The 72,089-nt window shown below is 33.6% G+C and overlaps 5 protein-coding genes across 5 annotated transcripts; 1 reads left to right on the top strand and 4 right to left on the bottom strand.

Moving 5' to 3' along the window:
- Positions 1-3,740: 3,740 nt before the first annotated feature.
- On the bottom strand, positions 3,741-5,645 carry LOC107606191 (zinc-finger homeodomain protein 2). Its single transcript, XM_088494184.1, has 2 exons — positions 4,442-5,645; positions 3,741-4,124 (listed from the first exon to the last, which is right to left on the bottom strand). Exons 1-2 carry the CDS (start codon positions 5,247-5,249, stop codon positions 4,066-4,068), a joined length of 867 nt encoding a protein of 288 aa, XP_088350310.1. The 5' UTR covers positions 5,250-5,645; the 3' UTR covers positions 3,741-4,065.
- Positions 5,646-14,285: 8,640 nt separating this feature from the next.
- LOC107606190 (Protein kinase superfamily protein) lies at positions 14,286-16,699 on the bottom strand. The gene has a single exon (XM_016308193.3). It carries the CDS (start codon positions 16,426-16,428, stop codon positions 14,899-14,901), a length of 1,530 nt encoding a protein of 509 aa, XP_016163679.2. The 5' UTR covers positions 16,429-16,699; the 3' UTR covers positions 14,286-14,898.
- Positions 16,700-33,323: 16,624 nt separating this feature from the next.
- ASG2 (transducin family protein / WD-40 repeat family protein) lies at positions 33,324-43,378 on the bottom strand. The gene is made up of 20 exons (XM_016308196.3): positions 43,142-43,378; positions 42,958-43,026; positions 42,270-42,347; positions 41,428-41,562; positions 41,244-41,345; positions 40,987-41,115; positions 40,437-40,552; positions 40,222-40,339; positions 39,142-39,247; positions 38,406-38,551; positions 38,104-38,268; positions 37,437-37,547; positions 36,971-37,082; positions 35,796-36,142; positions 35,563-35,653; positions 35,093-35,188; positions 34,910-34,980; positions 34,611-34,738; positions 34,228-34,339; positions 33,324-33,722 (listed from the first exon to the last, which is right to left on the bottom strand). Exons 1-19 carry the CDS (start codon positions 43,211-43,213, stop codon positions 34,252-34,254), a joined length of 2,280 nt encoding a protein of 759 aa, XP_016163682.1. The 5' UTR covers positions 43,214-43,378; the 3' UTR covers positions 33,324-33,722; positions 34,228-34,251.
- A 14,279-nt stretch (positions 43,379-57,657) lies between these two features.
- LOC107607898 (uncharacterized) lies at positions 57,658-58,356 on the top strand. Its single transcript, XM_016309793.1, has one exon. The coding sequence runs from the start codon at positions 57,658-57,660 to the stop codon at positions 58,354-58,356; it is 699 nt and encodes a 232-aa protein (XP_016165279.1).
- An 8,950-nt stretch (positions 58,357-67,306) lies between these two features.
- LOC107606193 (transcription factor bHLH143) lies at positions 67,307-70,586 on the bottom strand. Its single transcript, XM_016308197.3, has 4 exons — positions 70,461-70,586; positions 69,427-70,093; positions 69,137-69,303; positions 67,307-69,042 (listed from the first exon to the last, which is right to left on the bottom strand). The coding sequence occupies exon 4, from the start codon at positions 69,022-69,024 to the stop codon at positions 67,924-67,926; it is 1,101 nt and encodes a 366-aa protein (XP_016163683.1). The 5' UTR covers positions 69,025-69,042; positions 69,137-69,303; positions 69,427-70,093; positions 70,461-70,586; the 3' UTR covers positions 67,307-67,923.
- Between the last annotated feature and the right edge of the window lie 1,503 nt (positions 70,587-72,089).

Raw genomic sequence — 72,089 nt, forward strand, 5'->3', positions numbered from 1 at the left:
CCTTTAAGAAATGCCCCATCCAGGTATATAAAGGGTTGACATCCACCCAAGAAACCCTTCTTGTAAGCGTTAAGACAAATATATATTCACTTAAAAAGATTACCTAAATCAGGCATCGTTGTTGTCTCAATAATCACAGTTAAACTAGGATTATACCTTAAAATCTCAAATTTATAGTCTCGAAGCAATGAATAATGTTCCTTCTCCGATCCCTCAATCCACTCTCAAGCTTTATACACCGGTAGGTATTTGTTTCATTTATATTTACATCGTACTCTTCTCTGAAGAATTGCTCAGCCTCTTTCATCGTCAACTCTGGTTGAGTTATCCTCCAATTCATCCACTACCTACTTTTCAACAAGTGGTTTGCACTTGTTGTCTCTTGCACAAGTGTGTTGATCAACAAAGGTCTTTACTTGATAACTAAGAGGATGAATTTTTCGTGCATAACAAATCTGCCATGGGCAAATTCTTGTCATAACATGATTTTTTATTGCTTCGGATCAACTATGGGGAAGAAAATGCTCCTTTCAATAAGAATGTTGTACCTTCTTACTACTTTCTTGAATAATGTCATTCTCTCAAACTCCATTCTCACCTCCAAACGCACTTGTTGAACCAGAGCATCTACATTTTCTTATGGTTATGCTGCTGGCTGCTCATCTTCTTCATCACTGCAAATGCTATCGCAACATTTAGACTTATAGCAGCGATATCTAGGATCATTTAATGAATATTCTTCTTTATCAACAGGCAAAAAATGCATAGAGCTTTTGTTGGATCCAGATTTTGAATAAAAGTTTAACTCATAGAATGATAGGAAGGCGAAAACAACTACTTTAGCGGCACGGTTTGCAGGTGACAACAACGACGATTGACCCAGCAACGTCAAGACTCTAGATACGTGAGAGAAATGATCGCGACGACTACACCGGCGATATGGACAAACAATAAACGCTAGTGAAGAGTGAAAAAGTTTGTCGAGTTAGATGAGAATAGAAATCGCTATTGATGGAGAAGCTTTTTCTCTGCGCGCAAAACCCCAAATTTTGTGTTTTAACTTTGGTACCAAGAGAGCAAAAAACTCAGAGTACAATAGTGAATTACTATGTTATTTGTAAATTAAATTAAAATAATAAAAGCCACGTAAAAAGTTAAACTAGTTGCGCATTTTATAAATTAACGTTTGATTAAAAATCTCAAACAGATATAATTTTTTATAATTATAAATTTTATTTTAGTCATAGTCATTATTATCGCGCTTCAATTTTTTATATCGTTCAAAGAATATCTAACATATATGTACATATATATCCATAACACAATTCTTGCTAATTTAGCATAGAACTCAAAATGATAATAAATTATCACTTATTGGCTGGTGATGATTCTCATTAATTTAAAAATGATAGAGGTGACTAAAAATTATGCCAACCGATGCTGGCAATTTAGAACTGTTCCACGTGATTAATTAATTAAGCAGTGAATTTAATTTGTACATAAAATAATATACGTACTAGGATGATATATTATTATTGGTGTATCATTTTGGCAGTGAAAGCACTCATATATAAATTTTTGGTAGAAAATAATTTATCATCCTGCTACGCCATTAACTATTTACAGCTAATCATATCTGCACTTATCTAGTACCTTATTATCCTATTTATATTAAGGGAGATGCACTCAACTACCAAATTCGCTCATCAACATTTTAGACATGTGGGTTAATTAATTAATTAAGCAGACAAATAATTAGAAATTTAATAGTGTATGTGTTTTTTGAAAAGTGATAATATGTGTGGACACAGAAGAAAAACATCAACACTCCTGCTAAGTACGGTCGATTAAACAAGACATTAATTTCAATGAGCTAATCATGTTAGACATGAATTAATATAGTTGATCAGACAAACCAAACCCCAATAAATTGTCTGTAATGTACAATCAACGTCATATCAGTTTATATATACAACACCATCACATTATTAGGTTGCCATATGAAACTTGATTATTGAAGAGTATATGTGAGTAAATTAAACTTAATTGAGGGGTTACAAAACGATTGTTTCCGAGACAAAGGCAATCTCTTAATATAGAAATCCGATAATGTTAGAGAAAAAAAAACAGCTAAATAATCTCTTTATATTAAATAAGACATATTCTGATTATTTTTTATTAATATTTTTTAGTTATCAAATATTTTTGATAGAAATAAACTCAGGTTATAATAATAGAAATGTTTAATAATATATATGCATCATAAAATATAAGTGTTTATATACATATGAGATTGTGCCGTTGAAAGAAAGAAAAAGTGCTAGTGTGTTAACAGTTTTATCTAACTAGTGCATATAGAATTAAATGATCGTAAGTTTACGTGGTTCAAGGGGTCAATCATGTAGTTAAATTAATAAAATATTGGTGAATTTGATTTCATTGTTCTATTTAATATTCTTCTGTTGAGACTTGATGTTCCACCTTATTGTGTTAAGCTTTTTATTTCAAAAAAAAAAAAAAGCAGTTATATTCCATTACACGATATAGTTATGGGGAGTGGTTTAGTTCCATTATTCTACTTGTAATAATTTACTCGTTAAATTAATGAAAACTTCCATTAAAAAAAATTTATTAAAAAATTTTAATTTGTTCAAAATAAACTGTTAATTAATACTATAGTTCTGTCGTCAATTTTAATTATTATTATTATTATTATTATTATTATTATTATTATTATTATTATTATTATTATTATTATTATTATCTAAGAATAAACTAAATATGAGAAAAAAAAAACTTTAAGTTCAAAAGTTAACATTATTTATTATCATTTTCAATATAAACTATTAATGTTCACATGTTATTTGATTTTTTACGGTATTCTTTTTTTTTAAGACTAATTCGTTACAGTACTGAGCTTTATTTAAGAGTTTGCTATGAATTATTGCATACACAAGACAAAATTTAAACTTTCAATACTTATTTAAGCGGACTAGTAAGCTAATCACTAGACCAATTCAACTTGCTTAATATTCATTCACATGTTATTTTTATTAATACCTATCATTACTATTTGTAAAGGCTTAATTAATTAATTACCAAGAAGGAACAGTGGCATATAAACTAAGTAAGGAACAAAATAAAGACGATTATTATTGTAACTCAAAATAAAGACGATTATTCTTAATATATTCTCAACAATAATAAGGAAACTGAAGATATATGGTCCTTCTCGGTGGTACATGCAGAAGCAGTAATAAGTTAATAACCCTAATTAGTAGTTATTAAGCAAAATAAAACCTAACTAGACTCGTTAATTACACTAGTTAGGCAAAGAGAAAGAATCAAAGAACAAAGCAGAAACAGACAAATTAAAGGGGTTAAAAAAAAAGGTTGGAAATGAAGAGGTAGCATTAGCGTGGAGCAGTGTTGATGATCATGATCATGATAATCAGATTAAACAAAAAAAAAAGGTTCTGAAATCTGCACACATCTGAGCTGCAAAAGACTGTGATCTGTGATGATGCTGCTGCACCCACAAACAGTGTACTACACCACGCCGCGTGAATTCACCCACTCATACTCAGTCATTTTCATTTTCCATTTTCTATTTATTATTTTCTGTCATCATTTTGATACGCCAATGGCCGAATCGGATTTTCAAAGCACAATAAAAAAATAAAAAATAAAAAATAAAAAATAAAAAATAAAAAAGAAACAGCGACCTAACATACAGATCGAGAGAAAAGAAGAAAATTAACTGAAAGTGAAGTCCGAGAAGAATTAATAATAATGGTGGACGAGGTACCTCGTCTTCATAACACAATGCAAGTACCTGACTGAAGAAAAGAAAGATAAATAAACGCCAAAACCAACATAAAATAATATTGCATTATTAAATTAAATTAAATTAATAATATTATGGATCAAGGTTTTCTGGAGTGTGAATGTGAAAGTAAGCGAATTCTGGGGTGTGCTTACGTTAATGGGAACGAGAAACTAACTAATCGACATTAATATGAGAGAGAAAGCTTAATGATTGTTGACCCAAGATAAGGAGCAAATTCAGGAGAAGATAACACTGCTTTTCTCTGCATGCCATACACGTTCACCTCCATACTCTTCTTAATGATAACAAAAACAATTCATCATAATCACCATCATGTTTAGTTTCCGATATTATACTAATTTAAGTCCAGAATAATAATTAATTATGAAAATATGAATAATAAACCGGAAAATTAAAAAATCATGAGCAGCCAACAACTGAACTAATTAAAAGTCTCATGACATAAATTAAAAAAAAAAAAGAAGAAATAACTAATAATTAACAAGAACCCTAGCTAGCTAGATCTCTCATCAATTGAAATTTCAGATTACAATGTTTCTCGCACATGCAAACACTATCTTGCATTCAGAGGGGGGAATTAGGGTTTCTTACCGAGAGTGTGCTTATTGTTATGCATCCAAACCTTGAGAACATGTCTCTTAACACCGGTTTCAGCGCAGAAATTCTCAACTGCAGATTCATCATGCTTCTGGATTCTCCACCCTAACTGCTCCGCGAATGCAAGCATCTTATCCTTCTGCTCCTGTGTGAATTTCGTTCTAAACCTCTTCTTTGTTCCGCTTCCGCTACCGCCGCCGCCGCCGCCGCTGCTGCTAGGGTTTGACATGTCTTCTTCCTCTTTGTAGAATCCACCGCCGCCTGATGCGGCTGCTGGAAGAGCTAGAGGCCGGTGCTGCGACACCGGCGGAGTTGACAGGTGGAGGTATCCGCCGGTAGGAGGAGGCGGTGCGCGGTGGTAGTAAGGGGAGAATTGATGGTGTTGGTGGTACTGGTGGTGGTGCAGAGGCGGTTGCGGCGGTTGCTGAGGCCGAGGAGTGTTCTGGTGGTAGGGGCTTGTCTCGCCGTCGATCTCTTTGCGGTGGAAATTGCGGTGGCAGTTGCAGGCAGCGCAGATCACGGCCTCCAGTGTTCCTTCCTCTCCGGCGGCTAGAAACTCGCAGCAACCGTCAACGGCGTGGCCACCGATACTGACCGCGTGATTCTTCTGACATTCTCTGTACCTGACGCCGGTTCCACCTTTCCGACCAGGTGTCACGGCGGCAGCTCCTCCTCCTCCTCCTCCTTCTGATTTGGACCTCGCCGCCGAGTTTCCAAACGAGTCATAACCCTGCGGCGCAGGCGGCGGCTCCGGGATCCCCATTTCCTCTTCCTCTTGGTCTTCGTGCTCGTCAAATTCCATATCGCTCTCTATTTTGTTTTCTTTTAAAAAAAAATTAAAAATAAAAAAGAGGAAAAGAGAAAAGAGATAATAAATTAAAAAATTCTGTTTTTAATTTGTGATTTGGGTTTTATGGTATGTTAGGTTTGTTGCTTGAGATGGGACTATGGGAGAGGATCTACACAATCTACAGTTTTTTTTTCTTTTTTTCTTTCTAACATAGAGAGGTGAAAGCTCAAGGCTGAGTCAATTTCAGTGATAAAAGTGTCAAAAACGCTACTAAGTAAGATTGTGTACGTGTTTATTCATTTATAATGGGGGTTGTAATAATTTATAATAAATAAAATAAATATTAATTGAAGCACTCGGAAAAGAAAGTTGGCATATTAATTTGTTGAGGTTATGGTAATAATAAAATAAAATATATTTGTTTAATGAGTTGAAGATAAGAGAGGAGGAAGAGGATGTGGTCATCAATAACCGGCCTGCACAAAAAGAGGGTGTGTCACTACACAAAGCCTCTCAAATTCTTCCCAATTTTCATTACATTCACATTTACATTTATATTTACATTTACATCCCATTTACATCTGCATCTAACCCCCTCTCTCTCTCTCCCCTCTGATAATGTTTGGGACATTTACTTTTACTTTAACTGGAGAACTCATGTATTCTTTTCTTTTTACCTCTTTTTTTTTTTTTTTTTTTTTACTTTTTGTAAAAAAAGAGTATTATTTATTTACATCCTATAATTGGATTTAGAATTTTTAAAATTTGTGGATAGAAAAATAAAAATGAATAAAATTTTGAATTTTATCAAATAATAACTAATAAACTAGTGATTCAGAAAATATATATACTTTTTTTTTTACAAATATTAACATAATAACTCGAATAATATATTATTAAAGGAGACATCAGCAGCTTGTGAGGTGAATGGTAAAGTTAAGATGATATGGATGCATGGCATATTTGTAATTGAAACGAAGTACACAAGGGAAGTGTAGAACTATTTGAATGAGTTAACTCTAAAACTATGTTTGGATATAGAAAAAAAATGGAAGAAAAGAAAATGAGAAGAAAGAAAATAGAAGAAAAAGTAGAGTTATTTGTATATTGTTTGGATTAAGAGAAAATAGATGGAAAGAGAATAGAGAGAAAAAATTTTTTTGTTTGGATGAAAAAAAAATGAGAAAAAAAAATTGTAATAGTATAAAATTACATTAATACCCTTATATATATATATATATTATATGATCATTATAATTTATTAATGATAAGAGGTAAATGATGTATAATTTTATTCATATTGCCTCTATTTCTTTTCATTTTCTTTTTATTTGTAGAGAAAAAATAATTTAGTGGATCTCATTTTTTTTTTATTTTCTCTTCTCATCCAAACAACAAAAAACTTATTTTTTTATTTATTTTCTTTTCTCCCATTTTCTTTCTCTTCAAAATCTCTCGATCCAAACAATGTGTAAATCAATAATTATCATTTATTCATTTACAATGACGGAACCAGAATTATTATAATGTTAGAGCGCCAAATTCTAATAATTAATTTTAATTCTATAATATTTTTAGTTTAGCTTTTTATTATAATAAACACATTAATATTTATAGAATGATTGTATAAATTTATACTAAAATTATGTTAAATAAAAAACTTAAAAATAAATAACAATTATATATATGAATTAAAAAAAATATTTTTATTTTTTGGTGGGGGGATCATGGTCACGCAGGCCCCTCCTTGGTTTCACCCTGAATCCTGATCATGTACACATTAAAAGGTGATAAGAATAATAATAAAATTAGTATTTACCTTTTGATTGAACAAAAGAATTATTATATTAATTATAAAAATATGTGAATTTAATTTTTATTTAAAATTTTTTATTAATAATAATTTTAAAAATATTTTATATGTATATTTTATTTTTTAATATTAAAATAATTGATAAAGCATAAAAAGAAATGTGAGTAAGTAGCAGTGAGAAGGATGAATGCTGAATAGAAAAGAAAGTTTGAGAAAGAGAAAGCAAAGGGGGGTTGAAGAAAGGAGAGAGAGGGAGGAATGATTTTAGTTAAGATGGGAGACCGACTCTTCATCGGAAAAATTAATCTGTCGGCATTTATGGGAGCCGCTTACGTGCCCTGCTCTTCCGACATGACGTGACGTCACTCAACCCTCACCATTTCATTAGGATTTAAGATTGGGAATTAGGGTGCTGTTAGGTGAGTCCACGTTTCATACAGTTTCACTCAAGCAACGTACCTTTTCCCAAAGCATTATCTTATCAACAAAGCCAAACCACGTGCCACCCCTAACTACTCAATATTTTTAGTGCTTTCTTCTATTTATATTTTTTAATTATATTACTTGTATTTTAAATATAAATAATATTTTTGTACATTTCTTTACTTTATATTGATTTAGTATGTTAAAAAATATTAGAGAATTAGAAAATTTTATTATTTTTAATTTATAATTAATTATTAATATTTAAATATATAAATTAAAAATATATTATTAAATTATTAGACTAAAAAAATTAAATTAATAATTAAAAATATTAATAAAAAATAAATTTTACAGATTCTTAAATTTTTTCAAGTATGCTTGAAAAATAAAAATTAATTATTAAATTAATAATTAATTTATATAAAATATATATTAAAAATATAAAATATAAATTAAAATAATTTAAATAATATATAAATATATAATTATTGTTTTAGTAATTAATTTTTTATTTATACCGTACATAACATTTTTATAAAAAATTTATAATGAAAAAAAAAAGGGGATGACAGTTGGTATCTCTTGAGTTAATTAATTTAATGGGATTATAATGATATTCTTCAATTTATATATCATGCCTATATTCATCCCTTATACTCACGATTACATGTAACAAAATACAAATATATTATGCATAGGATTTAGTTAGAATACATTAAGTATATAAAATTTAGTTATAAAATCATCAATTAAAAATAGAAAAAGCATGAAAAACTAACTTTTAGTTAGCCAATATTAATTAATGTTAGTGTTTAGATATATAATTTAAGATCTAAAATCTAAAATAAATAAAAAATTTTATAAAAATTAACTAATATTTATCTACCATTATTCTTAAAAATAAACAAATAACACATCAGTCATTATTAATTACTTAAATAATTATATAAATGAGAGAATTTAGCCGGATGACAATATAAAAATAATTATTAGCAACGAATGATGAATGTATATAAGATTTAAGGAATGTTAATTGTACATGTGATAACAAATTAGTAAGATGATGAGATTGGAGACTAAATTTTTACAGTAGTTCTTGATATTTAAGACTTTTATTATTTTTAATTTTTATAATTTAAAATTTATTATATTTAAAATTATAAATTTAAAAGACTAAAAAAATAAAAAATCATAAATCTAAAAAATTATTTTTAAAAATTTAATCATGATATAAATATTTAAATAAAAATTTATATGTAGTCAATTTTATGTGAAGTTAATAACTAAGAACCGTTACGAAAAGAAAGTGGGAGGGAGGGGGTGAAAGGCGACACGTGATTGGGTCTCAACATCTTTGATTCCCCAAAGTAACCGTACTTAATTCTGTCACTCTCATGTCAGCTGGCAGGAAACCACCTCTCACATCTCAATTCCCATGTAACGCACTCATCAATTATCAACCAAAATCATCATTCATTTCATTACTTATACTTGAGTAGGTAATCAATCATCATATTTAAACATCTTAAATCACACAAAAACATTTGAGGTTGAGAGTTAAGCGTGTTAAATGAGAATTACACTGAAAATCAAGAGTTTGATTTTGATTTTGATGCTGAAAATACATATATATACATTCTCCTAATCACACTTTGAAGTAACATGGATGAAAATCCCACTCCCACGTGGCGTATCTGCTTTAGTTTGCACTATTCCATTTCCTCCCTCGCTTTTTCTTCCACATTATTTTGCTTAAATTATATTCCTTTTGCTTTCCCTAGCTACATTTATTCACTCTCATTCAAATTCAATCCCCACACTACACCATTGTACCAAAAAAGTAACTGGATTCTAGCTATTAGGTCAATCAGTTCCAACTCCGTGTGCTTCTTCTAACTTTCTACCTAGCCTTGATTCCAAGATACTCATCATCATGTGACTTATATTTAAGATGTTTAGAGTTCTAAGTATACATATACACAAAGATATTTAGGGTTTGAACCAATTCCTCGTACATGTAACTTAATCTCTTATGTTCTTGACCTTTAGATTGAATTAATAGAGAAACAGGAGACGTAATCTCTTATTGTTAGAGATATGTTGCATTTTTTTCGACTTAAATTTTTGGGATGAACAGTTAGAAAAAAAATCTATGTAAAAATATTAGAGATGTTATCATTATTTATATATATATTTTTTTATGAATTTAAATTTTTAAAACGAGTAGTTTTATAATAATACTTATAATGTTTTTTTTTTCTTAACATATACAATACTAATACGTTGACTGAGTTATATTCTTCTGTGCCAAAATCTTCTCTACAAAAAAAAAATTAATTAAGACGAGGGTGATTAAGGGGCTTGTGGCTCTCATTGATCTTAATTATTTCAATTTTTCTTTTACTTTTTCCCTTCCCCATCTCTTTGTCTTTGAAATATGCTTCTTGGTGTGAGTGGGAAAGCAGTAAAAAAAGCAAACAGTAAAAAAAATAAATGGTGGGACATGGACGACGTTGACTAGACGATAAAAGACGTTGAAGATTGTGGGGTATGCAGTAAGGAGTGTCTGTTATTCATTCTCCATTTCCATGCTTTATGGCAGCCTTTTTATTTTGTATTTTGTTATGTTTATTATCATGATGCGTGACATTTAAAAAAAAAAACCCTTGCAATTTCTCTTTTATATATATATATATATATATATATATATATATATATATATATATGAGATATAATTATTAATGGTATCTTTTTCTATCAGTTTAAGTTTTTAGATTGAATAATTTTATGATAATATATTTATATACTGTTATTTATTTTGTATACATATTTTATAATATCGTTTATTAAATTATGAGTTTGATTTAATTGCTCAAGTGCCTTGAAACTTTAAAGGACATTATGTAGGAAAGGTATGAGGAGCCAATGAAATATTTGTACAATGTGTACAATGAAGGTTTATGAAATATTAGAGATATAACTATTAGTATTATATTTTTTCATCAACTGAAACTTTTGAGATAAGTGGTATCATGACATAGTATTAGAGCCTTAGATTTAAAAGGTCAAGAGTTTGATTCTTGGTGAACCCAAAATCAGTTATCCGTTAGCGGGATGCCATTATGTATTATCTTTCTTAGAATCTCAAGTTAGAAGATTTAACAAAAATGAGGTGATCTAAGGTAATGAGTGATTAGAATGTACATTAGTTGTATCAAGTGTTGTTTATGCATAAGAGGTAATAATACTACATATAAGAATCGCAGGAAGTTACAATTACAAATACTTAACCAATATGACAGTTTTGTTGTCCATCTTTGAGCTCCTAATAAAGATTTGAGAAAAGTCCAAATTATTCTATGTACAAAACAAAGTATCATTCATGTCAATATATCGTATTATTCGTCCTTTGATGGGACGCTTTTATAAGATTATGCGGATATTGAGGGATTACACACCACCTTCACCTTGTGATGATGTCCTAGTTTTTGTTTATTTTTTTATTTTTAATAGGATGTCATGTCTTATATGTTATATCTTTTCCATGTTTTGTAAGAAGAGCGGTGAAAAATTACTTAATTGGCAGAACTAACGGTAAATTGTTATATCTACAGTATATAAAAATTGAAAAGAATTCGCTATATAACCTTTTTTTTTTTATCATTTTTCATATATATATATATATATATTCATAATAAATTATTTATTAAAAGAACAACATACTTATTATATTAATCAATATCTTATTTATTATTATTATTGAGTTTTTCATATTCAAATATCCCACTCTTTTTTCCCCAACGTCTAGAATTAATATATAATAGCCCACTAGTCTGCGGCGGATTAGTCCTTCACTTGTCGAATTGGGAGATACCGTAGGAAACAAAAAAAAAAAAAGGGTTTTTGGGTTGAATCATTTGTAATTTTGTTAGATCTAAAAGCAAAAGTAGATGCAGCCAAGGCCTTGGATCAATGGCAGCATCACCTGTTTCTCATTTGGTAGTTCTTAGTCCAACAAGGTGATTTTTTTTTGGAAAGGAACAAGGTGGTTTTTTATTCTTTTTAACATGGGCTTGAATCACTGATGGGCTCATTTTCATGGCCTGCTTAGCTTACTTTTGTTGTTTGTTGGGCCTATGAGAGTTGAATCAAATTTTCATTGTGTTTGGTCTTTAATTGCTTGGAAGATCATTTTTGGTATAAAAGTCCAAACCCTAATATCCTTAAATTGATTAACCACAATACTCAATTTCTAAAAATTTAATAATAATATTGCATCATAAAAAATTAATAATAGTTAACCACAGTACTGTAGTGTATTCAGTCAGTGAGAACTGAGACCCATAAAAATAATTTCTGTAGTGAGGCCCAAATTGTTTTTGGTCGAAGTAGGTGTATCAGTAAAAAATACCAAAAGAAAATGCCTACCTCATTATCTTTCTTTGATTTCCACAAAGAAAAAGGCCGAAACAAATCATTTTCTTTGATGAGTTTGTACTGAAAAATTAGAGTAACTTTTACCCAAAAAAAAAAAAAAAGAAAAATTAGAGTAACAATATTTAGGGCATGTTGAGAAGTTTCAAAAGCCATTTTTTTAAGTCACCAAAAAATTTTTTTTTTTGGATTTTTTATTTATGAAAAATAGTAGTATTAATATTTGGTGTAATTTTTTAAATTAAATTATAGTTTTTTAAGAAAAAAATGACTTCTCTCGTAATAAATTTTTTTTATCACATTTCTTTTAAAAAAACAATTTTAGAACTAAAAAACCAAATACAAAATAACTTATTTATAAGTTACTTTTAATATAAGTATTTATTGTTTAAACTATTTTTTTTTAAAAAATTTAATTAAATTGTTTACCCAAACTAGACTTTACACACAGATTATATTTGATAAAACTAAGTATAATTTTATACGAAAACTTATTTAATAACAGATTACATCTAATTTGATAAAAGAGGAATGTTAACAGTCAATAAATTTTGTGATTTGTAGCCATCACTTATTTATCATTAATATTTTTAATAGTATAAAATTACATCTAATAATATAAAATTATTTATTTTTATTTAAATAATTAAATACTGACCAAATTTTAATAAAAATGGAAACGTCATAGATTTTTTCTTGATTAGATTAATAGTTATTGATTGTAACTAATAGCTGGCAAAGATGCGAATATGGTAAGCAGAAGTTGACCAATAGTTGAGCGAGGGTAATACCGTAATAATGTTAAGAAAAAAAGCTGTAATGTGAGCATGCATGAGGGATTGTCGACAACACACTTTAGAAAAAACAGTGAGAACTTGCCTTATTTAGTATTTATTAATTGTCGTAATAATTAATGAATGCTAAATAAGACAAATTATGGCTATTTTTTATTTTCTTTAGTTACCGAATATTTTCGGATTGCAAATGGATACTTAAGTTGATTATGTATATGTGAACTTCTCAAAGTGTGTACACAAGTTGGAAGACCCAGTAATTTTTAGCTTTTTTATATGAATTTTAGGTTTTGTAAGGAGGTGGCGAATTGGCGATTACCAAAACGGGTGACAGAGATTGGGAATTCGCATAGAAAACGAATGGATTGGATTTACTAAGCACCATTACACCAATAGCTTAGCTGCTATTGCTTGCTTAGTTGCTTCCAATACAATCCAAGTGATGATGCACTCCTCCTTCATGCATATTTCATGACACACAAATCACAAATGCATTCTTAGTAATCAATGTTGTGGGACACTAACAACGATTGCCCTTTCTTCCATTGCCACATGCTGGAGAAGACAAACCTATTTGTAAAATATTTTATAATTATTCGTACGAAAATATTTTTATCTAAAAATTATAATTAAGATAATAATATATATTATGTTAAATAATTTAATTAAAGATGTTAAACTATATAACGATTTAAAGCTATCATCTTTACATAAAATTAAATAATCATGAGATAAAAATATTTTCATCATAAAAAGTATTCATATTGGACTTTGAATAATTTAATTATTTAAATTAATTTTAAAATTAGATATTTTAGTCTTCTAAATTTTAAGATACACAATAATTTTCACACTTATTTTTATTATACAATACAGTTTCTTTCCAATTTAATCGAAAAAGTGAAATATAAAACAATTTTAAAAGAGTTTAAAATTTTTTAAAATAATTTTTAATAAAACAGTCATTTTAATTAAATAGATCAAATAAAAAAGACTATATTATCTAATTAAGATAAATATTAGAAATTATTTTATACATTTTAAAATTTAAAAAATTAAAGTATCCGATATTATCAACGACTGATTTGAGAATTACTCAAATTTAGTAATCATGTTCTACCATGCATGCATACTCTCCGTAGAAACAGTACTGGTGCTGAATGGACCCGTTATGAATAGTGTATTTATATAAATAGTGTTACTTATATTATCGGTATTTCAGTTATTTTAACAGTAGATTTTAATTAATATATATTATATATATTTTTTATAATTTAAATCAACGGTTAAAACAACTTAAATACTAATATTTCCGGTAAATTTAAAACTCTTCCGTAAGTATTATTCAATATAATGTCCATAATAATCCAAAATGCATTAAATGTCTGTTAGATTCAGCCATCACATAACCAAAACGCAGATAACTAATAACAACCAGAAGCTCATCACTCTATATGTCTCTATGCACTTGCTCTCTGTGGCAACCACAACTATTTGCTGAAAAACAAGCTAAGCTATAAATGCTTCATATCTGTATCGTGTGTGTATTCATGCTGCCTCTTGTCATACCACATCTTTAACTTTCTAGTATTGAATTTTGATCTTTTTATTGATAAAATGTGAAGTACTTCTACATAACATAGATTTAAGAGTACAGGATAAGTGTGAATCATTTAATGCCTTTGTTGTCTATTCTCTATCTTCTTTTTTTCTGAAAAAAAAAAAAAAAGTACTACTAGCGAAGCAATAAATGTTCACAAATATTCTATCCATCCCAAAGCTAAGTTGAACCCCTTTTTTTTTCGGGACCTAAAGTTGAAAAAAAAGGATAACAGCATAAATGGCTAAGTTCTTAGGCAAGAACATTAAAGGATTAAGATAGAAAAATTTGTGTAAGTGCTACAAATTTATAGTACAAATATGGTTAAGACTTAAGACAACCCATTTGGACACTTCTTCAAGGCCTAGTCCGAATTGTGTAAAACATTCATCTGCCCCCTCCTCCAAAAACCTTGGATAATACAATAACAATTTCTAATAATATTCAATAAGCCCTTGAATTTTGTTGAAGAGCTTATCACTCTAAAGAATGGTTTATATCCTTGAAGCTCCTAACACATGGAATTCCACATGCTTGCGCTTTGTTGCAATAACGCAACCATTCAAAAACCTTCACTAATTATCCACAGTTAAATTAATTAATTCCAACAGAATTAACTAACGGTTTCTCAAGCAGTTTTTTTTCCAACTTATCCGTAATGACCCACTTAGACGACATTGCCGTTTCTAACGAATGTATTGGATCACTTTCATAATAATGTGATGATAAACGAGAAGAACCTTGCAACACCCCCATGGACCTAGACTTGTTCAGCTTCGACCTTCTCCTCACGAAACCCGACCCGTTTTGTTGCGACCGCGAACTTCCCGAATCCGAATTTACTTTCAGAGAACCCGCACCAATTGACTTTGACCTCACTACATGATTGGATGAGGGTCTACCATAATACTCTGCACCCGTCACATTGGATACCTTCCTGTTCTTCCTTCTACTCGCACCACCCTTCGCCGCTCTCACTACCTCCTCCTCACTCCTATGGTAATAACTGTCACACTCACGTGCTTCCCATTCTAACCGTTTCTCACTCTCCACGCGCCTCACGCGCCACCTCAATCCACTCCATATCGGCGCCGCCCGCATTCTCTTCCTTGCAATCTTCAAGCACTGCACAACCTCCTCCATCGACGGCCTCTTCTCCGCCGTGGACCTCACGCACATGGCCGCCATCACCGCCACCATCCGAACCACCTCTTTATCCGACGGCACTCCGATCCGCCTGTCGCAAATGACGGCGAACTCTCCTCTCTTAATCAACGGCACTGCCCAGTCGACCACCGACGGTGGACTGAAGTTCACGTCGATGGCGTTCCTGCCGCTGAGAATCTCTAACAGCAAGATCCCGAAGCTGAAGACGTCGCTCTTAGCGCTCAGATCCTCGGGCGCAAGATAGCAAGGATCAAGGTACCCTAACGTGCCAGCTGGCGGTGTGCACTTCACGCGCACGTCCTCCACGTGTCCTCTCAGCGCGAGCCCAAAGTCTCCGAGCCTCGCGTTCCACGCTCCGTCGATGAGAACGTTGGAAGATTTAATGTCTCTGTGAATCACCGGAGGGTTTGATGTGTGAAGCGCGTGAACCGCCTTCGCGATTTGAAGTGCGAGCCGGACGCGTGCGGTCCAACCGGGCGGTCGGACCGGCGAGTGGAGGAGGTCGTGGAGGGAGCCGTTCGGCATGTACTCGACGACGATGAGCTTGCCGCCGTTGCTTGGATCGGTGCAGAATCCGATGAGGTTCACTAGCCGGCGGGGGCTAAAGACGCGTGAGAGGATCTCGATCTCGTTCTCCGCCGGGCTGGTGCAGTTGCCGCAACCGGTGCAAGATGCTGCGGCGGTACTTTGGTGACGGCGTGATGATGGTTTGGCGTGCTTGGTTTTCTTGACGGCGGCGATGAGCTTGCCGCCGTCGAGTGTGGCTTTGTAGACGCTGCCGTGGCTGCCTTTGCCGAGGAAGGTATCGGCGGAGAAGGTTTTAGTGGCGGCGAGGATGTCGGAGTAAGGGAAGTGGCGGATTTGAAGGAGGTTGTTGGTTTTACGGTTCTTGAGATGACAGTAGTGAGGGTCACAGGTGGCGATTGCAGAGTCGGCATTGCAAGAGAGATAACCCATTGAGCTGAATTGAATTTTGATTACGAAAAAGAGAAGAGAAAGAGTTAGTAGTTGTGAGAGAGTTTGATGGTGGGAATGGGAAAACAGAGAGCGGCAAAACCCATAACTGCAGAGAAAAGGTACGCTGTGTTCTTCCACTTTAAAAAAACCACTTTAATTTGTTTCTTTTTCTTTTCACGACGATGTGAACCAACCTTACTGTTACTACTACTCCTACTACACTACCTTTTTTCTCTATTAATAATTTATTTAGTGTTTCCTCTGCCTCTGGGTCACTGCTCCCAGCTTACTCAAACATTTGGCTCTATAGTAAATTTTAGTTAATAAATTAGGTTTTAAATTTTTATTTTATTAAATAAATTAATTTTTATATAAGAATTTTAAAAATTTATAAGAATTATTATATTTTTTATTAAATAACGATAGAGATTAATATATCTAATTTTTTTACTAAATTTAACGTATTGATATGTCTAATAAAATTAAAAGTTAAAGATTAATTTAATAATTAAAATTTATTGAAAATTAAATTGTCTGACTAAAATGTTTTTAAAAATTAATTTGGAATATTATTCTAAAATAAATTTGAATATAGAATATGTATCTTATTATTATTTCATGAAAATTAGTAAATTACATCATTGCTTCTAAATGAATTCATAAATTTTGGATTTAACTAACAAATATTCTTATGATACAGAGTGTTAAGTAAAATGTTCTTGTTAGAAGATTGAAACTTGTAAGTTTTTAAAATATGTTGTTTAATGTACAATAAATATTAAAAATTGTCAACATTGATAGCCTAAATAAATATCTTTATATATCTGAAACCAACTTATTTGCTCAGTTTTATGAATAAAACAATCATGCACATTACAGTCGGTTATAAATTAATTATTTATATAAAATATATATTAATTATATAAAATAATATATTTATATATAAATATATAATAAATAATTTAATTATAAGTTTTTTGTATATGTATAATATTTTTTTATAAAAATCTGATTAATCTAATTCAGCCTTTAAAAATTTCAAAATTTCAGAAAGAATTATAGATATCTTAAAAGCTAATTTAAAACACTTAGATCCCAAAATACTTATGAGTTATCACTTTGAGGAATCCAGTGACTATAGATAAAAACTAAATTCCAAACTAATTAAGTTCTACGTTACATTAATGGATCCCCTTTTGCTTTTCCTTCCTTCCTTCATTCGTCCTTATCCTGGCTTTAGTCACTCTCAAATGTATAGTCTCCGAGGGAGAGAAAAGAAAATGCATAAAATGTAAAATGATATGGATTTAGGGTGAGAAAGTGAGACGAAGCTTCTCTAATTAAGGATTAAAATGTAATTAAGCACTTTGAAATAATTAGTAGTGTGGGGGGAACAAGCTGCGTTTAGATGGAATTACTTTGCCTATAGCTTTTCTTGGATACCTAACCCTCTTTGACTATTGGTAGCTGAATTCCCGAATTTGAAAGAAATCAGAAGAATATGATGTCTAATTTTGAATGCACATGTGGGCCGTGGGGACTTAGGTTCTAGGGGCATCTGAATCAAATCAATTAATTTTCATATCATTAGGGATGCGTATTCATCAGGGAAAAATAGGACAAACTCTGGGATTTTTTTATTTTAATAAATAAATTAATTATAATAATTATTGAAATAAATAATTTAAAAAATATTTACTGAAATAAATATTTTGGTCCTTTTTCGTTTATACTGTAAATGATATAATTTTGTATGTATCTCGTTTACACTGAGATATATGTATCTTTTTTTAAAAAAAATTAAAAATAATTAAAAATATTAATATTATCAATAATCTAAACTTTTAGCATGTAATTAGTACATAAAAAAATTGGTAGAAGAGATTAAAATAGATATATTTGATCAATTAATACTCAAAAAGGTTGATGGGATGAGGAGAGACAGTGATCTTTTATGTTATCTCCCACTACCATTTCAATTCTCTCCCATTATTTCATCAATCTCCCCAAACAATTGACAAACGGTTATTTTTATATTTTAAATTTAAATCAATCAAATTGGATCATAATTTAATTTAAATTTTTTTAAAATGGATATGTTTGATCAATTAGTACTAAAAAAGAGTACATAAAAAAGTTTTAGTTTAAAGTATGATCCAATTGGATTGATTTAAATTTGAAAAATAAAAATAACCGTTTGCCAATTGTTAGGAGAGATTGATGGGATAGTGGGATGAGAATTGAAACGGTTACGTGGATAGTGGGACATAACGCCAATTGTTAGAAGAGATTGATGGGATAACGAGGAGGAAATTGAAACATTTATCTCTCACGTGGATAGTGGGACATAACGTGAGAGATAACTGTTTTAATTCTCTGTTGGGAATAAGATACCTGACAAAACACCTTTGACAGAGAAATAAAATAGACACAATCACAACACAAGAATTTAACGTGGAAACTCCAATTACCGGAGAAAAAATTACGGCCGTTGTCAAATGACAACCAGAGAATATCACTATGTGAAAATTGTTACAACACATAGACTTCTTTATCTCACCGGCACCCCAGTACACCCACACTCTCTCAAAGCAAATATTTAACTACACTTCACAACACTCTCTAATAAAGAGTACATAGGAAAAGAAAAAATCAGATACAAGCTTAAAGTGTTTCTGACTGGTGCAAAAACAAATGGAGAACTTAGCCTCATATTTATAGCCTAGGCCACCCACTCCATTTGCTATCCTGAGCAATGTGGGACTAATTCAACCAAATCCTAACAATCTCCACCTTGATTGAAATAGTCACACATCTTCAGCTTCCATTGTCAACACCGACAATTCTTTGCTGCCATTGTCTATACCGACAATCATAGTTCAGAGAGAACTATCATACTCCACCATGAAAGTATACTCACTTGGAATTAGACCACTCCAAGCATTTCGCCTTGGTACAGATCGAAACCTTGCTGAAAATTTATGGTGCAACTTCCAAATTGGCTTTTCCTGGAAGTTCTTCAGCCATCGACCTAACTCCGCCACACACCTTGCATCTCAACGCCAACCAATGCCCGTGTGCAATTGTGGACCCGATTGCCACAACTTATCCTTATCCATGGCAGTGCGGTAATACCATGAGGATACTTCTTGTTTTCTAGAGAACATCATCTTCTCTCATAGAGAGAGCAACCAGAGATCTTCTCCTTCAACGCCTTGTACAAACCTGATTGTATCAACACATCCTTGACTTGTATTTGTCATAAGCCAAAATTGATTTTTCCATCAAATTTCTCTATTTCAAGCTTCACAACACTTGAATATCCTGACATTGTTGCAACCGTGTGACACTGCCTTCCAACAACAACAACAGCAACCAAAGATCAACCTCAAGCCACAGGACAAAATTCTTTTCTGATGTGGAAGGTCAGACTAGGCTGCAACCACAGAGCATACTAAGAATAAATCCCACCAAACCGAAGTTCTGATACCACTTGTTGGGAATAAGATACCATTCCCCCTTGAGAAAACACCTTTGACAGAGAAATAAAATAGATACAATCACAACACAAGAATTTAACGTGGAAATTCCAATTACCGGAGAAAAAACCACGGCCGTTGTCAAATGACAACCAGAGAATATCACTATGTGAAAATTGTTACAACACATAGACTTCTTTCTCTCACCGGCACCCCAGTACACCCACACTCTCTCAAAGCAAATATCTAACTACACCTCACAACACTCTCTAATAAAGAGTACAGAGGAAAAGAAAAAATCAGATACAAGCTTAAAGTGTTTCTGACTAGTGCAAAAACAAATGGAGAACTTAGCCTCATATTTATAGCCTAGGCCACCCACTCCATTTGCTATCCTGAGCAATGTGGGACTAATTCAACCAAATCCTAACACCATCAACCTTATTTAGTAATTGATCAAACATATCCATCTTAATCTCTTCTACCAATCTTTTTATGTACTAATTACATGCTAAAAATTTGGATTATTGATAATATTAATATTTTTTCTTATTTTTAATTTTTTTTAAATACATGTATATCGTTTACACTGTGTAAACGAGATATACACGTTTCGCGTCCACCTATCTTGTCTCGTTTACACTGTAATCTCCCTATACTCAATTAAGAGGTTGCGGGTTTGAGTCTCCTATCTTTGGACCTTTTGCCAATGAGTTATAGCTCAAATGACATAGTCTCCCCATACTCAATTAAGAGGTTGCGGATTCGAGTTTCTTATCTTTCATAAAAAAAATTATTACAATTAATTTATTTATTAAAATAAAAAATCCCAAACTCTCTCATCATTCATAAACCTAACAATTGCCGGACTGCCTTCTCTATTCCAATTTGCATACTCATTCAAAAATTATTTATTCTTTCGTAGAAAAAAAATAAATCATATAATCAATTTATTTTGAATCCAAGTAAGACGAGTTTTTTTTAAATAAATAAATTAATTAAATTTTATATTTATATTATATTTTAAAATTATCTACATTTTTTTATTTTATTATTTATTTTATTATTACGGTAAAATATACATATATCTCGTTTATAATATAATGTAAATATAATATGTGTAAACATAATTTTTTGGGAGGGCTAGTCTTTGTATATCTCATTTGCATTAATATCGAGATAAACAACACAATATAAAAGTAAGAAATTTTTAGAAATTCATATAAATATAAATATAAAATGGGATAAGTATGGTTTTGGTCCCAAAGGTTTTTAGTCAGAATCGAAATCGTCCCTCGTCTAATTTTCGATTTAGAATCATTCTTAACTTTTTTTTCGTATTAAAATCGTTCTTTTTATTTTTTTTGGACAAAAATACCCTCACCACTACCAACACAATTACATCCTTCTCCACTATCACCACCAACACCAACAGCACCGCCACAACCTCTACCAACGCCGCCGCCTTCCCCCTACCCCCACCCCCACCCCGCGTCCCCTCCACCTCCACCTCCACACAGAGAAGCAAAAACAGAAAATCAACAAATTCAAGCACAAATTTAACACGAGCAGAAACAAAAAGCAACAAATCAGCAACAATAATTTTCCACAACAAATTTAACAAAAAATCCAGAAATTTCACAAAAAAATCCAATTCACAGAAGAAGAAGAAGAAACGGGCGGTGGTGCGGTGGCGGGAAGAAGAAGAAGAAGAAGAAGAAGCGGCGGGACGGTGGAAAGAAGCGGCGGGCGGCGGTGCGGCGGCATGACGTCCCCCTTCTTTCCCCCCTCCACCCTCCCCCCCTTTTCTTTCTTTCTCTTCCCACCTACTCCGCTTCTCTGTATCCCCCTTTTTTTATTTTATATTTATTTTATTTTAACATTTTATGTTTTTATTAAATAGGGGTAGTTTAGGAATTAAATTAAAAGTTTTATTTAAAAAGACGATTTTAATACGAAAAAAAACGTTAAGGATGATTCTAAATCGAAAATTAGAATAGGGACGGTTTCGATTCCGGCTGAAAACCTTTGGGACCAAAACCATACTTATCCCATATAAAATTTAATGTATTTATTTGAAAAAATTACAAATAACGACTACTTGTTAAAAAAAATAAAATTATCCTAAATGAAAAAGTTTTTAAGTTAGTTTTCTTAGAATAAATACATCGAAAATTGGAATCTCTTTTGGTACAATTGTACAAAATCACTAAAACCTTTAACTTTTTGTTATGAACATAATTTTCGTATAGAGCTCCTCAACCAGCTATTATATTTACATCTTTGTTACTTTGTTAGTATATCATCCATTGCTAGCGAGCTCGATGAAAATCAAGTTAAGCACAAGCTCTAGAAAATATCATCCATTATTTTCCTACAGCATGCATAGAGATATATAGTGGGATTAACCGTTAATTTATTTATTTTTCATTAGAATAATTTTATAGAAAAAAGAAAAGAAAAGAAATATAGTACAACACTACGTCTGCACAGGCATAGAGTATATGCATAAAAAATCAACAAATTTAGACCAGTAAATATTATTATTTTGACTCAACATTTGATTAATAATAATTTATACTTATATTTATTAAAATTTATTTACATAAATTAATATAATTTGTATCTATATTTTTTAGAATTTATATATATAAATTAATAAAATTTATTTATTAAAAATAATTTAATATTTATATTTGTCAAATGATGGTCAAAATTACTATAAAAACGGTTCCTCCTAAAATTTCTGATACAAAATAAAAACAAACAGAAGATCTAAAATTAATTAAGTTAGAACATGCTGCAGTCAGTGCAGTGTAGAATATATATAATATAATAGCAAGAGTAATTAAAATTCGTTAGATTAGAAGATGGTGGCTGTATAGTATTAATTAGTAGTTTATGGTTGATGATAAATAAGGCATCATTATGACATTATGGGAGAAAAAATATGAAAGTGAAAAGACTAGAAACAAATTAAGGGAGAGATGGAACAAATGATTCTTTAATTTATTAGTGATAGTGGCTGAAGTGTCACAAAGTGGAGTGTGGACAGAAAACACAGCGACGTACGTATGCAGCACCTGTGTGGCTCAAACAATACAAGACACTCAAACGTGGGACGAGAATCTCTTGTTTACTCTTTCTTTTCTTTTTTCAAAGTGTAATTTGGGAAGCAATAAGTGGAGCTTTCTCTCTGCTTTTGACCATTTGCGGTTTGGATCACTCAAAAAATTGGAACTCATTGTCAGTAATGAGTTGGACCTTTGCACACCAATCGCATGCATGATTATAGGGCTGATAATGGGTAGGGTAGCGTAGAATTTGGACTCTACTCTAACTTTACTTACGGATTTAAAATTTTTAAAAAATTTTATCCTATCTTACTCGCGAGTTGAGAATCTCTCAACTCTAACCCTACCCACACCCTAAAGTTCTAAATCCTATTCTACCCGACTCTATCTGTAGAAAAATAAAAAATTTTTAAATAAATATAAAATTCAACCATTCTAAATTTTATACATATTAATAAAATAAAAAATAAAAACTAAGTTTAAATTAAAATTAAAAATAATAAAATCTTAAAAAAATCCAACATAAAATTACAAATAATATGATCATCAACTAGTTTAGTGGTTATTTCAAATTTTTATACGAGAAAGATTGTGAGTTTAATACTAACTTTTTTCACTACATACATAACTTTTATATATATTATATAATATATTAAGGATACGGGTAGGGTAGGGTAGAGTATACCCTAAACCTGTACCCTATCCTACCCGCAGGCAAATTTGTATCCTACCCTACCCTATTCGCAGCGAATATGATAGACAACCCTACCCAAACAAATTGGTCGGAATTGAGTACCTGCAGATAGGATATATATTGTCAGCCATATACACGACCATTCCAAAAATAATAATAATAATAATAATAATAATAGATAAATCATTATATTAGGAAGCTATATGAGTATATCACGACTCAAAAAATAATTATCTATATAGATAACGTGTAATAAAGCTTCATGTCAACTTACATATTATCTTAATATCAATAAATACTTAAATAGTTTATTATAAGCTCAATCCAAATTAAGTATAGAAAACAACGGTTTTTTTTTTAAACAATATAAATAATATGTAAAAAAAAAAGTTAATTTTAATTTTAAAAATTAAATTTAAATTAATTAAATTTAATCATAATTTTGATTTTTTTTTTAATTTTGTCACAACTGTTCTCTTGCAATTCTGTGCTATCGTTGTTGTTGTTGTTGTATCACGACTTCGGTGTCTCTGCAATTGTTATCTTATTACTTGTTTTTCATCAACTAAGTTGGATATTCATTTTACTATGTATGCAGATGGTTCTTTTCGCTAAGATGTGGATATTTATTTGGGTTATACCATTTGGGTGAATGAAGCAAAGCAGCACGCGATATAAGTGGCGAAGACACGACGCATCGGCGTAAAAGTAAGAACAGAGGTGCAGTATTGGAACAGCGGCGGAACAAGGCCTCTGACTCAGCGACAGTACGACGTTATAGAGGAGAGAAGAAGGCGTGCAGTGATAGCCCGCGTAACAGAAGCGAGTATATATCGTATTTGGATAACGAGGAAGCCATCAAGAAGCTTCCTTCCACTGAGAAAGGAGAGAGGTTCCAACGCTATTGCTCCGAAAGAAGTCGTGGCTTGAATTGCTTGGTTCCTACATCCAAAGGATATCGTACCCCAATTCCATGAGAGAAGAAGGTGCAGCAGCGGCGTCAATTGCAGAAAACACAAGGGCCACGTAACATCTGAAAAAAGAAGGTGTAACAGCAATGCGGTGCGTTACTTCTTCAAATAGTGATGGTGACGATAAGATACATTAGTGGTAGCACGATAAAAAAAAGAGAGTAAAACAGCTGCGATAAAAAAAAATAAAAAATAAAAGACTAAAATTATAATAAATAAATAAAATAAAATATTTTTTGTTTTAATAGACTTAAAATATAATCTATTATTCAAACGTTATTTGTATATTTTATTGTTTACCTATCAGAATTCGTATCCAAATAACACAACTGACGCGTATGGGTCTTGGCAAATACATATAGAAAGAGGTTAGGTGCAAGAATTTAAATCAATCTGGCTTGTGACAGTGGGAATAGATTTTTTATTCTAGAAGGAAGAAGCATATCTATGTATCAGCATGTGGGACCTTGATTTATGGTAGAGAAGAGAAAATTACGGAAATGGATATCTTACCCTTTGTGTAAATAAATATGCTTAAATTTGATTAAACCCCGTTCACACTTCACAATATGGGTAATGCATATTCAAATACTGGCTGGTAGACACTTTTGACCTTTTGTTGCTCCATTTTGAAAAGATGCATGCAAGGAAATGCCGGGAAAGGATGTTAATTATACTTTCAAATTATGATGGCATAATAGTAGGCATTTCTTTATCTAAACAAAAAAAAATTAATGATCAATTCGGGTTAAACACGTATTAGTTTTGTTTTTATTTTTTATATTTTATTTTATTTAAATAAAATTTTTTTATTAATATTTATATTTTAAAGTTAATGAATTAAGAAATGTTAATATTCATATTTTGCTAATTAATATTTAAACATATTTTATTGGCTCTACATGCAAAATATGTGTAAAATGTTTGTCACCCGATTATCAATGGCAAAAGCACACAAAATATGCATTTATTTTTGAATTTTTTAGTCGGTGTTAGAAACAAGAGAGTAGTAATATGAAAAAAGTAATTGTGTATTATTTAAAGTATGTGAAATAATATAATATAGAAGGATATTTTTAGGTGCTAAGAAAATCGAAATAATAAAGATGTAATATCTTATAATAAATATTTAGATATACTAAATAATTCTAATATATTCTAACAACTCTCCTCAAACTTGAATTTAAAACTTATTTAAAATAACGAAATAAAGAAAAAAACTACATAAACTGATGAAACGGGTGCAGATGGAAATGGAGGAAAGAAGCCAGACGGAACTACCGCCAAAAGTAAACATAGACGGAAATGACGGAAGAAACCACAGATGTAACTGCCAGAAGGAAAGCGCAAACAAAACAGCCGCAAGAAAAACACAGACGAACTGCCAAAAAGATGGCGAACTGTGCGAAAAGTGACAAACTGGGAAGAGATAGTAAATGCCGGAGAATGATGAAAAATATTTGCTTTCTCTACGAAAATAAGTTAGCAGTAGATGACAGTGGTGTTTGATTCATTAAACTCGGAAAGACACAAGATGGAGAGAATAGGCTAATCGGTGAAATAAAAAAGCATAAAGGAGTGACAAAAAGTAAAGAAAAATGGCATAAAAGAAAAATGCAAAAATTACGATGATTTCACTAGAAGAAAAATAACTTATCCTCTTTAAGGAGGATACTATGACTCTGATATCATGTTAGACAGGTAAGAGAGAACAATAAAAAAAGTATTTGCGTCTATTTAAATGGTGTGAAATGATACAATATAAAAGAATATTTATAGGTATTAAGAAAATTGAAAGAATAAAGACGTAATATTCTATAATAAATATTTAGATATGCTAAATAATTCTTATGAAAGTTAATTGATTCTAATATATTTTAACAGTTGAAATCTGCAAAATAACTATGTTTGTGAAATTATTCGATAATACTTAAAAACGTAAATCTTTAATTTTTAACCCAAATAAAAAATGAAAGATTTTTTTAAGTAAAAAAACCATTATAATAACCTCAATAAGTTAGGATTTTTTTCTAAAATAAAATTTAAAAAAATAATTAATTCTTCAAACAAGATTTTTGAACTTTAATTTTTAGAATACGATTTTTTTTTTTGCACTAAGGGCAAATTCGCCGCACCCCGGCGAACTCTATATAAATTATGGAGTTCACCGCACCCCCGGCGAATTCTAGGTTGAGTTTCCAAAATAAAAGCATGCCTGATGAAGAACGGAGCTCAAAACCACAATTTCATTCTCTACTTTTATCCTCATTCTTAACATTTTTTCTCTACAATGTCAATGAATCCATTGTTATTCATTCATTATGATGGTGAAATAATATATGATGAAGAAGGTTCTATTGTTTTTAGATCTGGGCAACCGATAATTACCTATATGACACCGGAAGTCAACAGTCTAACAGCGTTGAAGAATCTGATATTGCATTCCGTCGGATAACAACAGACAAAAGGGGTGAAAAAAATTTATTACAGATATCCGACCGAAGTAGATGACAGATTGTTTTATAAAAGGTATATCACAGTTTTCTTGGCTCTGTTTATAGTATGTTTATTAGACCACGTTGTGAGAAATATTTCTGTTGTTTTGAATTAGGTATCGGTTATGTGACGACGAGGACGTACGTCTTATAAGGTCGTGGCACAATCGATGGTCAAATGTTCATCTATTAGAATTATTCGTGTTCTTCGTTGAGTAGAGCTGTTAGAGGAAATATTAGAAGGACGATGGTCAATCTAAATATGCCACCTGAATGTAGTCAAGAGGGGTCTAATGTTAAAGTTCGTAATACTGACATAATGGATGATGATGTTGAAAGTCATGAGGGTTCTGCTATCAGGGATCCGATGATGGATGTATGAAGTTAACCCCAATGACGGAGACGATGCTGATGATGAACCAACAGAAATTTCTGATGATGGTGACGAGAAAAAAGAGATGAACTACTATGGTGAAATACAAATCGCTCTGACACAGCCTGCCATCTTTCGACCCTATGACCGGCTGGATCACTTCTTCAAGTTGAATCTCGATGCAATGATTTCGGATTGATCGTTTACCCAAGGAGGCCCTGAAGACGATCCAAGCAATGAGTTCGAGGTTGGACAACAATTTCAAAACAAGAAAGAAGTCATGTTGGCAATTAAGAGGTACAACATTAGTAGAGGCGCGAAGTATAAAATAGTGGAGAGTGACCAGTTGAGGTATAATGTACAGTGTATCCAGTTCGAACCCGATTGTTCTTGGAGTATTCTCATATTATATCACCGAAAGTAAGAAAAATGGGAAGTTAGTAGATACATTGGTCCTCATACTTGCATGCAAACATCGATGGGACAAGACCATCGTATATTAGATTTAAAGGTGATTGTTCAACATATTTTCCCAATGGCTAAAGCGGATCCAACAATCAGCATCAGAGTTCTGCAAGGAGGTGTGGAGAATCACTTCAGTTACAAGGCGTCCTACAGAAAGGTTTGGCTTGCAAAACAGAAAGTCATTGCTATAATATACGGCGATTGGGAGGAGTCTTACAATGAACTTCAGTTACAAGGCGTCCCCGATCAACTGCATGATATACCCTCTCGTGTACCTCAACAGGCGCTCCTCAGTGGCGTCCTGCTCTAGCTCTCTGCATACCGTGTTGTGGAACCATGTGAGCTTCACAGTCCACTTGGTCTGTGACTGTCTGTCATCTGGGCCATGAACAACACCCAATAGCTACTAGCAGAAGTCCTCAATGGACCGTCCCTAATGGTGTTGCTCCCAACCACCTATGCATCCACTAACAGGATCACCGTCGATCCTGAGTCCCAGCTGATAGGCCACGTCTTGCAGGGTGATAGTCATCTCTCCGCATGGTAGATGAAATGTGTGGGACTCAGGCCTCCACCTATCTATAAACGCCGAGGCCAATGGCCAGTCATGCTTGAACTCAACCATATACGCCACATACTCAAACCCGGCTCGTCTGAGATTTGGCCTAATCTACTCCAGCGGCCGTCTCATCAAATTCCATTTAGTGCGCAAGATCCGAGGCGCCTACCACACGGAAATAAAAAATAAAAAAGGACGGTGAACACATAAAATAACAAATTCAATGTTTATTATTTACAGTACAATAAACAACAATAATAAAAATATACCACTTGATCAAGTCTGCCAGCAATGTGCTCAACCTGATTCTATTGTAAAGTGTATACTCGTAGCCCAATAATTGCTGCTCCATCTAACCACACTCTAGTAAAAATAAAATTATACTGATTTCAGTTCCTTTCACATTAACTAAATTCTTAAAAAACATATTTAAACCTACTAATTGTCTACCTTACTTCTTAATCAGTTTATAAACTTACTAATTTTAACCCAACTACATGAGGCCGTCAACTAACACCCTAAACAACCCTAATCAATAACTAATTATTCTACTAATTACCGTGTAATTCACAACTTAAACTAACTATTATGACTAACATGTTATAAATAATATACAGCAATTGTACTTGAAAACAATAACATAAAAAACCTAACATGTTATATACTCTAACTAACATGTAAACAGTGCAGAGTAACTCTAAATAACATTTAGATAGTAACTCTTACTAACACGTAAACAGTAAATCTGTAACTCTAACTAACATATAACCACTAAACAGTAACTTTAACTAACGTGTAAACAGTAACTCTAACTAACCTGAAAACAATAACTCTAACTAACATATTAGGGTTAAGTTCGATTTTGGTCCCTAACGTAGGGGTTGAAAATTTGTTTCGTCCCCAACTTTTTTTTATACAAAATGGTCCCCAAAGTTTCAGTTTGTTTTAAAATCGTCCGTCGGACGAAAATACCCCTCCCTCCCCTCTTCTTCCTCAACACACATCTTCTTCCTCAACATTAACCAGAAGCAGATGCACAAACGCAGAAGAACAACAATGGGTCTAAGCAGTATCAAAATTCCAAATTCAAGCCAAATCAGAAGCAGAAATTCACCTAATCAACATAGCATGACATTGCAGCAACATTAACATATCCAAAACTCATATCATCAATAGACAAACTCAATATTCCACAAGAAAAAAAATTCCACAACAAAAATCAGAATAAGAAATTCCACAACAAAAATCAGATATTCCAAATCAGAATATATTCCACAACAAATTCCACAACAAATTTAGATTATGTAAGACAAATAAGAAATTCAGTTCACAAAGAAGAAGAAGAAGAAGAAGAAGAAGAAGAAGAAGAAGAAGAAGAAGAAGAAGAAGAAGAAGAAGAAGAAGAAGAAGAAGAAGAAGAAGAAGAAGAAGAAGAGAAGAAGAAGAAGAAGAAGAAGAAGAGGATTGTGGAGAGGATGCGGGGAGCAGTGATGAACGGAGAGGAGAGCAGCAAGGAGAGCGGCGAGTAAGGAAGAACAACAGCGAGCAGTGAGGGGAGAGGACCGGCGGCAGTGGAGGACGCAAATCCTTCAGCTCGCGCATCCCTCTCTCCCTTCGAGGTTAGCGACGGTGGCTCAACGGCAGCGACGAACCCAGTACGACGGCGGTTCCCTCCTCTCCCCCCCTCCCCCTTCCCCCTTCCCCCTCGTGATCCCTTCCCCTTTCCTCTTTCATAGGGAAAGCAGGGAGGTTCGCTGGAGGTGGTGAAACAGAGGAGGCTCCACGTTGCTGCGCCATGGTGAAGCAGGAGAGGCTCGCCGGCGGTGAGCTCTGGTTCGAGGAGATCCGAGACAGGGAAGAAGAGAAGGAGGGAAAAGGGTCGCGGTTGATCTGGACAGGAAAGAGGCAGCGGCGACGACGGCGAGACGGCGGGATTGCGGTGGCGGGACGGCGGCTTCCCTTCCCCCTTCTTCCCTTCCCTCCCCCCTCCCTCCCTCCCCGTTTCTCGTGCCCCCACCCCCTTGTTTCTCCCCCCCATTCTCTCTGTATCCCTTTCTTTCTTTCTTTTTTATTTATTTTATATTTATTTTATTTTATATTTTTTTAATGAGGGGTAATTTGGTAATAAAAAAAATAAAATTGGTAAAAAGGACGATTTTAAAATAAACTGAAACTTTGGAGACCATTTTGTAGCAAAAAAGAAGTTGGGGACGAAACAAATTTTCGACCCCTACGTTAGGGACCAAAATCGAACTTAACCCAACATATTATTTACTGACCTAAAACTGACGATGTCGTGGATAATGAACTTTACGAACGTCGAAAGACAGAAAATCTCGTACAGAAGAATCTGACTATCACAATTGAAGGAGAAACAAAGTGAATTTGGATGAGAAATTTGGAAGGAAAGCGACAAATGAGAATGGCCCCACGTTTATATACTCTGTCGAACTCAACCTAGGATTCGCCAGGGGTGCGGCGAACTCCATCATTTATATGGAGTTTGCCGCACCTTAATACAAAAAAAAAAAATCGTATTCTAGAAATCAAAGTTCAAAAATCTTGTTTGGAGAATTAATGATTTTTTTTATTTTATTTTTTAAAAAAATCTCAATAAGTTACGTTGAAATTTTTGATAAAATATGTAGTTAATAATAGTATAATACTAGTAATATAATAATGTCTTTATTAATCATCTTACTATATCTCCGGCAAATCCCTCAAGTTACACGCTAGTAAAGGATATTATTTTAGTGGTATATTAATATTTCTTCCATTGAAAAAGAAAGAAAATTAAAGAAAGAAAGAAAGAAGAAAATCTAAATTCTGTCTTTGAAAATTAAGCGTAGATAATATTATTTAATTAGTACATTTGGAGATAAAAACAATGGAAGCAAAGTAACAATCATTTCAATTTGATATAATGCAAAATCATATTTGATGGGCAAAATTGGTAATGGACTAATGGATTTTGAACAATGATGGAGAGAGAAAAATTTTTAAGCTAACTGAAAATCACACACGAGGGTGAATGATGAAGAAAAATCATGTTGGAACTTCAGGAGAACGAGAGTGCATGGTAGTATTAGATAATAATAAAAGAACCTAACCTAAGCAATTATTGCTATATCTATCGCCATGCATGCATATGTTAAGACATTTTACATCTTTCACGGTACATACCAAACTATTGCTAATATTTTATTGGAAAAATTATCTTAAAAGACTGTTAGGGAGATTTAATTATTAAAAAAGATCTTTAATATTAAAATTATTAACAACGATCAAATTTTTTTATAAAGAGACAAATATATTTTTAATTTTTTATTTATTTTTTATAATTTTTATATTAACAATTTTTATTTTTTCTAAAATTTTATTAATTTTTATTATTTATTTACTTTTCTGATCTTTTGACTTTTTTTTCGTTGGGTAAAAATCACAAAATAAAAAATAAATATATAATTAATAAAAATTACTAAAATTTTAAGAGAAATAAAATTTATCAACATAAAAATTATAAAAAATAAATAAATAAAATAATTAAAGATATATTTGTTTTCTTATAAAGAAAGTTAGTTCTTCTTCTTAAATATTATAAAAAAATTTGGTCCTTTTTAATAATTTTAGTATTAAAGGTCTTTTTTAATAATTAAATCTTCCTAACGGTCATTTAGAACAATTTTCTCTATTTTATAAACTTTTTACAACCCTAGATCAGGTAACTCTAATAAAATTTTCTAATGTTTTTTTTTTCCCTTAAACTATGCACACACATACACTCTATTATGAGTTCCTATATTCCATTTCGTGTGTTAAATCCAGGTTTCAAACCCTGGTGTAACTTAATGGGAAGCCAACAAATTCTCCATTGATGCCAAAACTCAGCTGCAAATTTTCTAGTGTGTCTCTGAATATCTTCTAATGGAATAACTAGACTAAATTTTATTTGTGCTGTGGTTATATATTGTGTGTATTCCTGAATGTGCTGTGGTATTTAACTATTTACAGTATTTTCTTTTTGTTTCGGGTTTCATAAGGTGGATCAACAGTTTTTGTTTTTGGTCTTGGGGTGGATCAACAGTTAAAAAGAATAATGTTGGCCCTAAAGCCGTAGTCCCCAACTGTTTTTTGGCCGAAGCCCACTATAGTGTTGGATGGTCAACAATACATTGGTTAGTCCCTGACCAAAAACACGGCAGATCAATACAACGGTTAGTTAATAATATTTAATTTTATTACGTTGTTAATAAAAAAATTTTCTGCAACTTTCCATAAAACCAAATTCATAATGATAAATGTATTTCAAGCTTTTATTCATTTAATACAATTTTATACCTAAAACTTTTGAAACTTGATCAGTAAATTTTTTATTTTTTTAAGTTATGTTGGATACTAAATCTAACTATGAGAAAAATTCTGCAAGGGATCTAACTTGAGATATAATCAATTATAGCCCATTAGTTAAAAAACATACTAGTTACATTAAAAAATAAAATAAAATAAAACAACTCACTACTATTTTCTGAAATTTCAAAATTAGAAACAAAAAAAAAATTAACTGAATTAATTTATACTATAATTGATTCCCTATATTTTCTCTTTTAAGATTAAGCCTTACATAAAAAATGAAATTGGTCTTCTTCCTTAATCATTAAATAGTAAGACCTCAATACCCGAGGATGGCGAAAAACCTAAAATCATCATGTAGTATTCCTATAGGAATTGAATCGAATCCTCTTAACAATCAAGAAATAAGTCTGGAACATTTACTGTACAAATAAATTTAATAAACCTCAGCATATTTCAATTTAGGTATCACCTTTTACTATACATATTATATTACAAGGAATACTAAAGAAGTAAAGAGCCAACACTTTTAATGGAAGAAAATGAAAAGTTTGACTAATGTTGGCTCAAATGCAAAGCAAATGCAAGAAAGAAATATCAGTCACCTAACATTTCTCTCCGTGAGACGACCACTAAATTTGTACAAAAAAATTCTCAAAAATCACGAAGTCTTGGGAAATAAACCAAGGAGGTAAATGTTGCAACTTATTTCGCTTGTCATTGAAAAGCGTTCCTTGGTCAATTCTACTACCACACGGATAATAGCTTCCCATTATTGTTAATTTCACACATCACTGATTAATCCAAGACTCATGCAACTTCAGGATACGGTACCTGCAATAATACAAACATGAAAAATGCTACATAATTAGTAGTTGGAAGGGCCTTATGTTTTAAAATACTTTGGTATGTACCATTTTTTTTCCATTTAGCAAGACTAAGGATCAGCCACAGTCAAAGCTGTCCATTCTTAGATTCTAACGAGTTGTTTCTTTTGGTTATGTTTTTAGGGCATTTTCAAGATATTGAAAAGGCACGATTTCTAAGTTTCGAATAACATTCAATACATTAAAAACTTCAGGTATACAAGATAAGAAATAGGACATGAAAAACTGTGCAGAATAGAGAAAGTGAACTTACAGAGATCAATACTTTGATAATAAATAATGGTTTCACAAGATAAAAACCCAGAAATGGTTCAATTTGTGGAGAAAATATACCAATCCAGTATGTACTCGGATTAACTTATTTTGTGTTTCAAATAGCTTGCAACAAGGCTTCTACAGAGATTAACTTATGCAATACGTGAACATTGACTTGGGCAAGAGAGAAAATTTACCAGCATGTGAGGATTAGTGTATGTTTAGCTCTGGGCACATTCAAAAGGACGCAGGCGCAGGGATCCTTCGGGAAACTCATGCATTCTAAATGGCTCCAAAAGCTCAAAGGGCCTGCAGAAATCCCGACGATATAATCAAACATATCAAAAACAGTGGATCACTTCCGGAAGCACTAATGGAGATACCTATGTACTTGAATGCCGCAATATAACAAAGAAATACAGGACCCATCCCCCCTTTCATTTTATTTTATTTTTTATTTTTTTGTTGGGGGGTGTTCCTAACAGGTTACAAGCCATTATGCTTCCCAAAACATGACCATTATTCTAGCCGGCATTACCACAAATGATATGTTATGCTATGCTGGGTTCAAGAGCCTTACAGAATGGAATCACGACCACGGGATAACTTTTGTTGATTGCTCTCCATAGCAACCAATACATCAGCAGTCTCTGGTCCCGCTGCACCACCAGCTACGGCAGATGGAACAGGGGCACTTGGAGTCCATAACTGCAAATAATGCATAACCAAATTACCAGAAAGATTCAGAAATATTCTATTCGAACCAAAAGCTTTCATTCTTATTGAAAAGAAAAAAGAAAACAAAAAACGCTACAATATTTCTTAAGGAGGTTTCCATTCTACCAAAACACACCAGCAACATCGAGTCAACCTTCTCACCTTTATTGTGCTATCAATTCCACTTGTTGCCACAACAAAATCAAATGGATGGCATTGTACACAATTTACAACTGCAGAGTAGAAACAAAATCCTCAGGAAACCAGAGAGAGAGAGAGAGAGAGAGAAAAGAAGGGGGGGGGGGGGCTGCTAATACTGGAAACCATGGAGAAAACAATGGTTACCAGATTCATCACCGTTCAGCATTTTTATGAGTCTACCAGTTCGCTTTTCCCAGATAAACCATCTGCCATCATCACTTCCACTAGCAACAAACTCACCTGCAAATGAAGATACAAGAAAATATTGTGCCTATCATGGACTAACTGTTATTTAAGAAAACTAGAATTGATTATGCTGGTATAAATCATTGCTTTCCATTCCTAAAGAATGTATTATCATACGAAGTAAGGGAAACAACTAAAAATAAATATAATTTCATCTCTTTTTAAGGGCGAGCAATATGTTTCTTAACACACATGAACCACTGGTGCTGACTGCTGACATTGTTTGAAGATAATTCTTTCTGGTACATATAGTTTCGTTGGAGATTGACCGAGACTAATAGATGAAAGCGCTTGCTTCTCTACATGTGGTGTTTGTCTCATACGATTCAAAAGTTTATATAAAATCACGAGAACAGAAAGTCATTTACCTCTTTGACCAAGAAAACTGGCCTGTTTTATATCAGTTCCAACATTGCAATGGCCAATAAATCTTTGATTCATGTCAATAGCTGCTTCAGACTGCATCACAACAAAGTGAATGGAAAATAAAAAGGAAACCATTGTCAACACAAAATAGAATTAGAAGAAAGAAAATTATTATCTAAGATACAGATTAACGAGAACGCAATAATATGAATAAAAAAGGCCGACAAATGTAAACCTGATAAGCTTTGTCATTCTGTGATGAGGACGAAGGTGATTCAACGGTGCCATTCGCACCAGTGCTTTCTCTGGAGTCGCCCCTTCGGTGAATTCTAAGGTTTAAACTCCCATGAAGAATATTGGACTCAACATCATGTCCCTCATCACCAGACATTGATGTTTCAAAGTCCAACTCCAACTCCTCATCATAATCAGAGTCATCCCTCTCTGATCTTGGACCATCTTGGGAAGCATCACTGTTAGCCTCCGAACGATAGAGTATGTCACTTAATGACAAAATTCTCCCACCTCGACTATCGAATCTTGATCCTCCATCATTTGTCTTGTTATTTTTCTCTGCCTCGGCTGGTTAAGTAACAAACCATTTAGATAATCATAAAACCATAAAAAGAAACACCATTTAACTCCCTCAACATAAAAAAGATAATTTTTGCGTTGAATCTTAGGGATTTTGGCGATATAGTAACATTAAAAGTCTAACATCAATGGTTTCAATGAGAAAAAGGTGGATTGTTTGTTTCAGTTACTTCCATGGTGCACAAACCTCTTAAGAAAAGGGCCACTCACTGGATTCATTAAAACATTTTTATAATCAAATTTCAATTCACCCTATAGTGATATTATAGTGGCATAGCAGGAGTGGATCACTTGGCAGCCACAATGGCAATATGTCAAGATGCATTTCAAAATAGCAACCATCATGGCCTCATAGATCAACCACTCTGGGCTACCCTCCTCCAAATAACTATAGGCTGCGTTTGTTTACAGGCACAGAACACTGAGACACGGACACAGAGACAAAAAATCGTGTTTGGCAGATGAAACATGAACAGAGACATTGTGTCCAGAGACATTGAATTAATGTATTTTGTGTCATCCTAACAGAAAGGACACAGAAACACTAACAAGAAGTACAACTTATTTTTTATTTTTTTCTTTCATTATTCTTATTACTATTTCATAATTGTAGTTTTTATTATTATATTTTTCTTCCCAAATTTTTTGAATGAAAAAAATGAGAATAAATTGGACTTTTATAATTTGTTCTAGTTTATCACCAAACAAAATACAAGAACTCTAATTTTTATGTGTCTAATTTTTGTGTCTTGTCTTGTTCTGTTCTCAGAACCAAATACAGCCTATGATCCACACATGAAACCAACTTATGCCCACCTGAAGAAATGTCCTTCTTAGCTTTCTCTACTCTTTCTGCAACTTCAGGTATGGATGGGGCCAACAGCTGAGCAGCAACAGCAAAATCCAATGCTTCTTTGTGCCTTCCTAACTGCAACATAACATTAACATATAAATTAATTAATTCATAGATCCAAAAAGATGAGTTCTATCAACAAGAGTTGGCAAATAACTTAGGAGAAAATGTACACTCAAATCTAAAATTTCATTCAACTAAAGCTTATTGTAGCACTAGCACTATATAGTCAATCTTACCAAGCACAGAAATGACCTAATTTTCAGTGCATCAAAATTTTCAGATGCCTAATCTTTGATTACTTGTTTGCTTTTGGATTTCCTTGAAAGCCTTATTAACAGTTCACTTGAGATTGTCTAACTGAACATCAAACTAGCCTGTCAACTGAACTATTATGCTAAAAGTGAAGATTATACAACCCAGAATTACCTGTGACAATGCATCTGACATATAGTAAAGTGCTTTGTAGTCGTAGTTATCAATTTTCCTAGCAGCACAGCAGTCCCTTATGGCCATGTGAGCATCATTTTTCCACTTCCTCTAGATAAGCATCAAAGTTTTAAAACATGATAAAGAAAAAGGGAGAAGAAATTTTTTTTTTATGTTTTGGGGGGGGGGGGGAGAGGGAAAAAAAATATCCTCCTTAATCATAACATCTTGAAGTTAACATCAACCATGGGGAGAAAATTGATATCAGTTTAATATTTAAATTTCTATATCAATTTTATCCTTTTGACAAATAATTACTACTTTGCAGCTTCAAACGTTCTGCCAATTTGCATATCCAAGAGACAAATCAATGGTGATCTGCATTGATGCTTAGGAACTTAGATGGTAAGATTTTTATTCCTAATTCATTTATTTTCAGAATGAGAAGAAACATCCCACCCTTCATTAGTCAAGGCAGAAAAAATAAGCAAGATCAGCTTGGAATAACATAATGGACATTGACGATAATTTGACAGAAAGAATCATAATAAAAAGTGTTAGACTTATCAATTCCAAACTGATGTTAACTTTAAAATATTGGACTAACAAGGATACTAAATGAAAAAAAAAAAAAAATATATATATATATATATATAGTGGGAAGAACCTTAAGCAATAGTGCAGCTCGAATACACAGGCATTCATATTTTAGTGCAGGCCCAATAGTAAGACTGTAGCAATTCAAAACTTCATTACATGCCTCAATTCCATAATAAGGACCATCATTCAAGGTCTTTTCAGCGTATTTTATTAGTTTCCTGCAGTAGTCAATCTATAAAACCCAGTTAGTCAATGCCAAACCAGAGAATTATATCGCTAGATTCACCACAGATCGGCAACAAAAGCATAATAGTTTATAGAATAATATAAAATACAATAAAAAATCGAGAGAGAAAAAAAAGTGCATACCTTTGCAGCAACATTCTTTTTTATTGAAAATCCATTTGGGAAAACACTGGATATAGAAGGTTGCAATTCCATTCCATTAATTGTTGGAGAATATGTCATTAGTTTTGATACATCTCCTGAAGTATATTGCATGTCATTCAATCCAGCTGCATGGTACATGAATGAGTATGACTTCAATAAGTAGTGTAGTTTATATAACATGGTAATAAACAACAAACAGAATAGATGTTATTAACATATTATATCTATATGGTTATGAATAGATCTTGTTGATCAAAAAGGAAGGTTATGAATAGATCTTGTTGACCCAAATAAAAGCTTATGAATAGATCTTTGATAACACCCAAATCCATACCATACCCGCACCTAGACAATAATGTGATTTATTGTTCATCAATGAAGACTTGATACTAAATGATGATTACAACAGTAACAACAAAGCCTTGTCCCACAGTTTTGGACTGCTAAATTATTCAAGCCACAGCATAACATCCCATCATATAGATAAAACTGGATCTTGGTCGTGTTCAAGATGCATATCGAAATATCCAAAATTATAAATCACCATTTAGGATAATGTAATATAAAAAAAGCCTTGGTTACTTATTATTGTTGCTACTATTGATGCAAGTACCCAACAATCCAATCAAACAAAATACGATAAAAATCACATCACAGTAATACTAGTGTGATATAAACAACTAAACAAGACATGGTTCAATTTAAAATGCTTTACCATGATTAACATTCATCAAGTAAACATGCTCTCCACTATAGCTAAGGAGAACCTCATCTCCATCAGGACCAAATGTAACATGAGTTAAGTGCAAGCTTGGATGTCCCTGAAAGAACCAAGACCCAATTTGAGTGCAACAATGGTTGGCTTGAAGTTCCAGTAAGAGTTACATGTGCATAATATCCTAAGGGGAAATTGTTGAGTAATAGAGACCACAGTAAGTCATAACACATGGAATTTGATATGCAGAATTAAAGGTTCACAATACAGATCACCTATTTTTTAGTACGGCACATTAAACACTACTTAGGTTTGATGTAGACATTCTTAGGATATTACTACTACTATCAGAATTTTTTTCCACCGTAGCCATGTCAATGTTGGACATTGCTAGGAATTTTTCCCAAAACCCTCTACAAAATCAACAACACACCATTACCTCTACCATCCCTGCCATTCCACAGTCGGTGCCAAATCTACATGACCACTACCACCATAACCGCATTTGAGACTTTTGTCATGCCCAATTGCTGCCACCTCCCCACAAGATCTAAGCAAGCTCAAAACTGCAGAGGATGTTGGCTTTGCAATGGAATCCAAAGAAGTTATTCAAGAGCATGGACTGCAGTTGGAGGCTTGGTTCAAGTGGCATATCGTATGCCCCCCCAAACAGCCACATCCAGGTTCGAATCTGGCTTTAGCCAGTAATGGAAAAAGGAACCCATGTAGGGTGTGTAAAACGTGGGTGTGTTGTGTTGTAAAGACCCAAAAAAAAAAAAAAACAGAGTATGTACTGCTGCCATCTTGAAATATGATCAGCATGCCAAATGGCAGGAATTCAACATAATAATACAGCCACTACCAATCCCTACAAACAGGAAGACATACCCAATGATGCAGGAATATTGCATTCATTGAACCCTTCAACATCTGAATTTCATATTCCAAACCAAAACATATCTTTGACAGGAACCTTAAAATATATCTATATCCCCATTGAGAATTCATTTTTATGAGGAAAAAGAACTTGCAATAATTGATCAAAAGCAGATATAATAGATCAAAAAACACAGAACTAACACGATCAGAAAGATGCATTGGACAGAAATAATTGACACAAGGTGGTGGTGACATTCTTTTCCGACAGGAGCTCAAAGGTGGTAGCATCCTCCGATCATACAAGCGAGCAAAAGCATCACTGAACAAAATAGAGAATTTAATATCAATATGTAATATGTATTAAAAAAGTTATGAAGGGAAATAAATAACATGTAGCAACATAAAAGAATATTTACCTTCCTCCAACAAGGAGCAGATGTGGTCTAGTTGAGCTGATATCACAAGATTTTAGGGCTAGAACTTGTTTAGGAGGATCAGCAAGTGACCTTTTGGCTCCACTCCGTAAGTCGAGCTGGGGTTCCGTATTAAACATGAAAATAATAAATAAAATATGCCACGGATTCTAGCTTTTGAAAACAACATGGTTTTCCTAACAAACTTCCAGTGAGAAATTCTAATAACTATATCATAGAAAGATTTGACCCTAACTGCTTTTGGTATGCAAGGCATGTAATTTTAAGAATATTAAGATAACCATGTGAGATCATGTCATCAAGTATGCAACTCATAAGCGCCTGCCATAGAGCCATATGTGAATTTCATCCTATTGATCTCCCTTGATATGCCTCAGTAATAAAGGTTTCACATGTGCACTAATGTAGGATTTATTAACAACAATAATTATTGCAACATGCGATGGTTTGAAAAGTACGCAAATATTGCTAGAGAAACACTTGAGTTCAAAACTGACAAGCAGGAGGAATTACAAGAAGTTAAACCACTTACTAGAACACTTCTACACTCTTGGTGCGAAGATCCTGCTGGCGGACAAGATGTTCCCTCTCGAAAATCATGCTGCCTCAAGGTCCCATCTTCACTAGCACTCCATACCATGTTAGGGTTTCCATTTTCAACCTACACAAAATGAATATATAACAATGAAGCCTTACAGATAATAGGATGCAAATAAAATCAGATACTCCCATGTAAATTATGTTGTGAAACTATTTCAATTTAAAATTGTCTTGGTCCACATGACTCACAGCCAACTTCTTGACTCTCCTTGTGTGGCATTGGTAAAGTGCTGATGGAGCAATGGCATTTTCAGCAGATCCATTTAAGTGAGACAAATTAAATAATCGGACCTGCCAAACGGAAAAATATATTATGATAGATGACTAAATTTGCACAAGCCACTTAAAACTATTGAATGAATCATGGAATTACTTCAGCATCTCCAGCTCCCGAGACTACAATCTCATCAGAAGTTTCTGGTATAAACTTTGTACAGAAAATATTTGCAGTATGACCAGTGTCAATCGAATGTAGAAGTTTCCGATCAGCATAGTTCCAAATATTGATCTGGAAATATTACACACAATTCAGTGCCTTTTGCTACTCTAAAAGCCCATATAAAGAAAGAACTGGAATAATTTGCTCTATCACTCTCTTTTCATATATTTTAAGATTGAACTCGTCAAACAAGTCCGGTCTTTAAAATATAAGATGTAAATCGTAACTTTTATGGAATATGAATTTTATATTTTTATTGAAGAGATAAGAGTAGCTAAATATAGATAGAAAGATAAGCTATTGCACGAGAAGAAAGACAATTAGATTATAAAATCCAAGTATTATTCTTAGTACAGTGTCCTCCCTCCCTCCTGATCAACCAGTCTACTTGTTAAGGGAAATGAAAGCATGCACAAGCACAATATGCAGAAGAGATGTTGATCATGTGGAAGGCAAAAAGCCCATTTAGCCAAGGAAGAAGAAATTCCATCTTAATTCCAAATGGAGATGAATTTTCACACGGGAGAAATATATTCGTGGAACAGGCACACGCAATAGTTTCGCGGACTTGAAACCCTTAAGCTTATTTCTCTTATATTATTATAGACATAGATTCCCGCAGCGGGCGGGGGGCAGGGGAGTGGGGGGGCGATTAAAAAGAAGAAGTATCTCCTATATAAGATCTTGCTCAGCATCTTTTTATCTGTTTTTACATCAGAACTACCACTTAGCTGCTAATATAGATTACAGTTTTTTTAAGATTAAAGTTGCCATACCCGTGTATCATCTGATCCAGATATCAATAATGAGCCTCTGGAATTCCAAGCCACAGCATTGACACAGCCAAGGTGGCCCTGCTCAAATCATAGCAAGCGGATACTCAGTAAAAATATAACAATGAATGTGAGGGTACGTCACATGGCAAATGAAGCAAACAGCTAAACGCTGGAAGACAATCTATATTCCAATCATGTGTGAGAAATGGCAGCATTCTTAAGAACCTGATATCTACTTCCTACCTGGTTCAAGAAGATAACATAAAGAACAGATACACAAGAGAACATTCAAATAATTCCCAGGGTCATAATAGGCAAAAAAGGATGAATATGCTAATGCCAGTGTAGTAACAAACTCATGATACAGTACCACAGTATAGCAGTGTTGTTAACTCCAAAAATAAATAAAAGGAGTCACACTGCAATGCGCGAGCAATCACACAATCACTATTTAAAAACCCTATATAGCAATACACTAATTTCTTTTCACTTTCTTTTACCGATATGCACATGTCACAAATTTTCCAGAATACAATAATCCTACAAGAACAGAAGAACAACACAGCTACATACTCCTTACTTTCAAATACTCAAAAAACAAAAGAAAAGAAATACAAAAGTGATCAAACATGAACTTTCTAATTCATCGTATGAAAGTGATAATATGAATATAAAGCATCTTACCAACCTCTAACTCTCTCTCCTGAGTAAGCCTGCGAATCAACGAGGAGTGTGTCTGCAACCTATGATTAACATCCTAATAAAAAACAAGAAAACATTTCGGTAATTATTTCAAGATATTAAAAAAGTAGGAATCGCGAAGTAGTAAACCCTTCGAAAGGAAAATAATAGAAAAAGAAGAAGGATGATACTTGGCGAGAGTGAAGGTATCGGGTTTCGAGAATATGGTGGATGTTGCCATCGTGGAAAGGAACAGAGTCCATTGCAGAAGAAGAAGAAGAGCGAGTCGTCGTCGTTGTCGATCGCCGTGAATTTCATCAACAGCAGCTGAGTCGGTTACACTTGGTCTGTGGTGCAATCCTCTGCACTCACCCCTATGTTATACACACTTCTCTTCTCTTCTCAATTATTCCCTTTTTTTCTGGTGTGTCTTAAAAGTTAAAACTTTCTTTTTTTATTTTAAAATTTTAATTTTGATGTATATAAAGGAAGACTCTTCGTGTAAAGTGGTTAGTTAAGAACTATTAAATGATTTGACATATTTAATAAAATTATTATTTAATAATTTTTATCTAACAACTTCACATGAAAATTTATATTCATCGGCTCATCGTATAAATAGTTATAAAAAAATAGAAGTAATTGTATACGGTATAAAATATTTTTTTAAAATAAAACATAAAAACCAAATACATATTTATATTATTTTTTTATATTAGAAGATAATAAAGGGTTAACTAACCTTGCTCTGCAGAAGCCAATACTAATCCATGGTTTTGTCACGGATTACATAATAGATAATTACATAATAGATAATATAGATTAATTATTAAAATAGTCTTCAAAAAATCGTATTGATAAATTAAATTTATGTCATTTGTTATTATGTAGTAGATAGAAAAATCAACCGACCACAATTGTATACTTTAGAAATCAATTTAAAGTATAATTTTTTTTATAATTAAATAAGTAAATAGTTAAAATAATCTCTAAAAAATCACGCGAATTTTAATTTGATCTCGAAAGATTTTTTTTAAAAATCATTCTCGAAAGAGTTTTAATAAATCACGTTAGTCTTTTCGTCAATTCTCTCGTTAACGCCGTTAACGAAAGTTGACATAGCATGTTAGGATCCATGTCAGCAGACCCCATCCATCCTAGTTGTCTGCCAGCACGACTACTTTATGAAATTTCGTAAAATTAATCCCTAACTAATAACTCTAATCCCATCATAGTGTATATATGTCTCCGTACGTTGAGTGCAGTTGCAGAGGTTCAGAGACCTATATTGGAGCTTGCCGGCATGATGGGTGGTGGAAACAGAGGTCGTCGTGGATGGGTCTCCTGTCACTCAGTTGGTAGCTATGGGTCTAGCTCGTTTATGCGAAGAAAGAGGAAGAATGAAGACCTTATATGTCATTATGGATTGAAGACGATTAAGAAATCTAGAACTTTAGAGAACCCAGATAGATTGTTCCATACATGTCCAAGATAGGAACGAGTTATCCTCATAAATTTCTTTATCTTCAATATTCTTACTAGTTGTGGGGGTTTTCAACCGTAGGATTCCTTAAATTTCTATAGAAGGACAGCCATTGCAACTTCTTCAAGTGGGTTGATGAAGATGAATATGATGGAGAAAATGGAGATACAGAAATTAATGCGAAAGTAGAGAGCAATCATGATGAGTGGAAAGTAAACATTGCATGGAGAATGGGGAGTTTGGAAGCAGAAGTGAGATTTGCAAGAATGCTAATGACCTTTATGTTCATTGGATTGATAATTGTAATTTTAGGGTGTGTTTGGATTACAGTGTACAAACGGGAGTTTGAATAAAATTGATTTTGCAAACTTAATTTTGATGAAAAGTAGGTTTGTGTTAAGATGACTTATGTTTGGCAATCTTTGCATCAAAATGAATTATAGTAAAATAAATGTTGTTTAGATTATACTACTCAAAATTACTTTTAGATAAAAAATTACTAAAATAAACACCAACTTAAATAATTTTTGTATATTATCTTATCATTTTAATTTAGATATTTGAATAGATCTTATTAATTAATTCTATAATAAAATTAATATTTATACACTAAAATAAAAATAATATATAAAAATTGACAAAATATATTTTTAATTAAAACTAACAAAATATAAATTTTAGAGAGTACTAAGAATAATAAAAAAAATTTAATATTTATCTTGGTAGTAATTGAAATAAATCAAAACAATTTTTATGATATTTTTTATATAGTATATTTTTAGTACTCTTAATACTCTTTTTTAATATGCTATAATTTATTATTATTATTATTATTATTATTATTATTATTATTATTATTATTATTATTATTATTATTATTATTATTTACAATTAATTTTTTATTTAATTTACTTTACCTAATAGAATCAATAAATCATATTATAAAAAGATAATAAAAATAATACAAAAAATTACAATTATAAAAGTGTATAATATCAAATAAATAATTAATAAAAAATAAAAATAATAAATAATAGAAAAAAAGAGTTCATGTAAACAAAAATAATAAGAATTCCATAAATAATATAATAACATGTGTACTATACCAATATCCTCGGCCATTAGCAACAACCGAGAATAAGTCAAACGAACAAGCAAATCCAAACCGAGAATCTCGGTAAAACAAATACAAACCGAGAATCTCGGAAAAACAAATACTCGGAACTAACCTGAACTCTCATTCCTCAACTCCAGCTCACTAAAAGCTCAACGGATATTCCCCATGTACTGCCTATAAAAGCAGGACCAAGACCCCATCAAGGGCAAGATACACACATCACATTAATTATTTTTTCAGCATTTATTATTATCGTATTATCTTTATTATCTCTTTTGCTGACTTGGGCGTCGGAATCCTTTTTGCAGGACCCACCCTGACGACCACGTTCCTAAGAAGAAACCTCCGAAGATTGATCGGTTGACATTGACGTTATACCTCGGAAGCGTATCATTGTACGGAACATTTGGCGCCCACCGTGGGGCCCAACTTAGTTGACCTCACATTACTCTTTTGCTTTCTCTTCTTTTCTCCATTTTCAGGTGTACTCATATGGCAGTAAACGGAGCTCCGCAGCCCACCACGGCGGAACTGATGGCCATGATGACCGAGCTTCAGGCCGAGGTTAGAAAAATCGCTGAACAGTCATCCAAGAACCGTGGTGTGGAGAACTCAAAAGGTTCCGGAGAAAACAATACAAATGCCCGTGAAGTGGACGAAGTCATTCCACCAAAGGAGAAATTCACCCTCGACAACCCCTTTTCAGAGGGAATCATAAACTTCCAAATGCCAAAGAACTTCGTGCTGCCCACGGGCCTCAAGCCTTACGAGGGATTTGGCAACCCCCGCGTCCACATAAAAAAGTTTCAGTCTATGATGTTCTTTAACGGTGCCTCTGACCCTGTACTCTGTAGATCTTTCCCGACTTATTTGGATGGAGCTGCTTTACTCTGGTTTTCTAAAATTCCTGCAGGTTCAATTTCTTGCTTCGAGGAGTTAGCTAGATCTTTCATCGACTATTTTGCGGCCTCGCGGATATATGTGTGATGCGTGAGCATCTTGTCTATCTTTTCCTAGTGAATTTGCATCTAAATTGTTGAATTTAATTAAGAATTAATTATATTTTAGCCACTATGGATGCTATTTTGAGTTTTGTACAATACTGTTTATTTTAGGTAGCATTTGGCGGAATTTGATGGAGTTTCTGCAGAGAAAGAGAAGAAGCCAAGGAGATGACCAGCGAATACCGACGCGGACGCATGGCTCACGCGACCGCGTCATTCATGAAGGAAATCGCAATGACGCGATCGCATGCCTGACGCGATCGCGTGGACTGAAATTTGCACAAATGACGCGAACGCGTGGACGACGCGGATGCGTCACATGCGCCACGTGCAGAAAAAGTTGAAAAACGCTGGGGGCGATTTCTGGGCTGTTTTGACCCAGTTCTTAACCCAGAAATCACATATTAGAAGCTGCAGAATGGACAAATCAAGTGGTCCCACCCATCATCTGAAGACTTGTTAATTAATTCGAATTTAAATTCAAATCTTATTTTAGGAAAAGATGTTATTTTAATTTTAGATATTTGATTTTTTAATTATTAGGATTAGTTATAAAAGGGATCCCAATAAGGTGGTTCCAGCACAACATATTACACAACATTATTCCATACAAATTTACATTTCATATTCCATGAGCAACTAATCCTCCATTGTTAAGGTTAGGAGCTCTGTCTATTGTATGGATTGATAATATTATTTTTCAATTTTAATTCATGTTTTAATTTATATTTCAATAATTGTTTTCGTTCTTTATTTTATGAATCTGGGTGGAACGGAAGTATGACCCATGTTCTATTTGAGTTCTTGTAAAACTTAGAAAAGCTCTTTACTTGAACAATAGCTTGAAAACATATTATCCTGAATTTCTAATTGTTTGTATTTAACGGGATATGTGACATATAATCCCTTATATTTGGATAATTAGGATTCTTGTGGCATATAACTAGAATTGAACTTCACCCCCTAATTGGAATTAATTGACCAAGGAATTGGCTGTTGAAGAATTTTAGAGGAGACTAGAAAGGTCTAAGGAATTAGGGTCTAGTCACAATTAGTTTGCTATGAATTAAATATTGCATGATTAAAATAGTTAATAAGAAAAGTCAATGCAGAAAATAGATAACTCTGAAACCTTAACTATCTTCTGCATATTTTTTCCAAAGTACTTACTTGCCTTTCTTCAATATTTTTTATATTGTTTAATGTCTTTTATATTGCATCTCAACACCAATTTTTGTTTGTCTAACTAAACCTATCAAACACTATTGTTGCTTAGTCCATCAATCCTCGTGGGATCGACCCTTACTCACGTAAGGTATTACTTGGTACGACCCGGTGCACTTGCCGGTAAGTAAGTATGGTTGTAAATACCGCACCAAGTTTTTGGCGCCATTGCCAGGGATTGACTGTGATTAACAACTATTCGTTGTTTGATTGCTTAGATTAGATAATTTTTCTTTATTATTATAATTTTTTTTATTTTTTTATTAATTTTTATTTTGCATTTTTTACGTTAATTATTTCTTTTCTTTTACGTTAATTTTTCTTCCTTTACGTTATTAACTTTCTTTTCCTTTTGTTTATATCCCCCCTCCCCTGTTTCGTTTTTTCGTTCTTTCTTTTTATTATAAAAAAAATAATAAAATAAAATAAAATAAAATAAAAATTTTAATAAATAATACTAATAATTTTCTTTAATTTCTGAAATTAAGTTTGGTGTTACTCAGTTGATTCTATCTTAATTTTTCTGTTTAATTTTTCTTTTAAATTTTTGAAATTTTTATTTATTTTTAATTATTATTTTCGAAATTTTATTTATTTATTTATTTAGTATTTTTATTTTATTATTTTACACAGGTTACCTCACAAGGACTTCTCTACACTCTGACGTAGAGAATCCCATTTTTTCTTGTTTTCTGCTTGTGTATGCGCAGAAATAGAGACAAAGAACATCTCTTAGACTTTGATCCTGAACTTGAAAGAACTTTTAGGCGACGTTTACAATAAGCAAGACTTTGCAAGGCTGCAGAATCCACTATGGCAAATAATAATGCTAATGCCAATGTGGTAAATACGAATGGGGATGATCAACAGAGGAGAGTACTTGGCTCTTATTCTGCCCCTACTGCGGATCTTTATGGGAAAAGTATTGTAGTGCCTCCTATAACTGCAAACAACTTTGAGTTGAAGCCACAACTGGTCACCCTGGTGCAGCAAAACTGCCAGTATCATGGACTTCCTCATGAAGATCCAAATCAGTTCATATCTGATTTTCTGCAGATATGTGATACTGTGAAGACAAATAGAGTGAACCCAGAGGTGTACAAACTCATGCTTTTCCCATTTGCTCTGAGGAATAAAGCAAAGATATGGCTAGATTCCCAACCAAAGGAGAGTCTGAATACGTGGGAAAAGGTTGTCACGGAGTTTCTCACTAAATTTTTCCCACCAAAGAAGCTGACTAAGCTGAGGTTGGAGGTTCAGACTTTCAAGCAAAAGGAGGGTGAAACTCTTTATGAAGCATGGGAGAGATACAAGCTACTGACTAGGCAGTGCCCTCCGGACATGTTCTCCAAATGGACTCAGCTGGATATCTTTTATGAAGGATTGGGTGAGATGTCCAAGATGAGCTTAGATACCTCTGCAGGCGGTTCATTGCACAAGAAGAAGACACCAGAGGAGACTATTGAGCTGATTGAATTGGTTGCAAGCAACCAATATTTATACTCATCTAACAGAAATTCTGTGAACTCTGAGACCTCTCAGAAGAGAGGCGTGTTAGAAGTAGAAGCTGTTAATGCTCTTCTTGCTCAGAACAAGCTTATGTCTCAGCAGATAAATCTACTTACTCAACAGATGGGTGGCATGCAAGTCTCAGCTATCAACACTCAAAATCCACCCCAAGATACCTCCTATGACATGACAGGTAACTTTATGCAAAATGATAATTATGATTATGCTCAACCCTCTTCTGAACAGGTGAATTACATGGGAGTGGTCCTAGGAATCCCAACAATGATCCATATTCTAAGACATACAATCAGGGGTGGAGGAATCACCCAAATTTTGGGTGGAGAGATCAACCTCAGAGACCTCAGAACTTCAACAATAGTTCTCAGGGCGGTTTTCAACAGAACAACTATAATAACCGCCAATTTCAGTCTTAGCAACAACAACCACCTCAGCAGACAAATTCTAAATCCCAAGAAGATTCTAAGTGGGAGATGATGATGAGTTTCATGCAAGAAACCAGAGCCTCCATTAGAAATTTAGAGGTTCAAATGAGTCAAATGAGCAAGCAATTACCTGAAAGGTCTTCAAACACATTCCCTGGTGATACAGTGGTGAACCCAAGAGAAGACTGCAAGGCTATTCAATTGAGAAGTGGTAAGGTAGCTGGTTCTGAGACCAAGGTCAATGAAGATCCAGTTGAAAAGGAAGTTCCAGAGGAGAAGAAGGAAGAAGTAGAGCACGTCCCTCCTAAGCGTGCAGATAACTCATTTCCTGACTCTCTTGACACTTATCCCACCTTACCAAAGGCCCCTGAATACAAGCCAAAAATTTCATATCCTCAGAGGCTTCAGAAGGCGTCCAAAGAAAAGCATTTCTCTAAATTTTTAGATGTCTTCAAGAAGCTGCAGATCAACATTCCTTTTGCAGAAGCTCTGGAGCAAATGCCTCTCTATGCTAAATTTATGAAAGATTTGTTGACCCACAAGAGGAATTGGAAGGAACAAGAGACAATGGTGTTAACCAAGGAATGCAGTGCTATTATTCAACACACTCTTCCTGAGAAAATGCCAGACCCAGGAAGCTTTGTCATTCCTTGCACCATTGGAGAAGTCGGCATTCAGAGAGCTTTATGTGATCTTGGAGCTAGCATCAACCTCATGCCACTTTCAGTGATGAAAAAGCTTCAAATTGAGGAGGTAAAACCCACTCGTATTTCTCTTCAACTTGCTGATCTTTCTATTAAATTACCTGTGGGTGTAGTTGAAGATTTACTTGTTAAAGTAGGACCATTTATTTTTCCTGTTGATTTTGTTATATTAGACATGGAAGAGGAGGTAAAACCCTCTATTATACTTGGTAGACCCTTTTTAGCTACAGGTAGAGCTCTGATTGATGTGCAAAAGGGTGAATTAACCCTGAGGGTCAATGAAGAACAGGTGGTCCTAAATGTTTTTGAAGCCCTCAAGCACCCTAATGATTCTGAGGGATGTATAAAAATAGATGTTATTGAACCACTTGTCCAAGAAGTACTAGAAGCTGAGGTACTTGATGATATTCTGGATCCTATTTCTGAGTGTGAATTAGTTGAAGTTGACGATTCACCACCCCAAAAGGAGCTGATGAACACGCCAATCAAGGAGGAGGAAGCCCCCAAGCATGAGCTCAAACACTTACCCCCTTCTCTGAAATATGTGTTCTTGGGGGAAAATGATTCACATCCAGTGATTATTAGCTCTTCTCTGAAACCTGAAGAAGAAGAGGCACTTGTTTCAGTGCTCAAGAGTCATAAAACAGCTCTTGGGTGGACCATTAGTGACTTGAAAGGGATTAGTCCAACCAAGTGTATGCACAAGATCCGCCTTGAAGATGATGCCAAACCAGTTGTGCAACCACAAAGGAGACTCAATCCAACTATGAAAGAGATGGTCCAAAAAGAGGTAATGAAGTTATGGGAAGCAAGTATTATTTACCCTATTTCTGACAGTCCTTGGGTAAGTCCTGTGCAGGTGGTTCCCAAGAAAGGAGGGATGACGATCAAGAATGAAAAAAATGAGCTTATTCCTACAAGAACAGTCACAGGATGGAGAATGTGCATAGATTACAGGAGGCTCAACACTGCTACAAGGAAGGATCATTTCCCCCTCCCCTTCATTGATCAGATGCTTGAGAGGTTAGCTGGTCATGCTTTTTATTGTTTTTTAGATGGATATTCTGGATATAATCAAATTGCAGTGGACCCTCAAGATCAAGAGAAGACAGCATTCACATGCCCCTTTGGAGTATTTGCCTACAGGAGAATGCCATTTGGACTTTGCAATGCTCCAGCAACTTTTCAGAGGTGTATGCTTTCAATTTTTTCTGATATGGTTGAAAAGTTTATTGAGATATTTATGGATGACTTTTCTGTTTTTGGTAATTCTTTTGAATCCTGCCTTAAACATTTATCTCTTGTCTTGAAATGGTGTCAAGAATCAAACCTTGTTTTAAATTGGGAAAAATGTCATTTTATGGTTACAGAAGGCATTGTTCTTGGGCACCGGATTTCAAGTAAGAGAATTGAGGTTGACAGAGCAAAGGTGGAGGTGATTGAAAAATTACCACCACCAACTAATGTTAAGGCAATTAGGATTTTCTTGGGTCATGTAGGATTTTATAGAAGATTTATAAAGGATTTTTCTAAAATTGCTAAACCATTGAGCAACCTGTTGGTTGTTGATATTCCTTTTGTCTTTGATTCTGACTGTCTGCATGCTTTCGAAACTCTAAAGGCAAACCTTACCTCTGCTCCCATTATAGCTCCCCCTAACTGGGATTTACCATTTGAATTAATGTGTGATGATAGTGATTTTGCTATAGGAGCTGTTTTAGGACAGAGGCATGGTAAGCTTGTACATGTCATTTATTATGCCAGTCGTGTGTTAAATGATGCTCAAAAAAATTACACAACTACAGAAAAGGAATTATTAGCTGTTGTGTATGCTGTTGATAAGTTTAGGTCCTACTTACTTGGTTCTAAGGTTATTGTTTATACTGACCATGCTGCTTTGAAGTACCTTCTAACCAAGCAGGATTCTAAACCAAGATTAATCAAATGGGTGTTGCTCCTTCAGAAGTTTGATATTGAAATAAAAGACAGGAAAGGGTCAGAAAATCAAGTAGCTGACCATCTCTCCAGAATTGATCCTGAAGCAGGAATACAACCACCCACAGCTGTAACAGAGATATTTTTGGATGAGCAATTATTCCTCATTCAGCAAGCTCCATGGTTTGCAGACATTGCAAATTATAAGGCCATGAATTTTATCCCAAGGGAGTACAGTAGGCAACAAGTGAAGAAGCTATTGACTGATGCAAAGTACTACATTTGGGAGGAACCATACCTTTTTAAAAGGTGTTCAGATGGAATTATCCGGAGGTGTGTCCCAGATGAAGAAAAACAGCAGATTCTTTGGCACTGTCATGGTTCTGAGTATGGAGGCCACTTTGGTAGTGAGAGGATAGCTACAAAAGTCCTTCAGAGCGGGTTTTACTGGTCGACTCTCTTCAGAGACTCAAGAGCATTTGTGAAGCACTGTGGCAGATGTGAAAAAGCTGCAAATCTCCCTGCCAACCATGAAATGCCACAGCAGGGACTTCTTGAGGTTGAGTTGTTTGATGTGTGGGGTATTGATTTCATGGGACCTTTCCCACCCTCACATTCGAACAACTATATTCTAGTGGCAGTTGACTATGTGTCCAAATGGGTGGAAGCTGTGGCTTTGCCCACCAATGATGCCAAGGTGGTAATGAGCTTTCTTCAGAGGTATATCTTTAGCCGGTTTGGTGTCCCAAGGACACTCATTAGTGATGGAGGAAGTCACTTCTATAACAGACAGCTGGACTCTCTTCTGCATAGATATGGCGTCCGTCATAAAGTGGCAACCCCCTATCACCCTCAGACAAGTGGACAGGTTGAAGTTTCCAACAGGAACTTAAGAGAATTTTAGAGAAGACCGTCAGTATTTCAAGAAAGGACTGGTCTAGGAAGCTTGATGATGCTCTATGGGTATACCGGACAGTGTACAAGACTCCTATTGGCATGTCCCCTTATCAGTTGGTCTATGGCAAAGCCTGTCACTTGCCAGTGGAGCTGGAGCACAAGACTTATTGGGCAATCAGGTACTTGAATCTTGATTCAGAAGCTGCAGGAATTAAGCGGATGCTTCAGTTGAATGAGCTTGATGAAATCAGATATTCAGCCTATGAGAATGCCAAGCTCTATAAGGAGAGAACCAAGCTACTGCATGACAAGAAGATTGCCATTAGAGTCTTTGAGCCAGGACAGAGAGTGCTTCTATATAATTCAAGGCTCAAATTCTTTCTCGGGAAGCTAAAATCCCGGTGGTCAGGACCGTTTGTGGTTACCAGAGCTTCACCATATGGTCATGTGGAAATCCAGGAAGAGAATTCTGACAGAAAATTTACAGTGAATGGCCAGAGGTTGAAACACTATCTTGGAGGTGAAATTGATCGCCAGAGGCCCACTCATCTGCTGAACTAGCAGAGCTGATTGTCAAGCTAGTGACGTTAAAGAAGCGTTTGTCGGGAGGTAACCCAATAATTTCGTATCCTTAGCTATTTTTCGTAGCAGTAGTTTTCCTAGTTATTTTATTGAGTTCTTACTAATTTTCTGATCATGCAGCTATGTTCTTCCAGGAACCGAACACCTCAAGCTATATTAATTTCAAAAAAAAAAAAAGAGAGGCACACGACGCGATTGCGTCATTGACGCGAACGCGTCAATCATGTGTGCGTGAAAAATAAATTTGAATAGAGAGTTGCACGGGAGTGGCGCAAGAATGATGCCTCTAGCACAAACAAGCCCACGCGGATGCATGGCTCACGCGACCGCGTCATTCATGATTTTTTCCACTTCACGCGACTGCGTCATCCACGCGGACGCGTGACCCGAAAAATCGACGTAAAAGGTGTCTGGACAGAGAGTTAAGTTGGCTTGAGGCAAGAAGTGTGCTAAAAGCACAAATTTGGTCACGCGGACGCGTGCCCGACGCGTCCGCGTCAATTGCGTAAATGACCATCCACGCGAACGCGTGCATGACGCAAACGCGTCGTAGGAAAATGTGGCTCCCAAGCCATGCGAACAAAAAGTCACGCGGGCACGCGGCTGGCTTCGTGCGAATCGCGCAAAACCCAAGGCACGCGATCGCGTGCCTGACGCTGACGCGTCATTAAGGAGGTTCCGCGATGTACGCAAACGCGTCGCTTGCGCCGCCCAGTTTTCTTTCTCTCTCTCTCCCAATCCTAATTCTCTTTTATTCTCTTATCCTTTTATTTTTTCTTTCATTTTAATATTTGTCTCTTTTATTTTCAGTTCTTCTTTGCTTGAGGACAAGCAAACCTTTAAGTTTGGTGTTGACGCTGCGCTTATAGGCTTTCTAGTACAAAAGGGAGGCGAATCATCTTCGCAAAGGAGCACAACCTGAAGAATAAAACGACCGCTAGGATAATTAAGGTGGTTGAGTTCCTTTCATTTTTTATTCCTCCCCTCTTTTTCTATGTTATGTTCCGGTTTCCTGCTACTTTGTTTTGTTTATTGCATGATCCTTTATTAGTGGATTCATAGGTTATAATTTAATTTTTCTGTTAAGTACTTTAATTCTAAAAGATGTCTCATGTATTGCCCACTAAACTTGAAATCAAAAAGAAAGAAGAACAGATGTAGTGCACGAGAATTTGAGTTTAATTTTTAGAGTAGTCTCACTTACTTAGATGTGGTGGTATTTTCTGTGATTCTGAATGAATGCTTGAACAGTGCATATTTTTTATAGTGAAGTTTATGAATGTTAAAATTGTTGGCTCTTGAAAGAATGATGAAAAAAAGAGAAATGTTATTGATAATCTGAAAAATCATAAAATTGATTCTTGAAGCAAGAAAAAGCAGTGAAAAACACAAAGCTTGCGAGAAAAAAAAATATAAAATAAAATAAAGAAAAAAAACAAAAAAAACAAAAAAAGCAAGCAGAAAAAGCTAATAACCCTTTAAACAAAAAGGCAAAGGGTAAAAAGGATCTAAGGCTTTAAGCATTAGTGGATAGGAGGGCCCAAAGGAATAAAATCCTGGCCTAAGCGGCTAAACCAAATTGTCCCTAACCATGTGCTTGTGGCGTGAAGGTGTAAAGTAAAAAGCTTGAGACTGAGCGGTTAAAGTCGTGATCCAAAGCAAAAAGAGTGTGCTTAAGAACTCTGGGCACCTCTAACTAGGGACTCTGGCAAAGCTGAGTCACAATCTGAAAAGGTTCACCCAGTTATGTGTCTGTGGCATTTATGTATCCGGTGGTAATACTGGAAAACAAAATGCTTAGGGTCAATGCCAAGACTCATAAAGTAGCTGTGTTCAAGAATCAACATACTGAACTAGGAGAATCAATAACACTATCTGAATTCTGAGTTCCTATGGATGCCAATCATTCTGAACTTCAAAGGATAAAGTGAGATGCCAAAACTGTTCAGGATTGCAGTTGTAAACCCCACTATAAGAGAAGACATGGGCTTAATCGAACTCTCATTCTCATGCAAATTCACATCCTAAGCTTATATTAGTTTTGGTTGCTTGAGGACAAGCAACAGTTTAAGTTTGGTGTTGTGATGCGAGAGCATCTTGTCTATCTTTTCCTAGTGAATTTGCATCTAAATTGTTGAATTTAATTAAGAATTAATTATATTTTAGCCACTATGGATGCTATTTTGAGTTTTGTACAATACTGTTTATTTTAGGTAGCATTTGGCGGAATTTGATGGAGTTTCTGCAGAGAAAGAGAAGAAGCCAAGGAGATGACCAGCGAATACCGACGTGGACGCATGGCTCACGCGACCGCGTCATTCATGAAGGAAATCGCAATGACACGATCGCGTGGACTGGAATTTGCACAAATGACGCGAACGCGTGGACGACGCGGACGCGTCACATGCGCCACGTGCAGAAAAAGTAGAAAAACGCTGGGGGCGTTTCTGGGCTGTTTTGACCCAGTTCTTAACCCAGAAATCACATATTAGAAGCTGCAGAATGGACAAATCAAGTGGTCCCACCCATCAACTGAAGACTTGTTAATTAATTCGAATTTAAATTCAAATCTTATTTTAGGAAAAGATATTATTTTAATTTTAATTTTAGATATTTGATTTTTTAATTATTAGGATTAGTTATAAAAGGGATCCCAATAGGGTGGTTCCAGCACAACATATTACACAACATTATTCCATACAAATTTACATTTCATATTCCATGAGCAACTAATCCTCCATTGTTAAGGTTAGGAGCTCTGTCTATTGTATGTATTGATAATATTATTTTTCTATTTTAATTCATGTTTTGATTTATATTTCAATAATTGTTTTCGTTCTTTATTTTATGAATCTGGGTGGAACGGAAGTATGACCCATGTTCTATTTGAGTTCTTGTAAAACTTGGAAAAGCTCTTTACTTGAACAATAGCTTGAAAACATATTATCCTGAATTTCTAATTGTTTGTATTTAACGGGATACGTGACATATAATCCCTTATATTTGGATAATTAGGATTCTTGTGGCATATAACTAGAATTGAACTTCACCCCCTAATTGGAATTAATTGACCAAGGAATTGGCTGTTGATGAATTTTAGAGGAGACTAGAAAGGTCTAAGGAATTAGGGTCTAGTCACAATTAGTTTGCCATGAATTAAATCTTGCATGATTAAAATAGTTAATAAGAAAAGTCAATGCAGATAATAAATAACTCTGAAACCTTAACTATCTTCTCCATATTTTTTCCAAAGTATTTACTTGCCTTTCTTCAATATTTTTGATATTGTTTAATGTCTTTTATATTGCATCTCAACACCAATTTTTGTTTGTCTAACTAAGCCTATCAAACACTATTGTTGCTTAGTCCATCAATCCTCGTGGGATCGACCCTTACTCACGTAAGGTATTACTTGGTACGACCCGGTGCACTTGCCGGTAAGTAAGTGTGGTTGTAAATACCGCACCAATGTGCACGGGTCAGACTACCTCAGCACCAATAAACAGGGTCAACACGAAAACCTGAAGGATTACATGACTCGATTCGCCAAGGCCACTATGGAGATCCCTGACCTTGACCCGAAGGTACATCTGCATGCGCTAAAGAGAGGCCTCAGGCCGGGCAAGTTCTAAGAAGCGATAGCCGTTTCAAAACCAAGAACATTAGAAGAATTCCGTGAAAAAGCAGCCGGCCAGATGGAGATCGAGGAACTCCGAAAAGCTCGGCGGATTGATAAACAACAACCTCGCTGAGAAGAAGAGAAAAACAGAACGACCAATCAAAGGGTGCACAAGAAGCCGTTCAAACTGATGCCGAAATTTGACACATACACCCCACTCAACACCAGAAGGAAAGACATAATCAAGGAAATCCTAAATGCAAAGATCATCAAACCTCCGAGCAGAGCCGGCTCATACCAGGAACAAAGATATGTGGACAAATCAAAGCATTGCGCTTTTCATCAAAAGTTCGGTCATATGACAGACGAATGCGTCATCGCCAAGGATCTGCTCGAAAGATTAGCCCGGGAAGGTCACCTTGACAAATACATAGGAAAGAAAACGCAACAACACCCGAAGATCACAGCCGAGCATCCAACAGAACATCAACCAAGTACAGCCGAGAAGAACAGATCCCAACCACCAACAACAAGAGGAGTCATACACTGTATATCAGGTGGATCGGCAGGAGGGGGAAACACAAACTCGGCAAGAAAACGCAGCTATAGGACGATGCTAATGGTCCAAAGCGCAGACGATGCCCCTGCAATAAAATCACATGTAAATACGATATCATTCGAGCGTTCGGACCTTCGAGCAAAAGCCACAAACCTCGATGATCCAGTAGTCATTTTAATTCAAGCAGGAGACCTTCTAGTAAAAAAGGTCCTGCTCGACCCAGGCAGCAGCGCCGATGTTCTTTTTTTCTCCACGTTTCAGAAAATGAAACTAAGTGCAAACACAATGATCCCATCATCCGGAGAACTCGTGGGATTTTCAGGGGAATGAGTATCTATTCTCGGGAGTGTATGGTTGAAGATAACAATGGGAGAAGATCCACTCTTTGAAACAAAAGACATACAATTTTTAGTGGTCGACTGTCCGAGTCCGTACAACATCATACTCGGCAGACCCTCTTTAAACACCTTCGGTGCCATTGTCTCCACAGTTCACCTATACGTGAAATTTCAGGCCCAGAATCAACAAATCGGTACCATCCACTCCGACCATACAGAAGCCCGGAAATGCTACAATGAAAGCATGAAAATAAAGCTGCAACAGAACAATGAAAGACAAACACTTTATATAGCCAACATCACGGAAACAGCCGACCTAGATCCTCGGGAAGAACCGAGCAACAGACCCACGGCGGCTGACAACCTTGAAAAGGTAAAACTAGATGAAAATGAAAATCATTACACTTATATAAGTGTTTCTCTCATTTCAGGAATCAAACAAAGCATCATCAACATTCTACAAGAGAATGCCGACCTATTCGCATGGACCCCAGAAGACATGCCGGGGATAGACCCAACTCTAATATGCCACAAATTACAAATCGACTCCAAAGTCCGACCTATAGCACAAAAGAAACGGAACATGGGATCCGAAAAAAGGGCGGCCTGCCTGGAAGAAACGAAAAAGCTCCTACATGCAGGATTCATTAAGGAACTACGATTCACAACATGGCTCTCCAATGTGGTAATGGTAAGGAAGCCATCAGGTAAATGGTGCATGTGCGTCGACTTTTCTAACTTAAATAAAGCATGCCCCAAAGATGCCTATCCCTTACCCTGCATCGATAAGTTAGTAGACAATGCATCTGGTTACGAAAATTTAAGTTTTCTAGACGCCTATTCAGGCTACAATCAAATCTTAATGCATCCCGAGGACGAAAACAAAACGGCATTCATAACTGAACTAGGAAATTATTGTTATAAAGTCATGCCTTTTGGACTTAAGAATGCAGGTGCAACATATCAGCGGCTCATGGACAAATTCTTCAGCAAACAGATAGGAAGGAACCTAGAAGTCTATGTCGACGACATGGTCGTCAAAACAGATCACAACAACGACCATGGAACCGACCTTGAAGAAGTTTTCAAACAGATACGACAACACAACATGAGGCTAAACCCCGAAAAGTGTGCATTCGGGGTCAAAGGGGGCAAGTTCCTCGGATTTATGCTTACCTCCAGAGGAATCGAAGCGAACCCCGAAAAATGCGAAGCAATTATCAACATGCGAAGTCTTCGGACAATAAAGGAAGTGCAACAGTTGAACGGGAGACTGGCTGCACTCTCCCGATTCTTACCAGCAATAAAGATAAATAAAGATGGAGTATTGATTGCTAAAAGCCCGTTGGTGAAACGCAGAAGCTCAAAATTGTAGCTTCTTATAAACGTGGTTTTGAAAGTAAAATCACTTTTGCGTTCATGGATCAAAAGTTTGCCAAACCAAAAATTGAAGCTTTCAAGAAGGCTAAACGTGCTTCTTCTCTTGTAACGCGTTTGCCAAACACACCCTTTGTTGTGGGTTTAATTTGCACATTTTGTATTTTCAAGTGATAGTACAATTAATTTGTATTTAGGCATGCAATTTGGTATGAACAAGAACTAGAAGATATGTCTTATTGTATTCAATTTAGCCTTTAATTAAGCAACTTCTTTTTCTAAATTTTATTCTAGCAAGGTTATCCTTTAAATTATAACCAGGTTAATTGAACTTAAAAGTAGTGGTTGAAGTTAACATTTTATGAAATCAGTAAACACACTATACAACTGTACCTAATTACACAAGATTACAATGATATGTAGATAAACAAAATATTTCCATATATTGGAACTAAAACAGCAACATTGTTTGATCATAATTGTCTGATCGATATCCAAAAAACTAACTATATTAACTTAATCAAAGAGCTAAACCAAAAAAAGGGAATTCACATTGAAACCAACCACAATGTTTTTAATGGCAATAAGAGAGCCATATACAAAAAATATATCACTAGCTCTAATTACATAATGTTCATATATTAGCATCAAGTAGGTTTATCCTTCTTCCTAGGAGGTTTGAATCCTGGAGTAGGAACAAGCGTCATAAAGTCTGCAAGTCTCTTGGCAGTGGCAGAGCTAGTTCCCCTAATGGTTTCAGCAGAAAAAGAAGCTGTTGATGTTGCTACAGCTTGGGGGGAGGATTTTTCTCTAGCTCTTCCCTTAACAACTTTCAGTTTTGATGGCCTTGGAACAGTTTCCTGCATAATTTCAGCAAGAATTTCATCCAACATTCAAAAATAATGTCAGTTACAAATATAAACAACAACATATAATTTTTCCAAGTTACAAATGCAACCTTTTCTGAGTTTTGCGTGTGTTGTGTTGATGGGTAGGGTTCCGTCTGGCTAAGCACAAGCTCAGTTGGAGTGTTCTACTGGGCTGCGGGTGATTGAGTAATTAGGATAGCAGGGTCAGCATCAGATGGAGGGACAACAGTAGTTACAACTGCAAGTTGCAGCTGCATGTGTCTTGCTTGTTCCTCAACGTCTATTTGTTTCTTCTTTGGACAATTTCTCCTGTTATGACCACCTTCACCGCAGAACATGCACCTGATGGGATTATATTTTCGCTTCATCTTTGACCTTGTGCCGGAAGGGCCCTCATTCTTGTCTTTTCTCCTCTTTGTTGTTGGCCTTCCTGGCTTAGGCTTAATTGAGGGCGGAACGGGGGCTGGGGATGGTGTTTTCTCCCAAAGATCTTGTCCTTTGACCGGGTTGACATTGAAAGCATAGGTTCTTTTATATGATTCCATCTTTAGCCATTCATGACAATACTCCTGTGGCCTCTTATCATGCTTATCTTATATGGCTGCAATCGCATGCATGCATGGCATTCTTGCATGACAAAAATAATTCCTTAATTGATATTGTTGACATTATATGAGTATAATAAAATTGGGTTGGAGTATATACCTGTGAGTTGTTAGAACCTACAGGTGTATGTGTGGTTACCCATTAACACTTCCGTGTGATTTGGTTCATAAATCATTCTTCCTCTTATATCGATTTTAAACTTGCCACCATGGTAAAACACAAATGTCATTAGAATTCCTTCTATCTACAGAAGAATAAAAATAAAACTCAGCCTAATCCCAAAATAACAAATAACTATATAATGTGCATTATCTGATTACAAGAATTTTGACAACAAAAAAAAAGTTTAACTCATTAATAATAGCATATAAGGAAAATTAGCATTCATATTCTCTCTAAGAGTATTACTTAAATAATATCAGACAAATAATATCATACAAGTAAACTTATTAGCGAATGATTGTTTTTCATGCTATTTATAAGGAACCGATTAAATGCTCCTTACAACTTTTGGAGTATCGAAACTCTATAAACAAAGTAAGTAACAAAGTTGTATTTTATTTGTTTTTATCATTATTATTTGCATTTATTTTTGTGTTGGGCTACTGGGCTAGTATATTAAAAACAAATCCATTTGAACTACGGGGTTTTTCATGTTTTTGTGCGATAAAAAAAATCTGGGCCATTATTAAATCAGATTATATTATTTTATTTTGATTTGATATTAGATTATCATAAAATTATAAAAAAATGAAAAAAAAATATTTTTTTTAGAATTAATATGAAAAGACTAAAATATCATTTAAAAGTAACTGAAAATTTAATTTAATTTCAAAAAAAGTAAAATAAGTTTGTAATAATTTTTAAAAGACAAAAATAGTAAAATACTCTTTTAAGATTAGAGTTATTTAATTATTTTAAAAATAAAATATTTATATTGAATTTAAAAAGATAAAAGTACTCTTTTTAAAGAGTAACATTAAAATTTAAAAGTCTAAAATATTTATTTAGTAGTAATGGTCTTTTCAAATGCTTTAAAAATTAGAAAATTGTCCTAAATATTAAAAAAAAATGAAAATATACTATTTAAGATTAATCTTGAAAAGACTAAAATATCCTTTTAAGATTATTGTTGTTTAATTAAATTATAATGTTAAAATTCAAATTTAATTTAAAAAAGATTACGATACACTTTTAGATCATTTTAAAATGATAAAAATACTAGTTATACAACCAATGCTGTTTTATTAATTTAAAAGAAGAAATTTGTATTTGGTTTTAATAGATCCAAATACATTATTTAGTATTCATTTTAAGGTTAAACTTACAAATTTACAAACTTCGTACTATTTAAGTCCCTAACTTTTCAAAATTATTTCAATTTTGTCTCGTCGTCAATTCTATGCAGTACAACATTGAGCCAATTTTAAAATTTTAGGGACTTAAATATGATATTTTAAAATAAATATAAAGGATTTTTTAATTTAAAGCAGAAGAGGTAAAATAAATATAAAGAAAATAATGAAAATTTTAACTGCAAAAAACTAATTTAAAAATAAAAATATACGGAGTATTAATTCATTAAATAATTAAAAATTTTATACATGATTGATTCACCAAACTATTAGGAAGTATGGTAAACGTAATCGTATTAAAAATAATATGACTATATAAATTTTTTAATTTATAATTAAAAATTTTAAATAGTTATTTTTTTAAATCGAATAAATATAATTAATCATATAAATATAATAATATGAATACGTTTATTTTTATTAAATTAAATTAAGTTATTAATTAAATTATATTTATTTAAATTTTAATTTAAAAATTTTATAATTTTAAATTATGTGAATAAAATTAGATTAAATAAAAATAAAAATATACCAGATCGTACTGTAATGAGTTTATGAAATTTTAAAATAAAATAAATTTTAAAAGATAAAAATAAAAAAATTGTTATGGAAAACAATAATTTTTTATTTTATTTCAATAAAAAAAATTAACACTAATAAAACTCTAATTAAAAAAATGTTGCTTAATAAGTAAAGATGGGAGATTAATATTTTATGATTATTTTATAATTTTTATTTCAAAGTATAATTTTATGTTAGTGTTAATTTTTTAAATATTAATTTTTTAAAAAAATATAATTTGTTGGCATTAATTATTTGATGATGTTATCAATATATAATAAAAGTTCTATTAATAGAATACCTGTTAAAAAATTGTGCCAACACAAATTACAATATTGATAATGTAAAGGAATTTCAAAACGAGTACGGTAACATCCACCTACTTAGAACATGAACAATTTCTTATCTCCATTTTTTATTTCATGACAATGCATGATCTTATTCCTGACAAGCAGACCAATACAAGTAATTGGAGAAAAATTGCATGATTTTTTATAAACATAATTTCAAATTCAGAAAAATTCACCTTCATAATTTGAAGTATGTATGTAGAGTACGTATTTGGAAACAATTCATTCTTTTTATTCTGTTTTAAAAAACATAGCCTAATGCATGTTTACCTTTATCAATATTGTAATTTTTCAATATTATGCAAATCCTAAGAAAAATTCCAAAAATAACAAAGCTAAACTATAAACCACCTACAAATTCGAGCCAAAACACATTTAAAATGAGTTTATTAACCACAACAAATCCATCGCCATCAGCATGAAAAAAAAAAATAGAAACACCTGCTCCATTGCAAACCAAATCACTAGGGCACAAATAACACCCGGGCCCAATTGAACAACATTTCATTCATGTAAAAAACAACCGGCAGAATCTCATTCTCCCTTTTGCAATCAAAGATAGCATATAAGTGACAAAGGAAAAAAATTTTCATACCTTGCAGTAGTACCGAAAATGCTGCCTTCCTTCCAATCTAGTTTGTGAAAAAAGAACCTACACTCGACGAAGAAGACACACACGACACCCGTCGTTTAATCGCGCGTCAGAATCCATTCACGGAGTTTTGTCGATGGGTTCAAAGAGAACAAAGAACAGCGGGTTTCTTTGACTGAAAGTGTGTTTGAAGTGCGAGGGATTAGCGTTTTGTCTTCCTTTCTACTCTATACGATACCGTTTGGATGTCAACCTCTCAAACAATCTAAACAGCATCGTTTAAGTTGGTTATGTGTATCCCTAACGTGCCATGTCAGCCTCCGTTAACGACGTTAACGAGAGAATTGACGGAACGTGAGTACGTGACGTACTCACTGAAAATCTTTTGGAAATGATTTTGATTAAAAAAAATCTTTCAAAAATTATTTTGACTAATTACTCATAATTAAATTGAAAATCAATTGATTTTCTTGCATATTAGCCCAATAATGTATAATTCTCAAAATGGTCCAGCACTTTTTTTTTTTGGGTATACTGATCAAGAACATTTCAATTGACTCAATACTCTCAAAATTTATTAATTAGTTCCGCGTTAATCTATGTGGGTTAATCTATGTTAACACCGTTGAAATTTTAAGAACCATTTTTATGTTATTTGGACATTTATTCTACAATGTGGTTATATGTAACAATAAAATTTTGCATCTATGTTTATATTAGTAACTAAGTCGAACCAAATTCAACCAAATAATTTAGAATCATGCATATCTACACTCGCGTGTTTATACGCTCTTAACAAATATTTAGTCTAAACGTTTTTTTGTTACGTAAACGCTTCTCTCTTCGGCGTTTTTTCTGCGAATTCTCTCATTTTTCTCAAATTTTTCCGATTTTTCTGCGAAATTTTTCCTCTTTTTTTCTACAGATTTTGATCTGCATTGTTTTTCAATCAAAGTTTCCATTTCTTTTGAAATCCAACGCTACAATTAAATTCTTATAGATTTTGCATATTCGAAAACAATGAATGATTCAAGTTCAGATCAGTTGAATCAGAGCGAATTAAATTATTCTTCAAAATCGAATCAAGTAGACGAGGTTTAGTTCGTTCCTAATTTATGTAATTTCATTCTTCAACAATTTGAATTGAATGTAATAGAATCGAATGCAATTGAATCAAGTGATAATGAATAATTTTATTTTTCTTTGTAAAAATCAGTGTTGTTTCTGAATTTGAATTTGGATGGAATGCTATAGTTTTGAAATTTTTAGATGAATCTATTTAGCCGTATATGAGACATTTTTCGGTTCATTTTTGTTTGTGTTTAATGTTGATTTTTATGCTATACATTTTGTCTTAAATGGAATTAAATTTTTTTTAACTTTTATGTGATTTCAACCAACAATGAGCTGATGAAATCTTTTTATTACAAATATGATATTCACTACTATACATTTGTTTCATTTGTTTTTATATAATGATATTGTGCTTATAACATTCTATATGGTAAGTACAACAAATCCTAAGTTATCAATGTGTGTTAAATGATAACAAAGGCACTACAGTTACATTCCATATCCTAAGTACAGCAAATCCAAGCGAACGAAAGTAAATTAACCTCAATTAAACTAAGAAATGAATGGAAATTACTTAAGAAATAAAAAATTTAGTCAATATTTAACAGCAATATCAATTGAATCTCAGTTAATTCATAAATGAATTGAAATTAGTTCACGATTTGAACAAGCAAATAAAAGACTCAATCATCAACAAAAATATTCCATGTCCTAAGTACAACAAATCCAAGTGAAGGAGACCAAATGAACCTTAATTAAACTATGTAATAAACTGAAATTACTTAATAATCGCACCACAGAAAATCATTTCAGAACAAGCAAATGAAAAGACTCAATGATCAACAAACATACATCCAAATCATTTTTGGATAAAAAAAGGTAATATAAATGACACTAGAAGCAGTACAAATATATTTTATGACCTAATTGTACGAAATCCAGAGAAACGAGACTCAATCATTAACCAAAACATATGCAAATCTATTTTATATCCAGAAAGATTATCAATATTAATTAGATAACACCGAACGAGTATAGTTATCACAAAATGTATACTATAAAGAGAACTACTGTTTCTTTTTTCTTTTTTTTTAACTATATCTACTATTTCGCAAGAGAGAGAAGACGAACTGCGTACCTTCAATTATCTTTCTTCCTTTCTTTCTTTGAGTTTTAGCCGAAATTTTGATGGTTTGTTGCGAGATTTTAAAAGAGGTTTTAAATTTGAGCGAAAGATGGTATCTGTTCATGTTGCAGAGCGCGAACACCAAATGTCTTTGTATAGAATTTGCAGAGCGCGAACACCAAATGTCTTTGTATAGAATTTTTTAGACACGTGTATAATCGCTCTCTGAAATGAAAGTGATTTTTTTGGACTTGTGTCAATTTAGTTGGATTTAGATGACAAAAATACCTAAATGTGTAGATAAATAAATAAATGTAAGAAATATAGTTTCTTTTGTTGTTTTTGGGCTGGACCTTTTTTCTCATTTGGGCTACCTTCTTTTTCGTTACGGATTTCGGCATTGGTGCAAGACAAATAAATGTAAAGAAAAGCGTGGGAGGCCTAATTCAATCATCATTAGGACCACAATATTGGTCCACCAAGCCATGGTAATTGCATCTCAGGGTTGGGGGTCCCATATGTTGAGTTATCAACTCATCATGGCCCATTAACCACCACAAAACAAACACCTCCTTCATTTTTCTTCTTCCAATGTGAAGTTAATTATTTAATTTAAATTTGAAAAAACACCCCAAAAAATTTTCAATTTGAAAAAAAATTTATACAGTCTTGCAATTACATTCGTTCTTTTGAATGATAATTTACACAATCAACACGTGTAAAATTACTTTCTACTGTATCAGAATTAAATTCTTGAAAAAAATAAAGTAAAATTCAATTACTTAGGTCACAACCCTTTGTCATCGGCCCAAAATAGAGAAAATAAGGACATGCTTTCAATGCAGCGGAAGATCAATTGATTCAATTCATCTCAATAGAAACACTGTACAAGATTGCTTCTTTTGTTGGGTCCCTAGTCCCTACCATTCACCACTCCTCAAAGTTCAAACACACATTGCATGTTAATTCAACCCTGTGGTCCCATATAAAGCTTTTCATCAATATACATTGGTGTGATATGAATCATCCAAATTTCAAGAAAACCGAAACACAAACACATCACTTTATTATTATTATTCTCATATCATATCAATTTGACATTAAATGTGTGCATGCTACGTAAATACCCTGGCAAAGAGACAACACTAACACTAATACCAACACAAAACACATCCAAAAAACAAAACACACAACACAAGCTCAAAGATATTAACAAAAAAAAAAACAATGCAACACACATATACATCCCTTAGAAGTGGCTGATGTTGCTGGATCATCAAGTGGAATAAAAATAATTTGTGACAATAAGTGCAAGCGGCCCCTCCTTAAAGCTTTGATGAAAGTTTCTTCCATCTGAGAAAAGGCAATAGTAACCCCAAAGGAATAGCCATGAAAAGGATGCAAAGAAAAGAGGATTTAAGACTGGCCCCCATCACTCTATCCTCTTTAGTACTACTTTCTCTGAGTGGAGTTCAGGCCAATCACATTCCATGTTTCGTACTTCAGAGCTGTACTTTGCTGAGTAAACCTTACCATGGAAATTCCCTAACATAGAACTCTCTGTTTTATTCAGCAGATTCTACCAAGAATCAGCAATAGACAAATTCTATATAGGGCTTAAAAATAAGGACATGTTCGGTTAACTGGAATCACTTGAGTCCAAGCTCTTTAGCCTCAACTTTCATGGCTTTCAAGCAGCGTATGGCATCATCCAAGAGCATAGCCGGGTCCCTGTCCTTGTCCGTGCCACCAGGAATCATGCTCTGAAGAACATTCAAAAGTTCTCGTAATTTCTCCTTTCTCATCTTCTTGTTAACTGACAAGGAATCCGTTTCTTCAGATCTCCCATTGTAGCAGTTGGAACATCTCGATTCGGCATCATCTTCCATTGCAAAGGATTTGTTCTTCGACTTCAAAGAATCGGTAGTACCAATAAATTGTAAGCCATCATGATAACCATCTAATAGCTTCCTCTTCTTTGTTCTCCCAGTGGAGCTTGCAACTTCTTCAATTCCTCCAAATTTTCCGTGGTTATAAAGATTGGTCATTGTACTTGGAGAATGCCCTGTGCTGGTAACTTCATCGTCGTCATCATCATTCCCCGTAGAATAACCATCACTGTCAGAGGAAAGCAATGCATTAATTTCTTCCGTGTCTTCATGCATCTCGCTTTCAACACCAGTTCCCAGATTCTCATCCCCTTTATCATCCACAAGTGGCCCATTCGGATGGCTCAATTCTTTTCCCAAAGGGTATTCCCCATTCAAATAGTTTGTGCCGTGCAATTTTGAATGCCAAGAAGCAAGGCACTCATTGGGACTCCCAAACTTAGAACTATAAACAACAGTTGTTTGACCACCCGTCTGATCAATAACAAGGAATTGCTTCTGAGGGGAGCCTGATTCACCATAAGGAGCAAATTTGCCCCTCAAACCTTTTACACGATCGGCAAGGAATTTTTCCTCAGCAGCAAAGTTTGGAGCAGGAGTAAACTCCTGTCGAGAGCGAGGCAAACAATAAAACCAAGGATGGGGTTCATTAGAACATCCTAATGGCAAATTGGGCATTGAAGGTGACTCATAAGCTGGCATTGTTTCATTCCTTGCTATGACATTGATGCCAGAGTTCACGGCAGTGGCAGAAATACCATTTTGCTTCCACGCATTAGGGGGAACACTAAAGGAACCCAAATTGGGTGACTGCCAACCAAATTGCATACGCGGTAACCAGGTTCCACAATCTTCTCCCATTCAATCAATAACAATCACCTAAACATTATAGAAACACATGCTATGACATCAGTAACGATTCATTGATTCAAGAAAACAGCCAGTGCTAAATGAATGATATTGCAGAATATACCTGAAGAAAAATGACTTTGACGCAAGACCTATTGCTTATCAAAGACTTCTTTCGCGAACAAAGCAAATAACTAAAAATACTGGCTTAACCAATAACCAACCCACCAAAACAGAATAACACGAAATACTCTACGTGATTGGCTTGAGCAAATGACGGAAATATTCAGCCTGGCCAACATACAAACACAGGTTTTGATATATTTACTAACAAATCATAACAACTTAACAAGTGCACAATTGAAAACAATGAATATATCGAAACTGTTGGTCAACGAGTGTTGATTCACATACCTGGCATTCTCTGAGAGGTTGAAAGCATGCTATAACTCTAACTATAATGGTGGAGCAACCCGCGATTCCATTCTCATGTTTCAATGCCCGAAATTTCGTATGACTTGCTGCTTGGCACACCATAATAACTAATTCCCCCTCCCCTCCCAACCCTCCTCAATTCAAAATAGAACAACCAAACAATCTTGCTTAAGACAACTAATCTGAACACCACCACTCCAGAACAAAAGGTTTATATGAACACCACCACTGCAGTTACTAGTAATACAAGGTACAACTAGAACCACCTAAAGAAGGAAAACCCTAACTCTAACTAATGACACCTAAAATATATTTGCTTTAGAGAAGAAAATAAGATTCTTCTATTCCTTCTTTTTTCTGTCCCTTCAGCTAATCTGACGGACATAGCAAGGAACAACAACAAAGAAATTGGACCCCATGGAAAATGATGCAGGTGAAAATTGGTTGAGAGAAAAAAGATGGTAAAGATTTTATAGAACACAAATTACAGGATCACTTTGCAATAGAGATTTAAAGAAATGCCTTTTCGGAATACATCAACAGAAAGACTAAGCCACCACCGCATGCTGTTTTCTGCTTAACCAATTTTATAGAAAAGCCACCGCTGCTCCTTCACCACCCAAAAACCTAATTTGTATTTAACAACCTGCAACGAAATCTCAACATCAGAAATATCGTAATTTACACGAATTCGCAACTCCTGGTTCTGAAAACAGCAGAAACAAAGCATAAAAGCAATAAAGATTAAAACTTTTCCCTGAACTTGAACCTTCCCGATAAGATTGTTCTTGGAGTTTAGCTCAATTCAAGCTATAATGCTTCGAAACGAAATAAGATTAAATAAAATAAAATTATGCAATTTGACTTGAAATCACACCACACACAAAATCATAAAAATCCAAGGCCACGAAGCTCCAAGCCGGAAATTGTTCCCAAAAATTGAGTGTAAAAATTAGTCAACGAAGTGAATAAATTCCCTTATGAAGAGTTAAACATAGAAAAGAAGAACTTACAAAAAAAATAGAGATAGATCCAAGTTGGAACTCAATCCCAATAGACAAAAATGATGGAGGCAGAACGAGGAGACGAAGAAGCAAGCGTTAATGGGTACAGTCAAGGTAGAAACTCCAACCCACAACGATTGCTCGGGAGTTCAATTATATACACCATGCATTCTCATTTGACATTTATGCCCCTCTGTTTTTTATCCAAATCAATTCCATCCAATTTTTTAAATAGAATATTTTAATTTTCTAAATTTTAAAATACATCAAATAGTCTCTTTATTTTTATTTTTTTTAAGTTACCAGTGAAAGATGGCATGTAAGTGAGTATAAAAAAATTATATTATTTAAATTATAGTCGTTTATTTCTATTAAATAATATAATTTTTTTTAATTTAATTCGAAAAAATAAAATACAAAACAATTTTTTAACAATTTGAAAATATAAAAAACAATCTCTAAAAAAATTAAAAATAATTATTTTGTCTAAACTAATCAAATTAAAAAAATCTATATTATTTAATAAAAAATTATTTTATATACTTTAAAACTTAAAGAATTAAAATGTCTTATATTAAAATTAGACTAATTTGAATAATCCATATTATTAATTAAGAAAATAATTAACGATTTTGGATGACACAAATTCTCAAAGAAGACAAGAGTATGTTTGGATTAGATAATTAAAAGAGGAAAAATTATTTTGTTTATATTATATTTAAAATTTTTAATAGCCAAATAATACGTTTAAATATTTTTAAGAAAATTAAAATTCAAAAACATTTAATAAAAAATTTTACTCATTAAAAATAAATATTTTACTCCCTTAAAAGAAAAAAAAAATTATTCTCATTTTTTGCTGTGTCATTTCAAAATACATTACATTTATATATATTGATTAAGAGTTAAAATTAATATTTTATGAATACAAATAATCTAGCTATATTCTCTAAATACGAAAGTTTCATAAGTAATATAAAAAGAAAAATTTATAAATGAATTACAATGATAAAGAATGAAAAATATAATTAGGAATTATTAATTAGTTATATGTAATTAAAAAATTATTAGCTATCTAAACCTTTTATATTAAATTAGTAGAAGCATGATTGTGGAACACGAGCAAAAGTGGGGTGCGTAGGGCCCCCCGTGTGTGTGGTTCTATGATCATTATTCACGAGTTTTGTTGACCATAATACCCCTGGGTGGGTAGTTAGGTTCGAACCTAACCACACAACCTGGTTAGTTTGGTTGACCACTACCTGGCCTTGTGCCCTTGTCTCCCTTTCACTCGACGAATCAAACACAAATTAGTTACACGCATCATACTGCAATTCCAATCATAGGCCATAGCATCGCTCCATCTTTTTCTTTTTTCCACACTTCTTCTATATAATATGGTATTTCAAGAATTAATTTGTCGTAGATCTAAATTTTATTTAATAATATTGCGAGAATCAAATCGATCAATGAATTAATAGAGTGACTGATTTAATAGTTTAATAGTCCAATTAAAATTTAACTATAGTTAAAATAACGTAATTAAATATAAAATAAAATTATTAAAAATTTAGGATATTTAAATTCAATAATTTATAAGTTAATAAAATTTAAAAATTTACAATTTTATATAATAAA

Source organism: Arachis ipaensis, chromosome B7, assembly GCF_059453495.1.
Source record: "Arachis ipaensis isolate K30076 ecotype BB chromosome B7, ASM5945349v1, whole genome shotgun sequence".
Lineage (NCBI taxonomy): Eukaryota > Viridiplantae > Streptophyta > Magnoliopsida > Fabales > Fabaceae > Arachis > Arachis ipaensis.

What these genes read in the sequence shown, in the direction of transcription:
- LOC107606191 (XM_088494184.1), bottom strand. Translation starts at nt 5,249, where the DNA reads ATGGAATTTGACGAGCACGAAGACCAAGAGGAAGAGGAAATGGGGATC. An exon ending in TAACAATAAGCACACTCTCG is followed by an intron (nt 4,125 to 4,441) that starts GTAAGAAACCCT and finishes GTTATCATTAAG; the next exon opens with AAGAGTATGGAGGTGAACGT.
- LOC107606190 (XM_016308193.3), bottom strand. Translation starts at nt 16,428, where the DNA reads ATGGGTTATCTCTCTTGCAATGCCGACTCTGCAATCGCCACCTGTGAC.
- ASG2 (XM_016308196.3), bottom strand. Translation starts at nt 43,213, where the DNA reads ATGGACTCTGTTCCTTTCCACGATGGCAACATCCACCATATTCTCGAA. An exon ending in CAATGCATCTTTCTGATCGT is followed by an intron (nt 39,248 to 40,221) that starts GTTAGTTCTGTG and finishes TGGTTCTTTCAG; the next exon opens with GGACATCCAAGCTTGCACTT. An exon ending in GAATTGATAGCACAATAAAG is followed by an intron (nt 34,739 to 34,909) that starts GTGAGAAGGTTG and finishes CATTATTTGCAG; the next exon opens with TTATGGACTCCAAGTGCCCC.
- LOC107607898 (XM_016309793.1), top strand. Translation starts at nt 57,658, where the DNA reads ATGCCGAAATTTGACACATACACCCCACTCAACACCAGAAGGAAAGAC.
- LOC107606193 (XM_016308197.3), bottom strand. Translation starts at nt 69,024, where the DNA reads ATGGGAGAAGATTGTGGAACCTGGTTACCGCGTATGCAATTTGGTTGG.